The sequence below is a fragment of the Neopelma chrysocephalum genome, unplaced genomic scaffold (genome assembly GCF_003984885.1).
Source record: "Neopelma chrysocephalum unplaced genomic scaffold, ASM398488v2 Primary Assembly neopelma1_107, whole genome shotgun sequence".
NCBI lineage: Eukaryota > Metazoa > Chordata > Aves > Passeriformes > Pipridae > Neopelma > Neopelma chrysocephalum.
In genome coordinates this window covers 75,176-147,264 of record NW_020897772.1, presented here as the reverse complement: position 1 = coordinate 147,264, position 72,089 = coordinate 75,176, and the positions used below count along the sequence as shown (strand labels likewise).

The window sequence follows — 72,089 nt, the reverse complement described above, 5'->3', positions numbered from 1 at the left end:
GATAAAATCTAGGACTATTGTTCAAGGTAAGAAGATCTAGAATGTTATTAAAGACATTAAACCAGTATGCTGTTATCTCTTGTAGGGTGTTCAAACTGACAGAGGGCAGGTTTAGATTAGATATTAGGAAGAAATTCTTCACTGTGAGGGTGGTGAGGCCCTGGTAAAGGTTGCCCAGAGAAGTTGTGGCTGTCCCACCCCTGTTCAAGGCCAAGCTGGATGGCGCTTGGAGCAACCTGATCTAGTGGAAGGTGTCCCTGCCCATGGCAGGGGCTTGGAATGAGATAACCTTTAAGGTCCCTTCCAACCAGGCCATTCTGTCGTTCTATGCATATCATTATATATTAACTGTTATCAGATTAAGAGTACTATATAAACCCCAGCTGTGTTGGTCTTAATGGCAAAAAAACAGAGAGAAGGGAATATGGGAAATTTCTAGCATTTCAGAATTCTGCTTTTTGTGTTCTGTATTTTTGATGTGCCAAGTGTATTGATTTTGTGTTCTGGATTTTACCATAGCCTCTGAAAAATAACGAACTTCACTCCCAACAAAATGATTTTTTAGTGACTAACTTCAGCTTGTTCTGAAAGTAAGCAATTATTTCCTTCACTATCCTCCATACTTGGAAACTGCAATTTAAATAACTTTAATAAAAGTAAATAACTTTAAAAATATCTTTAAAAAGTTATTAAAGTAAATAACTTTTAAAAAAACCCACTTTAACGACTGATGTCTTAGAGGGGAGTTTAATTACTGTATTTTTTCTGGAGTGATGGAAATGGAGTTTAGCCTGTAACATTTTATTTTATTGCCATTCCATTTAGAATTGAATCTTTCATGTACTAAAAAATCACCTCTGATAAAGACCCCAGCAGCAAATGAACCGAAAGCAGCAACTGCATCCTGTCCCATATGAAGGGCACTGATTTCCACCAAACAGTGCAGGTCTGGCATATTTCTTTTAGACTTCTTAGACAAAAACGATAAAGTATGATAGGCCAGGAGCTTGCACAGGTAAAGCAGTCTTGAAAATTCCTGTGGATTTGATTCCTCAAAGCTTTTTGCTGATTGAAAGCTCACTGGTTGACACATTCGGCTGCTGTTAACAGAAAAAACATGTTGAATTCGTGTGGCCTGAATTGAGAAAAGAATAGGTTTGTTTCTTTGTCTCCAAGTGCTGCCTCGGGGGTGAAGATTCTGATGTCAGATACACTGAAGCCTGGTGAGTTCAGAGGAGTTGCATGGGAGCAAAGCCAAAGTTAGGGGGGAATTGGCTGGAGCATCCAGCCTTTAGTGCTCTCACAAATGCTGGTTGCAATGCCTGTGCTGTTGTAAAACACACATTGACCCCCACACAGATTTTTAGTGGCACAGTTCTTGAAGGCTTATAAATATAAGCTTTCTGCAATATTTTTTTTTCATTCTGTCTTTCAACAAACTCAGATATCTTCACTTTTCCTTGTCTAGGAAAATGATAAGCTAATACAGTGCATTTTTATCATCGTGACTATTTGCTGAATGCTGGGTCATACTAGATATGGAGTAAAAGAATAGTTAATTTTTAGCACAAAATTACTGAGCAAAGATTCTTCAAGGACCTAATACTAGGGGATGCTGATTTATAGATTCAAACTATGCTCTGCACTCCTGGAGAGCTTTGTTTTGATTCTCTGTTAGCTACTGATGGGACAACTGTGCTTGGAATTCTGCCAGAGTAGATATTCCAGAAAAAAATAGTTTATGGTTTAAAATGTTTTCTTGCAACATAAATAAAGCAATTTAGGGATGAAAAAAACACAACCCTTTTTTATTCTGGAGGAACAGTGTTTACAATTGGAGTTCTGGAATAACTAGTCTGGAACAGCTGTTGTGGTCAACTGCCAGGGTATGAAGGAAGCACTTGCTGATGGGTGCTGCAGAAGATTTACAAAAAACTAAAAAAAATATTAGCTGTTGAAAAGAACATCTTGGCTCTTAGAACAGAGCCAAGATAGACTCAAATGAGGCAAGTTAGCTAAATAAACAAAATATGTAAACAAAAGAAGATCGGAATATGTTTGGTCCCATTCGCATGAGAGGTGGAAGCCTCAAGGAGCTTTCCTCTTGCAGGTGTTCCTACATGGCTTACAGGAAAGAAGAGGAAAAATCCAGTGTCAGACAGTGTCAGCTAAAAAGGATCCCTGAACTAGTTTACTGCCAGGATGGCTGGGTGGTCAGAGACTTTGAAGTAAAAATGGACCTTGTTGTAAGCATTTATCTTTGAGAGCTCAGGACCTGCCTGCAGCTTCTGGAGCTCTGGCAGGACAGGTGCCCCTCTGTTGCACTCCCACTGCAAGGCTTAGTAGGTCTGGGGCTCACAGCTTCATGTGTTTGCAGACCTCAGAGGCCCTTACACCTCTCTGCAGAGGAATTAACTGTGAGCCTCAAAGCAGAGAGGAATCATTTTAATGGCACATAGTTGGAGGCGCTATAATATAATATAATATTGTAATTTCCTATCACATGCCCATGCCAAGGATTTAGAGATGATGAAGAGAGCTTGTAAAAATATAATGCACAAGTTCAAAGCCAGTGGGGCGAAACAAAGCATTTTTTGCTGAATTGTGCTTTCTGTCATCACTCAAAATGAGAACATGCTGCTTTCACCATCTATTTGTTACTGAGGGCATCTCATGTTCTCAGTTTTCAAATAGTTATTTATACTGTACACGAGGAAAAGCCTGTTTGGCATTTGTCTGCATTCAAAAGAACATACTGAATCATGTTTCATGTGTCTTTAGTATGTCCCTTGAGATGTGTTACTTGAAAAACAGAGTATGAAGATGATGACACAGAAATATCTGCCAGGATTGTCCTTTAAATTTAATCATCTCTCTTATGCAATGAAATGTAATCTTAGACCTGTAATTATCAAGCCAGTGCATTATCTGGACTGTTAAAAATCATATGGGGTCCAGAAAAGGAGATCCACTACAGTATCCTGACAATGATTGCATTGAGGCAGCAGTGATAAAAACCCTCTAATCTTAGCAACAAGGGAACCCATTTTTGCAAGGTACCCCTTTCTTCTTTCCAGTTGTGCCCTGCAGCCAGATGTACATACATTGTGATTTCATTGCATCACAACTTTCAGTTCATTCTGGACCTGAAAACATAATACAACAGGCCTGGAAAAGGTGATAATTTTGATGTCTGTTTTATGAAGGCATTGTTAATTTTGTATTTCACTGTGTATTTTAGTGCACCTCAGAGCACTCCCTTTGCAGTAACTCACATTTCCTGCCTGTAGGGTGATAATGCACTTTCAGAGGCTGCTTTAAATAAGTGCTTTGAAAGAGATGTATAGGGCCTCAAGGACAGTGCAGAACACATATAAGAAAGTTAAAATGAACACAGAGGTTGCAGGGTCAGCTGGTGAAATGCAGCATTGGTTGAAATCTATGGTCTCCTGGTGGTTGCTGAGAAGTGAATGGAACGTGCCAAGAAAGTGTTCCCTGGGTAGACTGCAGAGATGCTGCTGATTTGTGACTGTGGCAACAGTGCCAATTCAAGGATTAAGTGGAAGCAAGCAAGGAAAACCTGATTTTTAAAAAAAATTTATTTATTTAATGATGCGTACCCACAAGTATTTAATCCAAACCTATGCTAGTTCTCTACAATTTACTTAGTTACGGTTCAGAATGAACCATTACTAGGCTAATCACTCTCATTACATTGTTGCTTTCAGTTGCAATCGAACTTTCTTAAAAAAGGAAGTATTTTCAAGCTCTAAATATTTTGTGCTGACTTCAAGACAGTTAGGATGGTCCAGACATCTCATTTACTTATTTACTTTTTTTTACTTATTTACTTATTTACTGTTTTACTTAAGTCTGTGGGAATCTCTCTTATCTAGTCTAGAAACAGGAGATAGTATTTAAACTTGACAGTCAATACCTTTAACAGAAAATATTGCTTTAACAGAAACAGGGATGATTTCTTTGTCTTGGCACCCATTGTAGGGAACTGGACTGAATGGCTGAGTTCATCACCATGTCCAATCACTGCAGTTGAGGCCAGATGATATTATGTTGTGCATAAGAGAAGGGAAATTAGGGAAGGAAAAGGAAAAAGAGAAGCATGTGTGAAGTTGCTACCCTATCCTTTCTCCTGAGCATATGGGCTGTGCCCACTGATGCTGGTGGAAGACACCTCAGCCTCCTTTTTAACTTTGCCTCTCATCAGTGTGTCTGTGTCTGCAAAACCAGTGGAGAATGTCTGCAAACAGAGGGACATGCAATTTTTCTTTATTCTAAAGTACAATTCTTTTGCAGAGACAGAAGGGAGACTCTTTTTGGAGTCAAATCAGTAACAGTCCATATCTCTACTAGTATCTTTTTTTGTTTGTTTTTCGTTTTAGTGTTTTGGGGTTTGATTTTTTGTTTTTAATAACACTGCTCTATAGGCTTTGCACTTTCCTTTAGAAAGTGGCAAAGCTCGTTGAGGGAAAGAAAACCTTAAAATAGTCTTTAGGAGTTGTAGTTGCAAACAACTTTACATTTTAGGGCGCACATTTTTATTTTGGGTGTAGTGATAAAACTGAGTTTATTTAAAAAGCAATCCTATGCCATTTGTCTCAAATGAAGCATGAAATCCATGTGGATGAATTGAAATTGTTCATTTGGGCAGTATGTTTAAAAAGGTATTAAAGACATACGGCTGTAGGTGACTGATAGATAATAATTCTAATTATAAACAGGGGTCTGTCACCTCTGACCTTCCAGTCAGGCTCTTGTTACAGTTTAGAGCTGGGCTCTTGTAAAAAAGAGAATGTCCACAGCATGTAAGGGTGGAATGACAAGAAAAACCATTTGCTTTGTTCATTGATGATTATTTATAGGAGTGGGTTATGTGAAACCATGTTTGCATGTTAATATTGTCTTTGATCACAATCAGAGAAGGCATCTGAGTTGGAAGGGACCCAGAAAGACCATCGAGTCCAACTCTTAAGTGAATGGCCCGTGCAGGGATTGCACCCACTCTCTTGGTGTTGTTTGCTTGCAGTGTGTTCATGCTGTCTATGTACCTTCAGTAATTCCAGGCTTTATTTATTTTATGCTTCTGCTGGATTAGAAATATGACAAATTCTTAGATTTTTCTGGCTTTCGACTCGCAGCTGCCACCACATGTAAAAACTGCTGGGGATTCCTGCTCCCTCCAGTTGTTTCAACAGCATTAAAAAGACATAAACAAGGAGTGATTGAGGAGAAGGCCAGAGATTCCACAGCACAGCGAGGAGAGCACAGCCAGCAGACCAGCTCAGTGCATTCTTCCCTGCTGGAAGGAGCAATGCCAATTATTCCCCAGTGCTAGAACAGCTTTGCTGGGGAAACGGGTGTGAGTTAAAGAGTCTCTGAGGCTCCACCTCCTTCATCCCTGTGCCAAGTGCACCTCAGCTGAGATCAGTGAGTGCTGGTGACTGCCCTGTGGTCCTGGCACAGCTGGCAGGGCTGGGAACAGGTGCTGGCCTGGAGCAGTATGACCTCCAGTTTCCAAGACCTTTGGAGATAGCCTGGAGAAGAGGAGGCTCAGGGGAGACCTCATCACTCTCTACAACTCCCTGACAGGAGGGTGTAGCCAGGTGGGGGTTGGGCTCTTTTCCCAGGCAACTCTCAGCAAGACAAGAGGGCTCGGTCTTAAGCTGTGCCAGGGGAGGTTTAGGTTGGATATTAGAAAGAATTTCTTTCCAGAGAGGGTAATCAGGCATTGGAATGGGCTGTCCAGGGAAGTGGTGGATTCTCCGTCCTTGGAGGTTTTTAAGATAAGACTGGATGTGGCATCAGTGCCATGGGCTGGGAACCACGGTGGGGTTGGATCAAGGGTTGGACTTGATGATCTCAGAGGTCCCTTCCAACCCAGCTGATTCTATGATTCTATGATTCTATGGTGGAAAGGAAAGTATCTTGCAGGAGTGTGGATAACTGCTGGGTGCTGATCTTTGGTGAATACTAAGAAATGAGAGGAAGATATGATTTGAAATAATAACAAATCATGCCAGTGCCAGTGAAGTACTGAGGTCTGAAGAGATGGAAAAGACAGTAAGGTGCAAAACTCAAAGTATTTTGCTAGAACTTACATAAAGACATGCATCTTACCACTGTAAGTGCTTGTATTTCTAAAAAACTGCCACATTACATGGCTTAAAAGATAAAAATCTTTTTCCGTTATATAATGAAGGAACATAAGTGTAAGTAGTGCTGAAGTTGTCTGCAACAGAGTTCTGGTGCTAGCATGTTTCCATTTTTACTCTCAATATTCTTATTTCCGTGGAAACTTCTTGATTCAACCTCCTTCTCTGAGAATTTTTTACATTTCAGCTACAGATCATTTTAATTAGCTTTTTAATTACAGCTAGAGCAGGCTATTTACAGCACTCCTAACTGTCATAAACAAGTCCATGTGAGGAAAAATAAGAGGTGATTAGCTACTGCCATTTTCCTCTCACAGAAAGGGAAACATTTTCTCCATCTTGTAGCAAATACAAACCTGTTATGATTTTTCAGGTCATCTCAGACTGGGATCTCTCGCTGTGAACTTGGTTCTTGTTGCAGATTCTGAACTACCCTGGTGGCTAAATGCCCAAAGAGCATTGAAAGAAACCCTTGAACAAGGAAAATCCTACTATCATCACCTGCCCAACATGTGACAGAAGGGCCCAGTGCTTAAGGACAGCTTCTGGAGTCCATCAGGATTCACAAGGTGGGAGTTCCTTGTGAGTAGCAGGAATAAACTAGGCTATGGACACTATTCTGTGAAATACATGGCTGCAGATCCTTCTGGGAAACCCAGCCAAATGTGCTTTGGAGCTCTCTGTTAAATGCACGTATTTGGTTCGTATTCAAGGTTAGCTGAGGAAAATGTGAAAGTATTTGTGTTCCCAGCTCTTCTCTGAGGTGTAAGGTCTTACATCCAGGGAACTTAAAGGACCAACTCATGATAATTTATCTGAGTCTATAAGTGTGTGGTATGAAAGGTAACAGTACTCTGATTTTAAACCTCTTTATAGCACATTAAAAATGTGCTATATACCAGGCACAAAATAGTTTATTCTGCCTTTTTTCCCCCTTTAATTGCATCATATGCTGCAAAGTTTTTATTAACATCTTTATTGTCTTTAAAATAACAGAACTCTTTGATAGCTATTTCTGTGCAGTGCAATATGCTTTTTGTAGCATCTAAATATTGTTGTTCCCTACTAATTTGGTATTTTATTTTCTTAAATATTTATATGCAATACTGAGTGTGAAACCTGAACTTCTAGGAAAGCTTGTTGATCGTAAATCAGGAATTAACAATAATGTGCAAGCACTTTTTCAGTAAACAAGCTTTGAGTTTTCTGTATTTATGTTCTGTTAAATTTGCACAGAACAATGTATTAAGCTTTGTGTGAGTTAGCACTAATCACGTGATATTTTTCCCTTTGTAACAGTTTTCCTTTAGAAAGTAGCAAAGCTCGGTGAGGGAAAGAAAACCTTAAAATAGTCTTTAAGAGTTGTAGTTGCAAATAACTTTACATTTTAGGGCGCACATTTTTATTTTGGGTGTAGTGATAAAACTGAGTTTATTTAAAAAGCAATCCTGTATGCCATTTGTCTCAAATGAAGCATGAAATCCATGTGGATAAGTTGGAATTGTTCATTTGGGCAGTATGTTTAAAAAGGTATTAAAGACATACAGCTGTAGGTGACTGATAGATAATAATTCTAATTATAAACAGGGGTTTGTCACCTCTGACCTTCCAGTCAGGCTCTTGTTACAGTTTAGAGCTGAGCTCTTGTAAAAAAGAGAATGTCCACAGCATGTAAGGATGGAATGACAAGAAAAACCATTTGCTTTGTTCACTGATGATTATTTATTGGAGTAGGTTATGTGATCCTTTTGTGGGGGATTTGAAAAAAGACTGATTGGTTTTTTTCCCCTGAGTTTTTCTACGTCCAGATCTGTGTTTCCTTATGCGTCGGAGGCGTTTTGTGCTTTATCGCTATTTCGGTTATAAGTAAGAATTATCCTCCGTTCCCAAAGAATGTTTGGGTTCTTTATTCCTTTATTCTTTATTCTGAGCTCTTTATTCCTCCCTCCTGTCCTGGTACAGTAGCAGTGCAGTGGTGCTACACGATCCTCTCAGCAGCCACGTTCCCGAGGGCCGCGGGGCACGTGTGTCGGCACAGCCACCTGCTGCACCCGCCCTGGCTTTGAGTGTGGCTTTGAACACAGATTGTTGTGCTGAACAAAACGTGATGTGATGCACTTTCCCACTGAGTTTCAGCCTGTCCTTCCTCAAGAGTAATTGATGACTCTCAGTGCACAGAGAGCTGTGGTCCAGTACTAGCTCCAAAGTAGCTTACTCACGGTCGCTGGGGTTTTAATTTTAATGCCGTTGCTTTAAGCCTGTTAAATTATCTTCAATGTGCAGCAGATCAGCTTGCAGGCTGTGTGTTTAACAATTACTCACTTTTGGTATGTTTTGCTCCACCAGTTCAAAGTGAATTTTGTATTTTCTTGGCACACAGGTTTTTTGGCTCAGATAACTATCAAATGCTAACGCTTTGGATTGGACTTTGACTTTGATGGTGACTGCCATGACAAGCACATGCAAGACATACTAATAGAGCACCTGAAATATTTTCAAAGGCAGTAATCTTTGTGTCTTGCAGAAAGTAGAATGGCATCCTGTGACAATAGGTTTGTTTTCTTTATTTTCTCGTGTATCTGTTGCCATGCCTAAATATTGCGAGGCTACTTGTGCTGTAAGAGCATTTCCTCTTTTAAAATTATTTAGAAGGTGTGAGAACCACTGTTTACTTTTATCTAGAGAGGTTAGGATGCTGTATGTTATTTTTCTTTCATTTTTCTTTTTGCATCAAAAGACTGCGTTTAATTGCTTTTTGGCACATATCCTCCAATTGAAAATGCTACTGCAGATATCATTTGTGTTACTTTTCTACTTTTTCTACTACAGTAGTATTAAGATTCAGTATTTAGGATCTCCTTGTGTGTTTAAATATTTGGCTTAAAAAGAAAATAAGACTGCCTACTTTTCTTGAACTCAGATTTGCTTATCTTCCTTCACCTGGACTGATAGAACGAAGACAGATATGTTTAATTTAGACTCTATTCTGCTGCTAGCTCACAATGAAACAGAAAATTTGGCTTAATATAAGTAAGTATTAATAACTTTTTATTAAAAAGGTGGATTATAAGACGAGAAATTGAAATATGAACCTTTGAGTAAATTATTTTAAGTCCAGTCCTCTCACATTATCTATGCAAACTTCCTCCAGAAATGCAACACTCTACTATGCATTAAAAATATAAGCATTAAATAAACAAACGCTTAAAAGCAGAATAATTGTTAGTAATTCTATGTAATTACTTTCTCCCTGGGTTAATATTTAATTACCACACAGTTAAGATATCTGGGAAAGCCTAGTTTAGATCAGCTTTGTTATTTCTATACTACAGCACAAGAGATGTGAATAATTGGAGTAATATTTTATTGATCTCAAACAATACTTCTTTCAGCAATTAAAATGCATGATGAGTCATATGAACAAGGTGAAAATAAAGCACAACCAAAAAAAAAATAACTTCACATTTTTTTCCATTTCATTCTTAGTGTAAGCAATAAATACAAGGCTATAGCTTTTATTAATCTTATTTACATAGTACAATATGTGAGTGGTGTCTGGTTTCCAGCCCAAATGTTTCTTGACATGAAAAGGAGTACATGTTGCAGCATTTCTACAGCCAAATAGTCGAGTAGATCATCACCATGAAAAAACTACACAGCATAAATGCTACCATTAAACAAACAACTGAGGGAATCCTGCAGTGGAGCATTTTATTAATTGAAGACAGTAGCATAAAAAATAGACATTTTCTCTCATAGAATCCTAACATGCTGGTGTTACAGATAACAAATATAAGACAACTATTTCTGTAGCCCCTGGAGATTGATACAATAAATCCTCGCTAAATTAAAAAAGAAAAAAAAAAAGAAAGAGCAAATAATAACAGGTAACTATTTGCATGTTCAGAGGAATCTCACAGCCCCACCAAAACCATCCCAGAGAATGCAGATAAAGACTTACAACCTTCTGCAAAGTAGAAGATTAGCCATGAGAAATCAGCATAAGGATTTGATTTTAATTTATGGCGACAGGAAAACATATTAAGAAGCAGGTGCTTCTCTCAGTTATGTAGAAAGCGAAAAAGGTGAGGTAGGAAGACAAAATAAGGAATTGGTATTTTCCAATGCAAATTAGAAAATAGGGTATCTAACTTCATGAGGAGAGGGGAAAGAGAGCTCTCCACAGCCACAAACATTTTCTTGCACATCCAGCTGGATGTATGTTTTTTTTCCAAAGTGAAGACAGATGTGTGCCTAGAAGCATGCTGTGAGTGTCCACCTACAAGGAGGATAATTTCTGTAGAAAAAACAATTTTTTTCCCCCAAATTACCACTACAGGTTTCTCTAATAGAGGACAGAGAGCAAACAGCAATTAGTATTTATTTGGTGTTAAATGATAAAATTCTATAGGCTATGAAATTTTAACTGCCTAGCTGAGAAGCTAAATTAAAGTCTAATATTGTGTCACACTTTAAACCATCACTTATGTTTTAATGACAACAACCCACCAGGTACCATGAAATAATTGTCTAATAATAAGCCATCAGGGACTTAAAGCACTTTAAAATGGACAGATACCTGCCTGGGCTTTGATTCTCAGCTGGTACCAGTTGGTTCTGCAAATGGAACTCAAGACATATTTGTACCAGTTGATGATCTGGTCCCACAAGTGTAAAGCTGCTACGCCAGAGCAGGGATTTTCTGCATCTCTAATATTTTCAGAACATTGCACCAATTTTAAGTAACACTACATAGATCAGCAAGCAGAGCTGTAAGCGGCCTCTAATCCTATAGTAGCAGATATCCTTACTGTATTCTCACAGTTTTAGAGACTGTGACATCTGGTTGCCAGATTTCACACTGCTCTACAGTACAGAATCCAACAGATTTTCCAAATCGTTCCCGTCAGCCAACCAGGCAGCCTTGCAGAAGAAGAGAAAGGATTTGTGCATCCTAGCCGAGATTCTATATTGTGAAACTAAATCATTCATAAAACACTTTCTAAATTCAAACTCCAGATGTAAGAACTGTAAAAAACAATATGGAAAGGTGCAAGTGGCGTGAACTTCCCACATTCTCCTAATGTTTTCCTTCTAAGTACAAAATATTTAAAGCCTTATAAAGTCACAAATTAATAAACACTGTGACATGAAGTTACCTAGATGCTAGTGAAGCTTACAGAAAAGCTACTGGCAGAAATGTTTAAATGTTAGAGTCAAGGTGTTCATATACAAAATTAAGTATTTAAAACTGAAATGGTCTCAGGAAGAACTGTCTTGATTTTTGGACTGGTTTACATGCACCAGATATACATTAATTAGCATAATAGTCTGTCTGTTCCAGCATCTACTTTTTCTTCCACTTCATTTTGTTTTTTACCCACTTAAAGTAGACTTATCTGCAAATTAAATGTATAAAAATTTTTCTTACATTTTTAATTTTCAGTAGGACTTTTCTGAACTCTCCTCATTTCATGCCCTCATTCTTGAGAGCATTTTTGTCATTTCACTTCACAAAACTGCAATTTCTTTAAAGCATAAAGATTTAACAAAAACATAGATTTCTATAAAGACACATTTCCTCAAGACCATCCTGACAACCTCCTCGGTTTCAGTGAGACCTTTATGCACCAGTAGAACCAAAGAAACAACATATAAAGTACTGTTCTAAGCTGAGTAACTGAGACAGATTCAGAATCAAGCGATCCAAAATATTATTAAAAGTCTCAATCCATAATGTTTGGACTCTTTATAAAACAAACTTTATATTGGATTTTCCAAATAATGACAATTACTAACAGTAGTTTGCTTGATTAGTCTGAACCTCATACGCTGGCTTTAAAGGTAGTATGTCATGTGCACTGTGTTCAGTCTTGCATGCTTCTCTGAGACAACAAAAAAAAAGCCACAAAATTAATCAAAACCTTGCCCAAGAATGAAGGAATAAGTTATCAAGCATATGGCCAGGGAAATACTTAAAAATAAAATGAGAACAATGCTACAACAAGTCCTGTACATGATCTTCTCCGGGTTGAGTGAATTCCTTCAGCACACAGTGAAGTTCCATCAGCTGCAATTACGTGTTAGTGTCTGGAAGGGTTTGCAGTTATTCAGGTTACTCCTTTTCTTTTTGGCAGTGAGGCCTCATCAATCTTGCCTGTGTTAAAGCCAGGAAGAAACTTCCATACGCTTCAGGAGAAGGAAGCATTTCTGAATGTGCCAAAATAGCTTAAATAAAATTGCTCAAAGCTTGCTGCAAGATATTACCTTGCAGCACGTAGAGACTCAGACTTGAACTGGTGTCTCTATGCTTGATGTAAAATAGTGGGAAAAAACCCGAACTGGCCAAACCAAACTGTCAATATCTTTAACCAAACCAGCAATATCTGTTTCCTCAGACTACCTGTTGGGCTTTTTTTGACAGCCAGATAAATGCTGGACAGAAAAAATAACCTGGATAACCTATTGTTATTATTGCACCTACTTTAACTATTTTGTTTTGTCCTATTTTAGGTTGAATTAAGACAACAGAGTCTGGTATTTACACTCTAAGATTCTATAGGCAAATGAAGTGGCTTCAACACAGCACAATCTTACAACAAACTCCCAAGAAAATAAGAAATCCTTCATTGATTCCCTTTGTACAAAAAAATTGCCAACTTTGTCTACACAGTAGAAACTGAAGAGGCAAAGTTTGTAACCTTATATAAATGCACATACATATATAGATATATATGTACAGATGTCCATACTCAATACACAGAAACACAAACGAATGTATATATGCATATATATATATATATATATATATATATATATATATATATAAGTATACATAAGAACGAAAAATGCGCCGGTTTAGTTCGCGTCAGTCAGGGAAAGAACATCATCCCATGTTAGGTAAAAAAATCTTCTGGCCATGAAGTCACTGGATCCAACTGGGAGTTCAGCCATAGAGCTTCTCAGTCTTTAAAACCACGCTCTCCATGTCGTGGTAGCCCTTCCCGTTGAGGTGCTCGCTGGTGCAGTCGTGGTTGTAGCTGTAGCCCGGCACGTCGCTGATGGTGGACACGGTGTAGGACGCTGTGCGCATGGCATCCGAGTGGCTGAAGCTGTGCTCGAACTGGATTCGGTACTGGTTCCAGTGTCTCCTCAAAACAGCCTGGACCTGTGGCAGAAGGCGAGAAGAATCATAGAATCATAGAATCAGCTGGGTTGGAAGGGACCTCTGAGATCATCAAGTCTAACCCTTGATCCACTACCACTGCAGTTGCTAGACCATGGCACTAAGTGCCACATCCAGTCTCATCTTAAAAACCTCCAGGGACGGAGAATCCACCACTTCCCTGGACAGCCCATTCCAATGCCTGATTACCCTCTCCTGGGAAAAGAGACCAACCCCCACCTGGCTACAACCTCCTGTCAGGGAGTTGTAGAGAGTGAGGAGGTCTCCCCTGAGCCTCCTCTTCTCCAAGCTGAACAGCCCCAGCTCCCTCAGCCTCTCCTCATAGGACTTGTGCTCAAGTCCCTTCCCCAGCCTTGTTGCTCTTCTCTGGACCTGCTCCAGGACCTCCATGTCCTTCCTGAACTGAGGGGCCCAGAACTGGACACAGCACTCCAGGGGTGGCCTCACCAGCGCTGAGTCCAGGGGAAGAATCACTTCCTTGGACCTGTTGGCCACACTGTTCCTGATCCAGGTCAGGATCCATTGGCCTTCTTGGCCACCTGGGCACACACTGGCTCATGTTCAGCTTCCTGTCAATCCAAACTCCCAGGTCCCTTCCTGCCTGGCTGCTCTCCAGCCACTCTGTCCCCAGCCTGCAGCGCTGCAGGGGGTTGTTGTGGCCAAAGAGATTCATGTAAACTGGGCTTCGTTCTGTGCTATGTGAGGGCTGTGATAAAGGTGTCTCATGGGATTAGATGGCACTGCTCGGTAATACCCACACGTCACTTGTCGCTTGAGGGGCAATATAAGTAATGTTGCCACAGGGTTTTTTTGATTTTTTGTGGTTTTTTTTTCAATTTTTATAGGTTTTAGAAGTAGTTATGTAGTGAATGTAACTGGTCTACTCTGGCCTCCAATCGGGAGGTCTGGAGACACACCACCTATAACGCTGCTGATGCTTTTGAGAACGCACACAGGATCACTCTTGAGGAGAAAAGGCAACGCAGAAAGCCTCATGCCTTGCAGAATTTACCACCTAAGGAGTCTTTCTGCTGTGCCTTTTGCAACTGGATGTGTCTATCTTGTGTTGGCCTCTTTAGCCACCAGTGTGCTTGTAACAAATGTGGGTAGAGCCCTTCCCAAATCTTTGTTGGCGAAGCCCAGCCATGAGGAACATGTAGTGAATGCAGGTTTTAAATGTAGCTGTATTTGTTATATCCCTTACCCTTCAGCATAGTAGTTACACATATTCAACCCTATTACCCCATTTCACATCCATTCCCCCTAAATTCCAGTAGCATATTTAGTCTCCTTTTCAAGGTGGGCCTTCATTCTGTTTAAGAACATCTGCACCCTGGCCTGGACAACAAGGTATCACCCAGGACTTTGGAAAGCCTCCAAGGACTGTACGTGCTCCGAAGAAGATGAAGATGAGGAAGAGGGGGTCCCAAAACTCCCCCAGACTCAATTCCCAAGGGGCAGAACGGGGCAAAGGTTGGGGGTGAATGAACAGGGATTGGATGGACATCATTATAAAAACTGTAGCACCTGAGTCAGGGGGTGCACATGGTTTGTATTCTCAGAGCCTGAGAGGCTTCATTAAAACCTCCCCTTGTCTTACCTCCTACTTCAATTGTCCTGGAGTTTTTTCTCCCTGAATTTTTAGACAACAGTAAACATTGTTTTTCAGCAAATTTGGCATGAAATAATGACATTTTACAATTGCAGTGTGCCGGTTGCTCAGAAAAAGCACAGGTTACAGAGGAACAGCAGCAACACAATTTTCTGCTTAATCCCTTGTCAGCTCCAGTCCAGTGTGGATAGATCAGATTCAGAGGTGAAAAAGGTAATTTGTGTTCACCCTTAAGTTCAAAAGGCCACATCCTCAGCGCCTGTAAATTCATTTACTCTCAACAAACCATAATTTACATTTGCTAGGGTTCTGACACAAGCAAGTCTTTCCTAATTTCTGACCATACCTTAAGCCAATGACTAGAAGGACAATTTCCTGAACTCCACATTTCTACCAGGGTTAAAAATAAAGGTGGTAAAAAGGTAAAAAGGAGGGCCCAGCTGGTTTACGTGTCTCCACTGAAAGGATATGATGTTTTGTCATAACCTTCCTCCCCTGCAATCTGGTGAAACACCTGGGCATGTTGGCGGGATGAAGTGTCACATTCATGAAGTTCTCACGGAATTAGGCTTTCAGCGAAGATGCCAAGTGAGGAATGCCAAGAATGGTGATGGTTGTTGCTTTTTCAAGAGTTTTTTTTTAATGTTTAAAAAACCCACAGATTATGAATATTTAATTTCCTCTTCAGCCAAAATTTGTCCAGAAAATACTCCTGCATTGACTGGCCCGGCTCTGGTTCAGGAAATACTGGGGAGCACTGATACCTCCATGTATCCAGCAGTGACCCCAAATCACAGGCACCATTCAAAAACATGACCTTCATTTCACTTTTTTACATACAAAAGAACTAACCAGTGAACAGTGACTCCTCCAGTTAACTGTTTATATTGTGGATAAGTATTTTTAGGATTTTCCATGTGTCTTCAGGGTCTCTTTTGTGTCTGCTTCTAATTTCCCTCACACAATGGCTTCTCTTGTCTAATTTTACTCTGGCTTTAATTATGAAAAATAAGAATAAATAGAAGAAAAGGGATGTAGTTTTTAGACTTCCTGCAGTCTGGTATCAGAAACCACTGTTTAAAGGAAAACTTCATCTTTCCCAAAACCTTTACAAAGAAGATGTCAAAGGGTAAGGAAAGAAGCATCAACTGATTAACATAAGAAATAAGCATTTTAGGGCAAAGGAGATGCTCTCTTACTGTTCATAAAACCTTTCTAATCCACTCTGAATATCTCAGCACAAATCTCCAAATCTTTGGAGAAAAATCAAGTATCTTAATACTTCTGAGTATCAGCTCTTACTGCTTTTCATATCAAAATTCTGTATTCCTTCTGAGTCTAAAGGCAGAGTTTGTGTTTCAGCACAGGAAGTTTTGATTAATTAATATATGCATTGCACAGCAATATAGAGCCTTCTGTAATCTGTCCTAAAGCCAAGAGAAGAAGCATATTAAAAATTCCATCTTTTCCAAGAAGGAAGCTTCAAACTTAGTTTGAAATCATATCAAGGAATCTGTGCCTATCACTAAGATATGTTCTATTTGTTCTCCTTCCCACAGGCAATGATCTCAATAAGATTATTTCTGGCATTCTTCATGAGCCCTCTCTGTTACTGCTGAGTCAGGATTTCACCCCTGTCCTGCTCCATGTCTGTTCTTGTAGGGTGTTAAAACCTTTCAGGTTTTTTATCACCGTCTTCCAGTCTTCTCTAACCTTCCAATCAAAAATTTGTAGGAGAGGATGGGAAAAATCAATAAGACAACTAATTTTCACTAGTAACTATAACAATATGAGTATCCACTCACCATCTGAGAATAGAACTTTTACCACTCAGCCTCGAGCAGTTGCCCAGAGCTGTTAATGCAGCTCAGGACAGGAAGCACTTTGGGACTTTGTTGCAAGAAAGGATATTAAGCAATGCATTTAATGTAAAAAGGTAATGGAATAATATAATTCTATTTCTCAGTCATTTACAGAGATGTTAGTTCCAGCTGGAATACTCCTGCTTTCGCACCTTATTAGTTGGTAATGGCTCTTTTTGATGAGTTTTCATGAAGGGGTCCTTTCAGTCAGCCCTTTAACATACTAGTAGCTTGACGTTCAATAGCACACAAATCAAACAGCTCAGGAGGAAAAAAAAACCCACCAAAAATCCACAACACAAGCTCATCTATCTCATCTATTATTAAACAGATTGTATAAACCTGTAAACCCAAGACCATGATCTTCATGGCAACATTTCTACACTCCTGTGAAATGAAAGGAAAAAACCCACAAACCCCACAAAACTAACATGGATAACATAGGTCATTATTAGCACTGTAATTAATAGCTCAACAGGAATCTTTCTACTGATTTATTCAAGATCTGGGACAAGGCTCTACTCTGACCACAGCCTGTATCACCCCAGAAGCCTCTCTAGGCCATCTCAGACTGGAAAACATGATGAGATAGTTGGGAAGCATCCTACTCCGCGGGATGCTGGGCCATGAGCAGAATGTGAGTGTCCTTAGGGAAGCCCTGCCAGGGCAGATCAAGATGAAGGGCTTGCACGTACTCCCTTGTCTGTAGGAGGTTTGTGACAAACATCTGCAGTGCCTGTTAGAACTGGATTGGACAGGTCACCCCTGGCTGGGCTGCTCAGGAAGCTGGAGAAGTTCCTTGGCTACGGAAAGCAGGACATACCAGCTATTTTTCTTACATTTCTTGGTTTATTTTCACGGAACTTCTCTGCTAGCAGATAACATTTATTTACTTCTTGGCGAGAGGTGTCTGCTTGAACATGATATTTGGTACAGAAGACACTGAAATATGCAGTAACAGTTGGGAAATGCTAAGATGTAGACAGAAAGAAATTGGTGCTTTTAGCATTTTTAATTGCTAAAAAAAACACTAGAAAATCTTTGCCCCACTGTCACTTCAAGTGTCGACTCCAGCATTCACCTTTAAACCATTCACCTTTAAAGCACAGAGGTGCTGCAGAGGAGCACTAACACCACTCCCTGATGCCTCTAATTATGCAGAGGCTCTAATGAGGTGTGGCTGTGACAGATGACATCAGCCAAGCCAAAGTTCCTGGCTCAGTTCAGGCATTGGTGTGACAGCAAAGGGACTGTGACGGACACGGAACACAAGTGTGCCTGGAGGCTTTCCTGCCACAGGCACAATCTTTTAGTACTCAAAGGAAACACATCTTTTCTGTGCAGGTATTTTTCTCTACCTACAGTGTCATCCTCCCCCCGGGTTTCCCTACTGATGCAGCTGTTTATAAAGTACTAAGTCCCTTCTTGAACAAGATGTACTGAAAAAGTCCTTGAATCACTGAACCCAAAAGTGGTTTAAAAGGCATAAATTTCCACTCTATAGAGAGCAAATACAGACAAATATGTTTAACTCACCAAGTCAAGTTCTACGGTCTAAAAATTAACTGTCTGAATTAATAAATGTTAAAATGCCTAAATCCTCCTTTTAAGTGTTACCCTGCCAGCAGAAGTTCAAGCAGTGAGTCATCTGCTACCTTTTGTAGGTGTTGTGGAAGAGCTCATCTTTTATCACTGATCAGCCCAGAGTGAATTTAGGATACTGAATTGGGGGGTTGACTCAGGTGTGCTTTTCTTATATAGCAGAAGAGAATATGTCAAAAATACGAGTTTGTAACAATGAAATGTTAACACATCTGGGATCATATTTTAAATTTTCATATTTTAAAATTTCACATTTTAAAATTAATCAGAACTTAAAATAAAACACAGCCTTGGAAAAGCCACAGGGATTAAAAGACAGAACTGAGCAGTGAACAATGTTGTTGCATAAAAACTGCAGAGACTTCAAGGTTTCCCATCCCTCCTCCCATATTTTGCACTGGAGCAGAACAAACTCTGTTTGATTTTTTCCAAATACCTGTTTTAGAAGGCATTCTGAATTATACAATCTAGAAGGGAAAGAACGTATGAAGCTGGGACTTGAACATGAATTTACTTTATGGTAAAATCAAATCAAACCCACTGCCCCACACCCACTGAACTGTGAGAAAGCCTATCTTCATCTTTTCTACCTCCTTGGCAAAAAAAAAAAAAAAATCAATTATACATTTGGGGGACACACACACAACGACACAAAAAATAAACCTTCAAACCCCATTGCAATCTAATCAGCTTTAGACTTAGGAGGAGAAGGAAGGGCACTCTGCTGGAATCAATTCTGGTATTGGCCAAATAATTACCTGTAATATTACTGTCCAATAGCATTACGTAACCACACTGACACAATTTTACAGCATCTGATAAAAGAAACTAAGGGTTTAGTCACATGGAAACATCTGGTTACTCCCACACATCTGCTTACAGCCATGTACTGTAACCACACTAAATGCAGAGCAAATGAACAAACAGATGTGTAGGAATAAGTGTAGGATTGTAATTGTTCCTCTGCCAAAACTGCTGGAAAAGTATCAGTTAGACTTTTGGTAGGGTGGTTTTATTTTGTGTGTTTGTTTCTTTGTTTTGGGGTTGCCAAGATTTTTTTGGAAGTAAGAGCGATATCAACAATTTCATTTATATTTTTTAGCCTTTCTTTCACTCTGACACTCTAAGCCTCTCTAAGTGTACTTTCTAGAGCATGGGGCAGGAGGTTCTAAGTGACAGTCACTGTGTGCACTCCAGGGGTACAGGACCTTGACCATTCAAGATAACAGCAAAGCTTATTAACTATAATGGGATCAATACAATCGATTACTGAAACATGGCACAATCCTCTAATGTAAGAATAAAGAAGTTTGTCCTTGGAATTGGTGGTTTCTTAGGGGTGCACTTATCCCACACAAATTTCTGACTTGAGCACACCAACCTGTTGAGGTCTGATTTTTTTGAATGATACTTTTCATCTGTGCTAAAAAACAGCTTTCCAAACCTCAGCCTAGAGTTTTCCCAGAGAGTCATCGTAACACTCACAGAATCATGGAATGGTGTGGGTTGGAAGGGACCTTAAAGATCATGTTCTTCCAAGCCCCTGCCATGGGATACAAACATACCCCAACCCAGTGTGCTCTATTCCTGCTACAGAAGGATTCTGTAGTGATTCTACCAGTGATTCTCCAAGATAACATCCTATACAGCTTCTAACACAGACAAATATGCCTTCTGAGTATTGAACTGCATTTTACTTTTATGATATTTATTGAGAATTTATATCAAAGTGACAAGTGTCTTCAGTTTCTTATATATTTAAGAAAAATGTACATGGCTCAGCACCAAAGAGTCAGTCCTAATGCACTTAATGATGTGCCATGAATGATGGCACAGTCCTTCCCAAGCTCTGCTCTTGGCATCCTGATGCTTTGTTTCCTTTTTTTGAGTTAGAAAAATTTAGACATAAAATAATTAAAAGATATTGCCATCTACGTTGCTGAAACAAAACAAAACTATGTGAAACGGAAAATTATTACAAATACACTAAAAGAAGTTGTTACCTACCTCACCATTAAAGAAGCAGAAAATTGTAGCCACCAGTAGACCCTGTAAAATAAAAATAAAGGTTCCATTTTTATTACACATCCCTATGGGATATTTCAGGTGTGAGATAATTTTGGATAAAATTCAGATACCTGGTAATGCATGAGGATGTGCATCACATAGTCATACACCTCCTCGGCAATCCGGCCCTCTGGTCGCCATGGAAACAGGACAAATTCGATGCCAAGGAGTGGCACAAGAATCAGGGTGGCTCTCACTGCTTTCATGTACAGGTTGGATTCGGCCTTGTGGGTGTCTTTGAGCTTGGTGATGAGAACACGAACGATGTTTAGCAGGAAGAAAAGGTTTACCTGTCGGAAAAGGAAATGGCACTGAGGGCAGTCTGAAAAATAAGCCCACACACACTGATCTGGGAGACTAAAAACCAGACAAGAAAACTCATACTGTATGATTGTGATTGTACAAGAAACAGCAGTTAAACGTCTTTAAACCTCAGTTACCTTTTAAGTAACTGAGATGTGGCTCTGCTGGTATCCACATCCATTCCTCTAATTTACTGTGCATCCAGATACCTGCTGTCTGTCAGTCCTAACAATCCACACACCTTTCTCTCTGGTCTCACAGTACCAGTGAAGGATTAGAGTTTTTTTTTTGAATGACTGTTTCTTTTCAGGTCGGTCAAGAAAGAGGACGACGCTCTTCCCTCCTTGCATTTAAACACGGTTCTTCAAAAAGCTACTTTCTATTTTTCAAACGTGAACTTGACAAATTTATAGAGGAGAAAAAAATCAGAATGAAAAAAATAAAATAATTAAGAGACCAAATGCTGCTACAAGGAAGTGTGTATACTCCTCTAGACAAACAGTGAATTTAACATTCTCACAGTGGCCAGTGTTTGGATTTTTTTATTTATTCAGAAGAACTTGCAAATGTGGCAAGCGCTGAGATGGTGCCCTAAATATTCTCATGAGTACGTATCTTGATTATTTCCATTGCTACTAAAGCTTTTCTTGTTAGAAGTGGTGACCAAAATAATAATCCCCAACTGAAATCACAGTTGTTCAGAGTAGATCTTTCAACATGTGAGTGTTCACTGAAAGCAACCACAAAACTAATACACACACGTACCTGCGTGTGTATGTACACACACACACACACAGCCAAAGGATGTGGGTAAACAGAGCAACAGCAGCAACAAGGGATGCTGACACTCAACTTTCACCTCCTGTGCAGTGCTGGCAGCCCCTGAGAGAAGCTGCAGCTGGAAGAGACCTGGAGAGCTCAGCCCAAGGGCACCGAGACAGGACAGTGACAGTGCTGCTTCAGGGACCCACTGCGGAAGGGAGAGACACAGAACCCAGTCCTATCTCAGCTTCCAGATAACTGCCCTTGTTAACAATAGAGACAAAGGGGAGGGCGGGGGGGAAGAAGGTAGCAGACAGCCAGACAACTCCCTTCTAAAAAGCCTCGGAATTCCTGGTCTAGGAGGAGGCCTCTGTCTTGCTGTAGGACAAATGCAAGCAGGGAAGATGCCTCCACAGCCCCAGCAGAATTCTTTATGTCAGATCAGGTTTGCAGAATAAACAGCTGTGTACTGTTATAGCAACATGGCCCTTGACAGATATGGGATGTTATTTATATTATACTGCCATGCTATTTAAATCATTTTAACAGGAAATTGTTTTACATAGGAAACTACTGCATGAATTTCTCCTGGAAGCCTCCAGCTACCTTTAAGCTTTGTTTACACAACCAAGGTCTTCTGATTCTTTCTCAAGGGATTTATTTAGATTTTATGTAGCCCATCATCCCCATCCAACTTCCTATAGTACACACAGACAATAAGTCCTTCCTCCATTTCTAAATTTAATCCTTCTCAAATCTGCTTGTTCAACATCCACATGTATCAAACAGGGAGTTTTCAGCCCCCTCTAGTTTTGGTAGCACGGCCAACTCCTCTAACACTGTCTTTGAATGCTAACTGAAGATGAAAGTTGCAGCAGCCAGACATGAAACACCACTCAACAAGCTGTTTCTTTTACAACGTGGAATTTTTCTGTTTGCTTCACTTACCCACCAAACCCAAAAAGTACAAAATTAAACATGCAGAGTTTGCAAATAGCTAAGAGGGCAAACAGAAAGCTGGATGAGGCAAAGCAGAGTTGAGAGTTGTCACTCACAGGCACTGTGAGTGTCAGTAGAAGTATGCAGTATTTATGATGCTTATCTCTTCTGTCACAAAATAGAGTGAGATTGGGATGAACTGAATTCCTAATTGAAGTGATGAAAACAGGTCCTGATTTTAGCAAGGTAGTGAGTAGATTTTTACATTTAGTCAAAAGTAGGCCTGTGGAACTACTGGCAAGCATATGATCATCAAATTGACTGTGATGGTTTGGAGAAGCCCAAAGGAACCCTGTAGTGCTGGCTGCAGTGTGAACACAGAGCAGCACAGCCACAGCTCCACCGTGTCCTGAAAATTGAACTGGGCAAGTGAACAAAAAGGAGACCAAAGGTAGAGAAGTCACTCCTAGCTACAAAGAATGTTGGTCCCTATACTGGAGATTTAGTAGCATTTAGGTTCTGCCTTAAGAGTGGCTGTGAACTTAGTTGAGCTTTTAGGTGCGGCAGTTCTTCTATTTCTCTCCATGTTGAGTTTGCATTAAGCATCATGGCAATCTTTATGAGCATAGAGGTTTAAATTCTCTCTAAATTCCTCCTTAGCATGATATAAACAGACCACTCTCAGCTCAAGGCACTCAGATAGTGGCTGGTGGCCACTGCTTGGCTTCAATACAGTTCTGCAGCTTCAGATCCTGACTTGCTTGGGCACAACACATGTATGTGCTCATGAAGACATGTCTTACAGCTGGTCTGGGGACATTCCCAAGGCCAGGTATATGAGTGCTGAGCATGAAACTTCTAAATTCCTAAGCCTTGCACTGAGTCATTAAATACAAGGACATTAAAAACAAAGCTTGGACCTCCTGAACTTCCTTCTAGCACATGTTCACTCAGAACTTGCTAAAAGAACTTGCATCTCTAAAAGCCTGTCCAACTAAAACACCAATACACAACATTATTACAGGGAGAAATAAACATCCCTGTAGCATTATTTATACAAAAAATGGCATAAATAAATAAAAGACTCTTTCAGTGGCATCAGTGCAAATGAAATTGCTTGTGCATTGACACATCTGAAGTCTCTACATTGAAATCACTCCTTCTTTCACTAAAATGCAAACCCATTCCTTTTCATCCCCCCCCCTCAATTTTGGTCAGTATTTGTCTAGCATGAAAACCAACATCACCCTCTACTGTTTCATTCCCACGCTGTTTCTTTAATTGTGGTTGCTTGGGCAAAGAGTTGTAATTTAATGGTCAACTGAAGAGAATTCCAATCAAAGTGCAACCTATGTCTGCTCCCATTTCCTGTTTCTTTGGCAGGGATCTGACCACAGTTATGTAATAGCAGGGACCATAAAAGCAGCGTTGTTGTTAACTTTATGTAATTGTAGGATTTTCAGTGATGTGCAAGAGTTAAATTCCCACTGGCTTCTGCCAATTCTCCCTGGCACCCACTTGACAGTCCCCTTCATGTTCTTTGAGATCTTACTCCTGAAAATAGAAACAGTGTCTTCTGCCTTGTTATCTAATTTGCAGTTTAATATTGTTGCTTAAATGTCTAGTAAAGCAGGTCATGCTTAGTAAAGTGTGGAAATTGTATCTGGCAAGCAAGCTGCTTAAGCAAATGAGGGTTCTGTTCACAAAGCCTAAACACATGCATTTAATCTAACATCTTTTTCCCTGCATTTAATCTAACATCTTTTCCCCTGCCTTGTCTTTTCTGAATTGACATACTACATTTTTTTGTTTCCAAAAAGGAAAGCAACTCCTTTAAAGTACTTTCGCATCACAGGCAGGATGTGCAGTTGTGTTCAGTCTCTGTTACTCCTACATGATTTTCAAATAAATTTACGGATTGCACCGAGGCAAGAAAAATACAAGAGAAACACCTTTAGTCAGCTCATTAAAAATATAGGAATATCAAAGTTGTAAATTGCAAAGAGAATGGACAAAGACACTGCCCAAACCAACTCCACAGAGACAATTATTATGCCTCCAGTAAAATCAAAGGACATTCCTAGTGTTGCCTTGAACGGAAAGAAGACTTGATCATTTGGGACAGATCCAGTGCATTTGAAGCCTGTAGGATTTGAAGCCTGTAGGATTCTAAGCCTGTAGGATTCTGGCCACTTGCAGTGTGATTTTGTGGAGGCCACTGCTTGGAAGGATAAAATGATCTTTCATCTTAAAATGAGGTCACTTCATGGAAAATAGTACAGTCTTATAGCTTTTACACATTTTTTTACGTTGTTATTTAAAGCAATTCTGACTAATTATTCTGACTAATACAAATTATAGTTCAGCTTTAAAGAGCTTTACTTAAGTGGTATATCTATGAAGAGACATCTGAACAATACAAGTGACAGGCCACAAAAAAAACCCCTATACCTTTCTGTGAAAAAAAGGTTTCATCTTCTGTTGGAATAAAAAAAATTGAAAGGATTCAGAACTGGGTTCAAGTTTACAGATCAGAGTGCAGCAGATTAGTTAGTGTGCTTACATGAAGATACATGGCAGACCTGACTGGCAGGACAAGAGATTATCAGTAATAATTCACACCCCAAGGGCCAGACATCTCAATAATGTCGTGGGGACTGCCTCTGGCTTCCCATGCAGAGGGTCTCAGGTGTGCCATGGTATCATCACAGCCTTCAAAATGTAGGTTCATTAGTTAATTTTACTGTGAATGAAAGAGAGAGTCAGAAGAACCACGAGATTTACACAATGGCCTTCTGAGAGAACTCTCTCTGCACGGAATGCCCTCTACAAATATTCATTAACAATTTAACATAACAGGAAGCTCATATAAATCAGAAATTGTTTCCAAAAGTTACTTAAGGCTTTAATTCTTCATGAAATCTCCTTGAGTGAACTGAAAAGCCGTGATAAAATCAGCAGACATGTACACAGGAGTTTTGCCAGATCAGCTTGAAGTTTCTGTTACAATAAAATAAATGACTGTCACACACAGTCAGTGGCTAATTCCAGTCACATATAGAATGTCTCTATGCTGCAGCATTCCTTGCATTATGCATCCATAGGCATTAATCACATGGATAGTTGTGTAAGTACGCACCTATTTCTAAGAAGCAACAATCTACTGACTGAATTTCACAGGTTAAATCCAGTCCTAGTATAACTGAAGCACAGCATTGATTTTTATGCAGTAATGTCCTCAGTGGTAAACATTTAATAGAGTGGCATTAACTTGGAGTGTGAGACAGAGCTCTGCACTCCAAGGGTTCATGAGGGCCACAGAAGCAGAGGAGCTGCAATACCCCAGTGGCCAGAGCACACATTGCCAGATTAGTGTCAGAGCAGGGGCAGTCACAGGCACCGGCAGAACTATTTGCACTGGTTCTCTCCCAGGGACCTGTTCTAATTTCTTTCCATCTCATATTCCCACGCACAGCCAGGCCTGGCATTTAAGAGCCCTCCTCAGGGAGCTCCAATCCGGGAGCTGTTTGGCCAGAGCACAGTGACACAAAGAGTAGGCTCAGCCTGGCAATCAGTTTGGGCACAGGAAAGCATTCTCAGTTAAAGGAAGGATTTGAAAGTGCCCTCCAGTACTCCAGGTAATGTTGAGTCCTTCCTTGTCAGCAGCATTTAAGTGGAATGATAATCAATGTTGCAAAACCTCACTTTCTTTAAAGACCAGAGGTACAGCTCCTTAACAAGACTTCTTGTATCTTCTGTGTCTAAGGCACCTACTGGGTTAAATGGAAGACCCACGAAAGACAGTGGCCTCTAAATGTTGGCTTCAGGTTCTTACCAACTTCACAAGCCCATCAAGATCAGCCAGAAAACAAATAGGAAAAAACCCAAAATATCATCCAAAAAATGCTTACCAGCAGAGCAGCGCAAATAGGGCCGTGGATGATGTACAGCAGATGAGTATCAGAGCTGATCCAACAACTGGAGAAAACAAACAGGAAAAGAAAAAAAAAAGAGCTGGCATTATTATCTTTGTATTCCTTTCCTTTTTGTTTTCTCTCTTTAAAGAAAATATAAATGTTCTGCAAAGCGAGTTGAAATGCTACTTACTTGTCATTATAATATAAAGTTCTAGCAACAGCATGAATGCAGGCAGGGATCAATGGGAAACCTGCGAAGAAAAAACAATATATTCTTCATGAGAAAACCTGGCTTATAACTAAGTAAACTTGGGTATCTTGCAGGAATCTTCTGTATTTTCACCTAATCCAAACTATACACCTGCAGAGCAAATAAACTAACAGGGAGCAATTTAGTTTTTCTTTTTTCTTTCTGAGGGGTGTACAAAACCTTATTCCCATTGACTTGCCAGAAAATCTATACCAACACACAGAAAGAAAAAAACAAATCAAATTATAACTTTTTAGAATGCAACAATTGATCTTCATTAGCACAGATTCTTTTCAGGCTGCAGTCTGCAATAATGCCAAATAGGTAGGTAATATTAAAATGGTAATTGTATATATGATCACAGCTTTAACAGTATGGTTAGCAGTGTTGTTCATACCTCACTGGTGTGAGGACAAGTCATGAATATCTTGCTGGGTGTCCCGAAAAGAAATTTAAGATTAGGCTCAGGGAATCAGGCTGAATTAAAAATTTTAAAATTAGTTATCTAATAAATAAAATTGACGTCGTGGTGGTACCTGATCTTCAGAAAGTGCTGAGCACCTGTGAGCCCTCAGCCACAGCTCAGCCATGGCTGCAGCAGGACAGCAGTGACCCAGGGACCGAGTCACGTTGTAGCTGAGTGTGCCAATGCAGAGGATGAGGAGAGAGCCCTCCCCTGCACTTTGTGAATGAGCTGTTGTGCCTTGTCTAAAGTGACCAGGTCTGGCCTGTTGGTTTTGATACCGATGCCACTTGAGATCTTCGGCTCCAGCTGTTCTGTGTTTGCTCAGTGAACAATACAGGTCAAATGGAACTGCTGGAAAAATAAATCTTTGGCCATCCCTAACTCGGTTCTGACCCTCCACCCTAGACATGGTGAGACTTCTCTGAAAACAAACATTCATTCCTGAATAAACATCTTCGGGATGAGGAACAATGAATAATTACTTCTTAATGTCTTTTTTATAATAGGAGACTATTTTCTCTATACAAAGGAGGAGTCACTTCCTGACTCCAGAAATGCATAATCTCTCTTTCAAGCAAAGACAGAAGTACATACAACTTCCTACGTTAATATTTCTAAGCTTGTTAAAACACCCCAGTCAAAGAGCAGGGGTGTGGCACCGTCATTCAAAGCTTTCAGCTCAGAGGAGCAAAGGTACAGATGTTCAAAGGAGGAAGAGACTGCAGTGGCCTCAAAATAGAGAATGAGAAATCACATACCCCAGCCAAGAAGGTAATACCACATCAAGTGCTGTTTCTCAGCAAAAACAGCCACCACGATAAGAGTGTGCAGGTAAATGCCTTCACACAGCATCCAAAAGTAGTTGCAACCCATCAGGTACAGGTAGATGAACTGTGACACTTTGCAACTAATCTGTACAGGGAAAAAAAGAAAAAAAAAAAGCAGAGTATAGTATAAATTTTTAATTTTTTAAAAAATCTCAGAGCTTTATTTGCCAAGTGGAAAGAATACCAATGTTTATTCTGTTTCTCACTAAAATTACATATTTGTTTACTTTTTAAAATGTAATTTTTGTGGAATTACAATTCCATAGTTTATGATGACAGAAAACTTTATAACTGAATCTGATTTTCAGCTATTGACACAAGAGGACCTTGAGATCCTCAAGCACAGCAGAAAGCTGTAATGATATTTTTCCCTATTGCAAACCTTGCCACACTTGACCATTCCAAATCCTTAAATTATCTGACTATAACCACACAAGAAAATGTGTTTGATGTGGGTAATCCCCTCTCAGTCTTACCAATCACAACATAAAACCACTCCAGAGAACAATTTATGGTTTTAAGATGCTTACAAGACTTTAACCCACTCATAACTGTACTTTGGTCCCTTTGAGAACTGGCATTGCAGGTTCTGAAGGAACCTGGCATTTATTTGTATTTAGCTTCCTTCAAAATATATTTTACAATTTAAATGTTATAACACAATTTATTGTTAAGTCTAAAACGTGAGGTTGTGAAAAAGCAGTAACAGTTAACTTGTAGATTTGGTCACAGTACATTCTTTTTTTCCTCCTTCTGAAATTGCTGCCTGTTTGATTGTTCTATTTTTGACACTTGGATTAAAAAAAAACAAAAATCAATATTGTTATACCATTTTCTGCTACCTAACTCACTTGATGATGGTTATTAACTGCTATCTCAAGTATGTTTTCCAGCACATTGATGACAGCTTCTATAGGAGAAAGAGAAAAATCATCCTTTTACTTGATTCAGCTTCTGGAGTTTTGCCCTAACTTTCACAGAATTTACATTTATCTTCCAGCTCTAAATAAAAACAAAACCAGAGTTAGGGATTTGTTTGTTTCTGTAGTTCATCTTCAGGCTTTCCTGTTGCTATAGCTCCTAGACTTTTGGGAGAGGCTACTGATTCACACTCACCCCAGTATTATCAGGAAATGAAAGTCAGAGAAATCAGACCCAAAGGGAAGTTGTGTTTTTTTTTTTTTATTTTGCTTTTTACTTTTGGAATATAAGGGTCAACTTTAACTTGGCCACCTTCATTGAAATGAGAATTTCAATGAATTGAATTTTTTTTTTGGCAAAAGGAGGTAAAGTCATGGGAAGGCAGCTGACAGATCCAAAATACCTTACAAAGCATATTTTTACTGCCCTTCCTTGGTGAATTGAGCTGTCAGCCTCACTGACATCATCTAGAACAGGCTCCTCTCCTGCAGTTGTTTCGGTGCAAAAGCAGTTCTGTGGAGCTGGGAAGAGGAGCTCGGTTTCTCAGAGCATTGTTACTGTTTCACAACCTCGAATGTGAAGTGCCCAAATCTCTGTGAGACATCTGTTGTGCCACATCACTAAGATACAGCATTTGCACCTCATCACACGCAGCATTTCAGCAACTGCTCAGGTCTCATCTCTTCTGTGCTGCTGGAATTATTCCCGTGCAGATAAACGAGGCGCCAAATACACTTTCACTTACTGGATTCGTAGCAACCAACTCCTGGTTGTTGGCAACAGCCGTCAGTGAAATTATTGTTACAACAGAGTTGCAAACAAAGGAGAAAAACAGATTTTTGTGCAGGGTGATCCTCTGGCAACTCAAGCTCCTGGAAAAGGGAAACAAGAACAGATGAGCACAGGGGAGGACAACTGTGTGTACTTGGGGACAGCTCGGATCTTTTGAAATGCTAGAGCTCTTTATTTCACTGACAGATCTTACACCTACCCTTTCTTCAGGCCCAGACCAAATGTAATACAACGATGTGAAAGGTACCACCTTTCCTTAAACACCAACAGGAGGAAAGCAAATACATATAATTCCATTATGGAGGGCCTGCTTTATAGTGGCCAGCTAAAAACACTTTGAATACTGATAATATAACGATTTTCAGAAGATTTACATCTTTTTTTTTGTTAGTACCTGAAGAATTTCCCAATTACCTATCACACCTGAGCGTGAAGAAGCTGCCTTACCCTATGTTTCCATTTACCCAAACCTGTTAAATTTTTTGAGGATAATTCCCCTTTACTCATACTCTTGTTTTTCCTTCCCTAATCCTATAGCTGGAGAAATAGCCAAATAAGTAAAATAACCTAAATCTCATCCTGACTTTTGTGTATAACTAAATTATAGACAGTACACAGGATACAATTATAAAATCCCTATATAACTGCATTTGATTGTGTTAATTTTCAAGGTTTGCTTTTAAACTTGCAGTAAAATTAAAGCCTTTGGAAAGGCTTTTTTTTTTTAAACAGAGGTTCAATAGTATTAAACAATACTAGAAATCGAGCAGGCTTGCAGCAAATTTCTTTTTGTCTGCCACTACAGAGGAAGCAGGTCTAACTTAATGCTGTTCCAAGAGGCATGACTGCTTCTCATTCAAGGTTTTCCAATGAAATTCAGCTTTACAGGTAAACTCAAAAGAAGACAAAAATCTTTAACTTTAAATCCTCAGAATCCCCAAAAGAAGCAAGAAACATCCATTTTGTTATGAGAGCAGAGGATGGGTAAAAACGATCTCTTTAATCAGAAATACATTGACAAGGTCAGCAGGTGACAAGTCTGAACTGTCACACAAGGGGGAAAAATAAAAATCAAGTTTTCCAGCCTTTTCAAAGAGCATGTCTGGAAGAAAAGATAAAGTAGGGACATCGGTGATTCATTTGTAATTTGGGAGGGTAGGAGGGAGAAGACCTTTATGTTTTAACAGAAAAATGCAGATATGGAATAGTCACAAAGGCTGGAGGGGTATATGGAAAATTGTTAAGAATGTGATAGATGAAACAACAAAGATGACCCAAATGAAAAAAGGGACAGCCACGAAACACTGGCTCTAGAGGGGACAGCACGGTGGCTGCATCCTTTGCAACTGTCCTAGGAGGAATAATAATACATCCCATTAGGCTTTTTTAAGATTTTAGTTTAGTCTTTTGTTTTAATGCCCCCAAACACATAAACTTAGACTGCTGTAATAAGTTTTTTTAAAAAAAAAATATTATAAATATATTTAAATATTTATTAATATATATAAACATACAAATATATATTTATATTTTAAATATATAATATTTTTAAAATATTATATTATAAAAATATAATTTATAAATATACATTTTGAAAATGTATATTTATATTTTTTCTCCTGTACGGTTTATACACGAAAAGAGAGACAATGGTAGATTCCAGTGAAGGGCCTTGTGTAAACAAGTCCTGGAGAACTCTGGAATTCTGTCTGCTTATTGTTACCACTCAAGGCACAGGCAAGGAAGAGCACGTACAGCTAATGGGGCCATCTCTGGGGTCATCCAGCAGCTGTTCCTGTTGAATATTCAAACACACCCACCCACACCCACCTCCACCCAGGCATAAAAGGATTGAAAGGATCACCGGACGTGAAATAAGAAAGCAAGACTGATGACATTTAAAAACCGAGACTGCTTTTGGTAATAAAAGGATTTTTCCTAAGCCTCCCCACCCTCCCTCTTCTGTTATCCTTCCTATAGTACTTTTTCTGACTGTTTTTCTTAACGATCTAATACCCTTTAATCACTTAATTCTTGTATTTATGATCTAAGGATGTTTGAATGACCAACCCCAGGATTAAACCATGTGTAATAAAATAAAAACAGACCTCCTGCTATATTACCAATTTCTCTTCCTATTTTGAGTCCTGCATGACTTGGACATTGGGAAAAAATTAATTTCTCCAGTAATATTTCTCCAAAAGAAAAAAGGTGACATTTTCAAAAGCCCCTAAATGGGTTTGAGATCTAAGTTTTTCAAGTATTCCAGTACTGTAAAATTCAACCAGTGAGATCCACATGTGCACTGAAGGGGAATTATCCATTCAGGTGAAACTAAAATGATTTAGGAACCTCCTGTCTCCCTAGCAATCTATCAATCAGTGGTTTGCCCACTCTTTCTTTAAGCACAGTGTTGTTATCCTCTGTCATGGGATCTGACATGACACTTGGGGCTTTTTTGTTTGGGTTGGTGTGAGGGCACCTTTCAAATTGTAGTTCCCTTTTCTCTTAAATCACTGCTTTTTAAAGTCTTCTCTTGCCTTGTTTCTCTTTCTTTATGAAAACCACACAACTATTTGAACAGAAGGTTTTTAACAAGCACACGTATGATCTAAAGTATGTAACAGAAAAAGAGAGCAGAGACACTGCAAGAAGTTATTTTTATGTCTCACTGGTGAATTCTCAGAGAAGAAGATCAGAGTTCCAAGTTAATGGTCCATTGGATGCCATTAAACCAAGAACTCCAATGCACTTGGACAACACAGACTGGACAAGGATTTCCAATGAGACAATTTTCTGAAGAAAAAAAACCCCCAAAATTTCAAATGCAAACAGAAAATACAGAAAAATTTTAATCCTAAAGAAGATAAAACACAAATAGTTGTTATTTGGAAAAAAGGGTCTTTTTTCTCATGGAGAAAAGTGCCAAATATTTAGTCAAGCCTCAAGATATTGTCATGATCATCAATCCAGCAAAGGTTGTCTGGAAACTGTTGGTCAACTAACAGAATAAATTTTTTGGAAATGACAAATCCAAAAGCACCCTCCACAATAGCAAAAAAAAAAAAAAGCCCACCTGTTAAAGCTATGAATAATTACACAGGTTTTAGCTGATACATAATACATCCTGATATTAATCTAGGTCCTTAAATACCCTCCTGGTACTAAAAATACTTCAGAGGAACTGTACATCCCAAGAGAACAGCTTGCAGAGGACTTTTCTTTAGCTGCCTTTAAATTTTGTAATTTCCTTTTATATCCCAACACAACCACAGCAAAGAAGATGTGGTTTGTGGGTCTGGATTAATTCCACGTGGTTCTCTAAGGAAAGATGATCCTTCTGCCAGAGGGAGGAAGAAAAATCCCTGGATGGTTAGACAAACCTGACATAGTATGTCAGATCACCTGCTTTTGCAGTAAGTGCCACAAGGCAAGATGAAATTACCTTGGTTTTCATATTATAGTCTAGAATAATCATGCTTGACTGCCTCTGAGATTATAAAATTATATCCTATCCCAAATTTTTTTGTTCTCCGCTAAGAAATCTGTCACAGCGTTTTCCCTGTCACGTTGGATATTTAATCTGCTGAACTTTGTGTGACATTTATTGCAACAGCATAGACCTTTTTTATGCAAAATCAAACTTCTTATAAGGACCCAGAGCCATTTCATGTGTTGATGTTTTGGAAGGAAAGCGAACTTGGAAATGGTAGGCGTTGTTCTAAGGGGTCACATGCAAATAAATTTATTAAAAGCCGAATATTCGGGTTTGCCTCATGAAAGGAGACCAGAAAAAGCTGAAAAGTCATCTTGAATACTGGATTTCATAAAGGGAGGCTACAAAGACCCTGAGATTAGCTCAGTTGGTTACTAATTACACCAAAGTTGTGGGTTTGATCCCCATACGGGCCATTCACTTAAGAGCTGGACTCGACAATCCCTGTGGGTCCCTTCCAACCCAGAATATTCCGTGATTCTGTGAAGCTGAAGCATTCTATTTCTTGGGGGATTTGTGGGAACGTTGTGGAAACCTGCAGAAATAATGCATGGCTAAACTGGAAACACTATTTTCCCACCAGATGTGATTAAGACTGATAATTGCTTTTATCAGATACCACCTGATCAGAGCCCACAGCACAGTGTGTGTGCTATTTATATTGAAATATTAGGAAGAAATTAAAGATGGAGTGAGGCAGCAGGGCACAGAGGTAAGAAATAGGCAAGGCTGAAGAGCAGATGTGTGTTATCCAGTGAGAAATAAAGGAGAAATTATTAAACTGGAGCCAGTTAACAAGGGGAGCCCACACTGTGCCCTGCAGCAGCAGGCAGAGGGAACAGCTTGTCTCTCCCAGCTCTGCTCATGTGGTTTCACCTTTCTGCTAAGTCTCTTGAAAGGCTCTTAAAGAAAAAAACAAAGAAAAGGAGTCTTTCACGGGGAAGAAAAGTAAGTTCGCAAAATATGATGTAATAACACTAATTTTAAAAGACATTATATTGTGAGCTGTTGTGACAGTGGTGATACACTACTCAAAGTTTCTTTCAAGGAGGTAACATAATAACTGTTAGTGGATGACATGTCTGTCATACACATAATGCAGTGAATAAAAAAAGGGATTACATTTGTTATTCCCATTTCTACTGTAGCTCTTAGCCTTACTTTCTTTACAGTTTGTCATATTTGTGAGTACCCACTTTAGAATGTTACTGTATGTATCACATGTCATCAGTATTTTGGTTTCCCCCTGCTCTTTAGTTTGGCAGATGCTTGGCATAACAGAGAATCATAGAAAATCCTGAGTTGGAACGGACCCACAAGGACCATCGAGCCCAATTCCTAAAATCCACACTGTGATTTTATCACTAAAATAATCCAAACATCACAGACCCCAAAAACAAACATACATTTTCCCATTTCCTATTTTCAATATATTCTACAGCTTTTGGTTCACAGGTTTTTAATTTTAGGTCTCTGAGCAAATAAACATACACCTTTATTACAGCATAACGTTCAATGCCAAATCAATGCAGTGGCTTTCTTCACCTCCTTGCTCAACCTAATTTCATTTGGATGGCTGGTGGCTCAAAGCATTGAAAGCAGGGTTGTGGCAACCACTGATATTTGACAAAGGATCTTAAATATACTTACTTAAAATAAAAGAATATGCCCAGAGAAATCAAAAGTGATGCAATGGAGAGCCCGTGTCCAATGATGGCCAAGTAATACAAGTTCAGAGCCGTCTGCAACACAAGAACAAAGCCAAGGACTTGTGATTCATGCAGAGCTATTCTGGATGAAGCACATATTTATACATCACTCCTGCACATAAAATGACTGTAACAGCATAAAGAAAAGAAAAACGTTTCAGATAATGATAAGACAAGTCCAGAACCCTGCAAAACAACATCTTACTAAACCCCCTCTCTGTAGGAAACACAACAGGTTAATGGGAATCATCACTGGAATGTACCTTTTACCAGTTAAAACACCAGGTTTCTAATATATCCTGCTATGGGGTTTTATGAGTGTTTATATAAATCTGGCTATTTAAGCTACTGCACTGGGTGCCTTCCTGTCTGAGGTTTGATTCTTTTAGTAAGACAGCTCCTAAGTAAAACGTGCCCCCCAAAGGAATTTACATTTTTTTTTCCCTCACAGGAGGTTTTTTCCTTATCATTTAAAGATACTTTCTTTAAAGAAAGTCGTGATTATGATATTGGAAGTTCAGTTCTTATTCAGCTTGAAAAAATTAACAACTCAAAACCAGTGAAGACTGAACAGACTCCTCAAATAAGCCTACAGCCAAATTATAGAATTATGAAAATCTGGCCAGATAAAAAAAGATTAAAAAGGAACTGGTAAGTTAATATTTGCAATAAGTTCATGTTATCATTAATTCTTTTAGTTAATAAATAAATTAAATAATAATTAATAAATTATAATAAAAAGTAACAAACCTCTGCTTTCAGTTATGGAATCTGTCTCACAAAATCTCTCTTGTTGCATTAAATGTAAGATTATCATTTGGCACACCAGGAAATGAAGATTTATAGGTTAAGCTTTATACTCTCACAATAAAGCATAACTGTCTGGATTCTGTAGGGAGAATTAGAGTATGCATACAAATGCTCACATGCTGCAAACTCCTTGTATCCCTTGAACTTATTATTTCAACTCAAGACAGACTAACAGCTTGTTATATATATTGACTTCTGAAATAATATAAAAAGATTCCAGGTGAAGCTTTAAGTAGATGACAACCTGTATACACGACAACCATGTATACATGCTACAAATTTTCAAATTGTCATTACTTCTAAAAATGAGATAACTTCTTTTAAAAAAAACAAAAAACAAAAAACAAAAAACCCCCAATGCAACAGGTACAATTGAAACTTCCATAAAAATTTGGAAGAGAGAAAAAACAAGGGTTACCCTGACATGCTAAAATTTGGGCTGCATAAATGACAGCAGCCCTTTTATGACAGGTTCCTACCCCTTGTCACCACTTCATTGAGTGAGCAACTTAGCCAAACGTGCAGGTTAAGGATTTAGGAGAGTTCTGCACAATTTAGAGCTGTGGTACAGCAGGGACTGCTGCTGAGGGCAGTAACAATAAGAGTGGAACAATGTCCAGCAGTCAGATTTATTGTGCAGTATCTCCCCCGCCTTCTGAGCAGAGAGAAGAGAGAATGCTGCTTAATATAACAACACACTGAACTGCAGCAAGCAGTGAGGTTTTGTTCAGAGCTATTATTCCACTTTAACAATAGCTTCTGATGTGGGACAGAGCTGGAATATGCAGGCAAAACAGCCTGAGGGAAAATACCTCATTATTCATAAAGAAGGACCTGCTCCTGTCTGAATAAAATCCTCAGTTCCCAGCTAAATGTTAGGAAGAATCAGTGAATATAGCAATTCTGCTAACAGAATTAAACTGCCCTAAGTGAACTCAAGGTCTCATGATTTGAGGAAAAGCAATAAAAAAGTGTCTTATTATCATCTGTTACCACCTCTTGCTCAATATGGTTTCTAGGTAAATACCCTAAAGTATTCAACAACAATGATGTAGGAAGTTAGAATCTCTATTACATGTCAGATTTCTTGATACAATCTGCTGCTATTCAGCCATTTTCCATGAGGTCCAAATTAATTTACAGCCTACCCCAATATGCATTTTATATTCCTAGTTCTTGGGCATTTACAGTTTCAATTTACTGCTTCTTCCCATGACTGAATGTTTCATAAACATAAAGAATATTAGTGGAAATACACTTGGGGGGAGGCAAAATATGCAATTTCGCCCATTGTATCCTCATATATCACAAAGTAGTTAAAAAAGAGATCATTTGGAGACAGATTTTTTCTTTTTCTACATTATCTTGAAGATAAGCTGAAGTATACAAAAATAACACCTGTATATATTCCCACATATGTGTGTGTGTGCATAGAGTCTATCTTTGATTTATAGAAAACAACTCGAAGCATTTTGCTGCCTGACCTTTTTTGCTGCCTGACAACTTTGGATGCTTGCAAAATTTCAGGTAAATAAATTCAAAGTATAAGCTCTTTTTATAAATGCATATAAAATATAAATATAAATATAAAATATAAAAGAGCATAAATAAACTCTTCTATTCAGGTGAGTAGCTTAATATCTCAGAAATCAAAAAAGGCATTTGGGAGTCAGGCCACAAAGGAAAAGGAGCACAGGGTAAGAGAGGCCCTATCTAACAGTTCTCATAATTTAGTTCCCTTTGGCCTCCAAAGATCCTGTGGTGAATCTACTCAATTACAGCTTGTCCACACTTCTGTAAAAATAAATTAGGTCTGCTTTTCACACTGGGAAAAAAACCCTAAACCTCAAACATCTGAACTCTGCTGAAAGCTGCCTTGAAGATGTATTAATTAATCCCAAGTAAAAACTCTGGCTGTGCACCTGCTGAAAATCTGTCCCTTAATTCACTGCATAAACCCACCTTCTCAGCACGGAGATGGACAAACCTCCTGCAGTTCTGCTCAACTTGGACCCTACTCGGAAATTCCAGAGCAAAACATAAAGGTCTGCTCTTGCAAGACACACACTTCACTTACCAGTACATGACTGTGGATGGCCCAGATGAGTACTAGAACCTACACATTTAAAATACCCATGAACAAATAATATTACCATATTATTTAAGCAGTTGAAATCAGCTGTATAAGACAAAGCAGGGAGACTGGGGTTTTTTCGAGTCTGTTTTGCACAATTCAGCCTTTTTGTTCAACATCCTTTCTTTTTTTTTGTAATCTGCAGCTGCATCAACTCTGCTGCCATTTGAGTTTTGACACTTGTGAAATTTTTTCTTGACACTGGCAACATGCATTTTATTCCTTTCCTACCTTCACTTTTTCATGTGTGTAGCTGTTACACTGAGTATAGTTTGTCCACGTCCTGTTGCTTTCGGGGTGTCTAAACCAGTTCCCATTTGGGTCACAGATCTTCGTAACTTTTTCTGCAATCAAAGTTGAGGGAACGAAAAACAAAAGAAGAAAAATGAAAGAAAAATGCAATAGTCAGCACTGAAGTTCTATTTCCTGATGCCAAGTATTTAATAAAGATTGGCAAACAAATGACAGCTTTATTAATATGACTAGAGAGACTTTGCTTGTTACTATGAATTCTGAGAAACTAGAGGCTGTTGCTTTTGCTTGGCAAGAGCAAATGATGATGTGATTTTCCTTAAGAAAACAAATAGATTTTCCTCCTCCAATCCAGTAAGTATCAAAATATATTGAACTAACTGTTAGAGAACTACCAGATGAAGTGATAAGAGTATTTAAATGGCTTGTTCAACATCCAAGATCTAAACTGAAGTTTGACATCCTACCACTGTAAATTAGGATTGGACAGAGAGGAAAGCAGCAATAGGAAAACTGCTCAAGAACCAAACTGGAAATTTTCTGGAACCACAATAATTTCTATCATCGAATAGAAAGAGGCATGAAAGGACCCTGGGAAATACAAAATGGGCAGAAAGGGACATGACTATAAATCTATGACATTTTTCACATGCTCACAAAATTTAGCCCACAGAAACAGGAAATGATTCAAAGTGGGAGAAACTCTTTGTCGACTTCAACTGCTAAATTGAGATAAAAGAGTAAGTCCTATTTCTGCTTGTCTGTCAGAGAGAAAACATTTTCTGAGGGAAAAGCTCATCTCTAAGAGGAAAAAAGTATGATCTCACTTCAGTTCCTACTCCCTAATCTACAGAATTCCTCAAGGACATAGGTCAGAAAAGAAAATAAGTGCTTGTAATTTTTCTATGCGATAAAAGGAAAATGCAAATATGGGTCTTATGTTTCTGAAATTCTGGAGCATTAATGACTTGAGTGGGGCAAACAAGAGACATCAAGCACCCAAACCCTCACTTCATTGAGAAATAAGTTGATGTAGAAGTCAATGCACACTTACCTGATGGGTTGAAATCCTGAAAGTAGTCGGGACAGCGCTGCACTGACACAGTTCCAGCAGCAACATCACTCCAGCACAACCAGCCATCCCATGTCCTGTTACAGTAGGGACCTGCAAACAAGTAGAGACCTGGTAACAAAATAACAACCCTTCTTTCACAATAGTCTTCCAAAAGCAGAGATGTAAGACTGGATAATGCAAGTTTGCAGCAGTGAGAAAAAAACAAAAAAAGGAAACAGAAAAATAAGATTTAGCGGCAGTTGATTAAAACTCCACTTAATAGAGGTAGTTTCCTTATACATACATTTCCTAAAAAATGTTTTAAAATTCAATCTCATTCTACATCTGCAATTTACAAATGCAATGGGCAAAAAACCCTATATCAATTCACAGTCGACAATGTCCCTCAGCAAAGAGTCTTATGCTTTCAAAGACCATTTTACTGAATTGCTTTATATTTGGATGTCTACCAAGCCTATAAATATGTTTTCTAGTCCATTGAAAATGCAGAGATGTCCCAGAAGCCAGGAGAAAGCCTGGCTGGGAGGCAGGCACAGCTCCTCTGTCTCAGGCTGGGCTGAGGCTGCAGTGATCCCTGGATGGACACTCCTGTAAGTGCTCCAGGAACAGAGAATCCAGAGTGTCCCTCAAGAGCCCGTTCCGGTGCCTCATTGCGCTCACACAAATTTCAACATCTAAAATAAACTTCCCTTGAGAACGGGCTGGGGTTTTATAAACAAATCCTTTCCCAAAAGGCACACAGAATAGTGACTGACCATCTCTACAAATCTGAAGATGTTTTCAGTGCCTTGCTTCGGTTTTCTTGTAAAGGCTTAATAACGTCCTCATTTCAAAGGCTGCAGTTTTCAAACATCTCGGAATTCCTCCTCATCTGAGGATTTTCCAGTTTGTTCCAGACCCTTCTGAAGAGGCCCCAAGCTGGACATAAACTTACACTGTCACACATACACTTGTATTCATTTTGGACCTCCAGGCATTCAGTTCCTCCAAAGAATCGTTTCAGAAGAGGAAAATCTCTTTGTAAAAGAACATAATTACCCTTTTCTTGCCTCAAAAGCCATTCAGTGTTTCCAGGAGTTATCAAGTGAGAACCAGTGAATACAGTGAGAGGCAGAATCACTGAGGTCAGCTCTGAGTGAGTTATCAGAAAAAGCAATAACACTAACACAGCCCTTAGAGCAGGGAAACTGTGTGGATCAAGACACTTCCAATTTTTAAAGGCACATATGACCAGGCAGACAGGGGTATCACAAAATCATGAAATGAAATAAAGTGGCAAGATTAATTAGTCAATTTTCTCTTTTTTTTTTAGCATGAATATCTATTTAAATTAACTTTTTCTCAACAGAAATAACAGCTTTGTGTTATATAAGAAGTGGTGTTATGGGCAGGTAATGTAACATATTGTTTTATCCTTGTGCATCCCAAAGTGATATTTCTAAAACATGACACAAATTTTTTTATACAATTTTTTATACAAATACAACTTATTTATTTTCAAATACAACCTGAAAAATACTTGCCAGAAGACAGAAATTTAATATAACTAAGGGATCCTGAATTAGTGTAATTATACCTGTTGACCATTTGCCTCAGTAAAATCCCATAAAAAATTATTTCTACCTTCTTTCCTGTGAATAGGATCCTGCATAATTTTCTGGTAGCATTCATACTGTGCTGTCATGATTTTATTCCGTGTGACACTCAGTTGCGAGGAGTCCTCTGTGATGTTCTGATGCCCCTCAGATGGTACAGCAGTGGCCAAAAACTAAGAGGAAAAAGACTTCTTTTAGCAAATCACTTATAAGCTCCAGCACAAACTTCTTCGACATCAATCTTTTTAAATATTGTATTTTAAAATATTATTTTACTGAAGAAAAGCGATCTTCCAAGCTTATTCCTGACAGTGTGATTTTTGTGTTTTGCTGGTTAATTCAGCAATTCTTACCACTGAATCTTGACAAATGTGTCCTGAGCGAGCACAGGGGAGTAACAATTGTAAATAATAACGGCAGCACTGAGACAGCCAGAGGCATAGAAGCATATTTTTGTAAAATCCAGTGAAATATATCAAAGTTTAGTCTAAAAGGTATTTCAGTCAGGCCCAAAATGATCCCTTATGAAAAAAAAGACTTTCCATACACTTTATGCACCAAAGCACTTGGCTTGTCCAGAGCTATTTGGTTTCTCTAGTCTGGTGAACCATGAAGTCAACCCTCAGAATACAAAAAGATATTTGAAAGACTCGACATACACTTTTATAGATACTAAAATTAAAAAAATCTTAGGTTTCTTGATCATAATCTGTACCTTTCAAGTGCATTTTTAATAGTAATTACATGTTTTATGGGAAGCCACTAAACTTCATGGGAAAACAAAGCTGAAGGTTGAAATGTTGTACCACTGTCACACAAGGGATGAACTTAAAAAGTCCTGAGGATGTCCTCTGAATCTCAGATGTCTCCTCCACTCTTCCTGGGGTCTGCAGAGTATTGCTTATGTGTCACTTATCAACTATTACTGTTCTCAGCCAGCAAAGGGTTCAGCAGAGGAAAACACTATTTCTGCTCCTTTACTCCAGGAATTTAAAGGGGAACAGAAGGTAGGTGAAGATCCTGCTGTGCAGAAACTACGTCTGAACACAAGATTAGTTATTTCTGCATTTCCTTATTAATAATTTCTGTGGCATTCTCTATATGCTAGTTAAAACTGCAAGTGATTTAAAAAATTCATAAGACTCACCATAGTAACCGACAAGAAGAGCAAAAACATGATCCAGTTTTTTGTCATTTCTGGGGCCGGCGCGGTGAATTTTATGTCACAGTTGAAGGAACTCAAACTGCAATGGGGAAAAAAAAATTAGGAAGAAATTTAGCAATTAAAATGAAAGCCAAAAGGGATAAAAGACTTATTTTATTTCTGAATTAAAACGAGTCGATGGAGGTCTTCTCGATTTTTCCTCACACATAGTGATGCCATGTGATGTCCATGGTGACAGTTCACCAGCAGTGAACTCCAGCAGAAGGTTTCCTCCTGCCCTGGTGCCTCCAGTGCCTCAGCAAACACCTTCCAAGGTTTTGCCTCAGCCAGGTACCTGGTACCAAATCTAAGAGCAATCAGCCCTGAGATACAAGTGGACTCCTTGACACCTCTGCCTTTGGGCCACCAGTTTCCTTACAGTAGACTCAGATCTTCACAAACACACACACACACAGTTATTTTGTATTTTCTTCATACCAGCTGATATTTAATTTTGCCATCTCTGGAATAACTGATCTAGTAAGTAGCCACTTTATCCCGAAGTTACAACTTTGCAAGGATGACAACAATGCTGCAAGAATTAACTGTGAGCTGTGAAATAGTTTCTGTACTTGCAGTAGCTCTAAAGTAGTTTCTTTATCTGTCATTTGAAGAAAATATAACTACCCAAACCAGCTAGGATCGCCTTACAGTGCAGACTATTCTTGGAATTGATTCTTGAAGTGGGAAATGCACCTAATGCATAAAATATACAAAATTATTTATTAAATATGTAGCCCATCTATCCAGGGTAAACCTGCTGTGACAACTGCCTCAAAAGGAAGGGAAGTTTCTAAGAGATTTGTCGTGCAATATTTCACTGTATCCTGAAGCATCCTGAGAAGATCACAGAGCTGGGCCTGGAACTGTGGTAAGAGCTTTTCTTCTGCTTGCATCGTGGAAAAAGGCCTTTCGGTATTTAATTTATTACAACTAAACCACATTTAAAAAATGTAAGTATCTCACTGTACTACCATCAATGAAGCTATTTTCAGCTGAAATAAATAAAGATGATAACAGATTTGTGAGTGTAGCTCCCTTGTACAGATTAATTCAGTGTGAATTAAGACCCAAATCTCACACACTCCAGAAGTCCCTCATCCAGCCAGCTCAAAGATCCCACTGAATAAGGAGGATTGTTGGGTGCTGAGTACACAGAAACCTGCATCCTGACCTCAGATCACACTTGCTGTTGTCTTTGGAAGTTTTTCTTATCCAGCAGTCCCGTCCTATGAGGGACTGGAGGATGACAAACAACTGGCAGTACATTGGCATGTAGAGGTAATTGTACAAAAAGCTCATTCTTTTTAAAATCCCCCCTGTCTTAGTCACAAAAAGCAACTATTCTGTATCTACTTTTCTGCTTTTACACTGAAACTGAGTCCTCTTAATACACTGATAATACAATCAACAGCATTTTGTAGGATGTGCTAACTACAAAATATGAGATCACTGCTGTTCACTGCGCAGCCTGATGCAGATACAAGAAATGTGTTGTAAAATCAGTTACTTTTGTGCCTGTTTCACCCAGACTAAAACTGTATCCATAATCTTCCTTCTCTTTTTACCAGTGGCATACAATCCTGTAGCACTGACTGCTGCAAATTGCACAGGTAATTCCATGAGACACTGCAATCCAAATACAATGTTCTGAAGGCTCTTAAAACACTTACAGAAAGACCAGTTAGCATCCCTGAAATATATTAGTTGGAGCAAATACTACTCTGGAAAATCCACATGTGGTGAGAACTAAAGTAAATGGATAATTGTAAGGACCATGATCTGTTCACTAAAGAAAAGTCTAAATATCTACATGTAGTGATTAAAGGTTGCCTAAAACCATATATCTACAAATATCTAAATTAGATATCTAAGTTAGCAAAAGGGCAATAGGATTTCAACTCTGCATGACAACTGGGGGTAAGGATGATTAATTCAAACCTCTAACAAGTTTCATTCATTTACAGGTGTGTCTGTTTTCCCAGGAGAGGGGAAAAAACTGAGCTTCTAAGGAAACTGGAATTAATAACTTGACTGTTTAGTAAGTCAATAATCTTTTCTTTCCAAAGTATGACAAAGCACATCTATGCAGAGTTAAAATCCACAAATGATGTGCACAGGACAAGCCAAGAGATCAATCAAGTAGAAAACAGCAACCACAATTTGGGTATGTTTTCCCATACACATATACAAGAGTTCAAAATAATTTTCTCCACAAGAGCTCAAAAAAAAAATCCTTATGCTAAAACTAATGTTGGATGGAAAATTTAAAATGCATATTCATATACTGCCCTCGCTTAGCCTTGCTTATCTGGGCTTTTTAATTTATTTTAAAAGATACAATTTATCTAAAAGATACAATATCATATAAACAAAGGCAGAAATGATCTGCTTTGATTCACAGTCCAAGTTTATTTCTGTTTCACAATATCAAAAGTCATCCCTTAGCTCAGTTCCTTTAATGGTCCAAATCTTCTAATACCTAGTGATTTTGTAAACATTTCCTATCAACTGTTCCAGTATCCACTGTTAAACTATTGAGTCTTCCCACAAGATAAAATGTTAAGTCAAGCCTATAATTCACTCTGTGCTTTCAACTCATTTCTCTCAAGTTGCAAACTTCAAAAAACGCACATAGAGAAAAAAAAATCCTTTTCCTAAACATCCCTACTTGTGGACCAAAGCACGGAATGCAGGATGAAGGTCATTTAGATGCCTATTTGGACTCCAGGAAAGCATTTCTCGCATCACTACATGAATTCATTCACTCAGTGTTTATTACAGTTAATCTAGAGAAGAAATTTCCAAAGGACGAGTAGGACCTTTCTTGGGGATGGGCAGCAAAATACAGCCCATGGGCTGAGGCAGCAAGCCAGTGCTGCTGAGAAAGTCAGGCTTCTTCTCTTAATCATCTGCTCTGATGAGACACAAACCAAATATAGTTCTCAGAAAGTTCTTTCCCCCCCAAAGCTGTGAGGTATTAAGCACACGAGGAAAAGAAATTAATAGTAAAAAGAGACCAGTTTTGCTGCTACTGTAAGTCTGACAGTTTTACTGTGGGGAAGAGTCTCTGTTGGACTGAGATTAATCTATCTTGAATGTTAGCTGGAGGGAAAAGATGATGGAAGCTTAGACAGAATCCCTTGACCCTACTCTGTGACAATGGGGACCTGCACAAAATCCAGCAGGACCTTGATCTGTTCACTAAAGAAAAGTCTAAACGTCTATGTGTAGTGATTAAAGGTTGCCTAAAACCAAATATCTACATTAGATATCTAAGTTAGCAAAAGGGCAACAGGATTTCAACTCTGCATGACAACTGGGGGTAAGGATGATTAATTCAAACCTCTAACAACCTCAACATGATAGGTTTGGAATGGAACTGTAAGTGGTGTAAACCCAACACCACAGCTACCAGCACTGTTCTGGCTTTATTTTCCCTGTAAAAGGGATCATCAGAGGGAAGAGAATGAGGAATTGCAATAGCAAGTCAGATCTCCAAAATGTCATTTTTATTTGCATTGAAGACAGTGAAGTCTGGGGTAACTAAAAAAAAAAAGAAAAAAAAGGGAACTTCCTGATTTTCCTCTTTATTACGTTCTCTGTTACCCACATTAATGATGCTCCTGAGGCCAATACTGTGTTTGTCACTGATGGCAGTGACATCTACTGAAGAAGGAGGAACTCAAAAGGAACTGCAAGCTGAACTTAGCCAAAATAGCCACTGGTATGGCTTTAACAGATGTTCACATTTCTCTTCCTTCTGCTTTCTCTACAGAGCCATCCTGCTTAATCAGCTGTTTCTACTTTTAACCTTTCCCCATCCTCCCAAGAATAAATGGCATCCTTGCTGAGCTCCAGACACTTCCCATTTCAATGACACAGTAAAAGGGTTAAAAAAAGTAATCAGCAAGAAAAAATCTTTTTTTTTTTTAACTTGAAACCCACATTTAGTACAAAATCAAAACCGCAGACAGCTTCTACCTTAGCAGCTGCCCTCGAGTCTGCCTTCAAGTCAGAATGTAACTCTGTGGGAGTGGGATAGGAGGGAGACCCTACTTATGTCTTTGCAGGTACATTCATACACATTTTTCACTAATTGGTAATCTTTGGTTTGCCCAGGAAAAAGAAACCAAACACACAAACCAACCCCAACAACAAAGCCACAAAACATTATCAGTATAAATGACACACCTTGCAGTGTGCTTGTAACATTGAAGTTAAACAGGTGTGGATATAGATGTATATCCTTCCACTGTGAATGAAAATGGGGTCAGAACAGGTATGTTCTAGACCACCTCTCCCCCCTTTTTGTTGTTCTATCAGTCCCTGATTTTGTTTTGTTGCAATATCTCTCAGAAAGAGCTGTATATGCTACCTGGTTACTTCTGGTTCTTTTTAGAGAGGAGCATACAACTCAAAGTATTTAAAATCCCAAGCAATGTTTGGTTGTTTCTGCCCAAGGTACAGGCAAAAGCAACGAGCTGGAAAATGCCCTACACTTTTCCCTAATTTGAACTGCTGTAGTACAGTGTTATAAAAAACAATCCCAAAACCAGTAGCCTCAAATGGAATTACATCTCCACTCACATAAACTGCCTGGGAAATACTCTTCTGACTAAAAGGCTCAGCAAGTGGGCAGTATCAGCCCAACATTAATGCATACCAGATCCAGTGATTCCCTAAAAGTGGACTACAGAATCTCCACACTTATCTTAGGGAACAACACAGGGCAGTTTGGAAATCTTCCTATTTGGGTAAAATGCCTTTAGTTCTGAGGGAATCAATTCTGTCAATATTTATCAAACTGCTCTAATGGTATTCCATAACAGCTCACAGCTGTATGTGTGGGAATTACTCCATCCTTCTCATAGTTACGGAGTGAAGAAAATAATAGTTATGGAACGAATTTAATGAACTCTGCATAGCACAGTTTCATGGCACTGGAATTCCCTGCTGGCTGCCACTTTGAATTAAGGCCCAGGCATCAGCAGTTACAGACTCCCAAAACAGGTGAAACAGATCAAAAAAGTGTGAATCTCCCTGAGACAGTGGTTACATTTCAGAAGCACGAGCTCTTCACAGTTTCCAACACGTTTCACTGCACTGCTCCCTTCATTCTGGTATTGACAGGGCTGGTTTTTTTTCAAATGTATTCTCCTTCACTTGAAGAAACTTACAGGTTACCCAAATATGTCAGATCTCTATGTTGCTGCATTTCACAATAAATTCAATTTAACTTTACTATACTGCTTTACAACACTGATACAACCCAATTGTGACGCTTACGGAAAAGAGGCATTTCCATCCTCACAGCCATTATCCATTCAAGTCCCCCCTGTGACCTCCTCTCTTCACATCAGGAAAAATGGAACAACAAGAATAAAAAAAATACTCCTAAAACTATTTTGAACTCATTAGAACTACTGGGATAGATCATTGTGTGTATAGAACCCTGAAAAGAGCTCATGTGAGAAGCAGAGTGGCTTACAAAAGATAAAACTGAGAGCCTCCCCTCTTGCACTGCAGAATAAAGATGCTTCTAGGTCACATGAAGAACACCACAAATGAATTAGTAATTAGGAAAATATTTGCAATACTCATATAATCATCATGAACATTAGGAAATAAATAGGAAATAAGCCCCAAGTTTAAAAAGGAACTGAGTTTCTTTAGTCATCTCATCCTCTGAACACAGAGCATTGCTCACATGCATGGAGACATTATAAAAAATTGCTACACTGAAAAATCCTTCTTTCCCCTTTCCTTCTAGGAATTTTTTCCTAGGAAGCAGTTGTGGCACAATGGCATTGACTGTCTTCTTGAGGATTAACAGAAATAAAGAAGCAACAGAGTGGCACATCTCAATTTACCATTCAATTTATGACAGCTTTATCATGCAGGTTCAGTAGGAAAAAGTGCTGGCTGTTTAATTCTTGGGCCATGTGTTACCCTGGTCTCTCCATGCAAGTAGAAAATTAGGTCTAGTTCAAAGATGTTTCCACATCTTTTATTCTCTCCATTACTATGCTTTTTGCTTTTGTTTTTTGCATCACTCTGGTTTCTTGCCAGAGGCCTTGCAGAAATTGGAGAACCATCTGCATATGAGATTGCACAGATTAAATTACTCCTGTGGACTTCTTCCCATTAATAGCTTTTGGCTACCACTCAGATAAGTTTTGTCACCTGTACCCAACAGAAATTACCAGCAGCAGTTGACAACACTCGTGGCCAGTTCCAATAATACCTAAAATTATAAGAACTCATCACAGGGTGATGGTGGTGCTAGTTTTTTTTCTGGGTAGGAGGAAACCCTCTGTTTTCTAACACTTTTCTTCTTTTGCTCAGTTCAGGGGTTTGGATGACATTGTGAACTATCCTGAGGGGAAACATTGCTATGGAGGTCCAGTTAAAATCCAAACCAACCAACAAAAAAATATTTAAAAAAACCCACCACAAGAAAACTCTCCAAATGAGGGTTTGGGGGAGGAAATGTCCACAAGGTTCTTCCCCTGGAATATTCTGCAATTTCTGCTCTTGGGCAACATTATTCCCTTCCACACAGCCGACTGCAGAGCGAAGATGTTTCTGTGGTTTTGTCCATCACATAAATTTTGGCTCTTTAAAACAATATTTCCACCGATAAAAAAGGGTAAAAGGATTTCTTCCTGGCTTTTACATGGGAAGATCTTCTCAAGAGAAGATCTTTCTCTGTGCTGTCCATAAATTATGAAGGCTCTATCCATAAATTATGAAGGCTCCACCCTCTCCTTCTCAAGTGTGGTGAACTTTCTACATGCCTTAAGGCCATGTGAAGCCAACAGCAGCAAATGCTGCAATGGCACGTGGAAGACAGGCAAGGATTCAATCAGGGTTATGGTTACAAGTGCCCAGGATATTTAACTATGCCAAAGAAATGCATCACATGAATGTTAAAACTACCAAAGCAAAGTAAAATTATTTATCTCACTTGAGGAACTAGTTGTTAAATGAAAGCAACAGAGAATCTGGCAAAGTAAAATCTTTACCAACAGACTGACAGGGCTTTTTACTCTCAGAGATTCAATTGTGATTTCCAATTTACAGTTTATAGTTACAAATGCCTCCAGATTTTTTAGTGAGTGCTATTTGGCTACCATTGTGTAAGCATATTGTTATGCTTATTTTACAAACTTAAGCTTTTTCACCCCATAGCCCTAACCCAAACTGTGTCCCAGCAAAGACTATTAACAGAAATTAGGATGATGCCAGACTAATGACTGACTAAATCCTAATAGCTGATGGATCAAGATGATTTAATGCTGGTACTTCTCTTTTCTTTCTTTTTTTTTTTTAAACCCTATTAATTTCTTGCTATAGCAATTAAAAAAAAGGAGTTAAAAAAAATTAAGTAAATTTTTCTAAAAGTTTACTTCCTCCAAAACAACTGCTACGCTGTGGCAAGGATGTCCCAATTAACATGTTATTTTAAATAACAGGGGATTGCTCATGACATTCATTCCTCTCCACAGATTTCATGCTATGAAAAAGTTGGAGAGCTCCCACATTCTATATTCTGCATGTATCCAACAAAAAAACCCACCCTGTAACTGTAACTGGAGCGAGATACCCACAGACACGTGGAGCAAAAATTCTTGGGAATTTTAGGAAAACCCCAAAATTCATTGGGATGTGACCTCGAACCCAATGACACAATCCAGCAAAGCATCATAAGGATGCCACTGGAACTATTGAATCTTCCTGCCTGAGCCCAATTTTATCATTTCATTCCAGATGCATATTAAGATCAGTGGGTATCTTAGAGATTTTAGGAGAGGTTTCCAGGCCTCTGGAGGGTGAGAGAACAGCCCTTGGCTGAGAGTGGGCATTGACTTCTTTGCTGTGTCTCTAAGGGAGAGAAGCCTCTAATGACATGCCCCAGTTTAGAGGAAACAAAGATGTTTTCCATCTTGCTTTCCCTCAGCTTGCACCTGCTGACACCAATAACAAAAATGTAACCTAAAAAAAAAAATTAAATATAGTTAATAGTTACCTAGATATAACTGTTTATGGATGGAGCAAGGAGGTGGATTCAAGGAGTCTTATGGTCCCTTTTAACTTTAGACACAGCATGATGTATGTGAAAAATATGGTATATCCCTCCAAAAAAAATTTCTCCACCTCCAAGCAAAATTATTTGTTTTGGATTTACGAATTCATCAAATAGACCCTACCACGTGTATAAACCCCCTTGTTCAGGTGTCTGAAGTGGATTTTTTTCCCAGTCACTGCTGTTTACAAGCTGAACTGCTGCACTGTGTACCCCTTTCAGTCAGTGGTTTTTATTTGAGGGACTCTGTCTGATGCTGTTTACACCAAGTAATGACCCAAAAGAGATCCAAAGGTTTCTTTGTGAAAATGTTTAGGGCATGAAGTCATTTTCCTCAACTGGCTGAGTTTTAAAAGTTTTTCTGTTATTTCTTCATTGATGCGCTAATTTTACAAGAACGGTGTTTCCACAGTTCAAAGACTTTTCTCAAGGTCAGAACAAGGCAATGGGAACAGGAGAATGGGTTAAGCAAAAATGTACCAGGACTTTTTCCCTACTGGCCCCAACCCAGTTTGGCAGCTAAGTGTCTATGAACTTTACAGGTTTCACACCGGTTTCCTCTAGATTCACATTTAGAAATGTAAATATTTACACACAAATATACGTAAATGTATTCTCATTCAGTTATAAATAAAGTTACAAGCTTTAAAATATTATTTTTTTTTTTAAATTGTTAATTTTTTAGGTGGCCCATGCCACGCCAGCAGCTCAGAGCAGGATGGGGAGGGAGCAGGTGGCCAGGAAAGGGAACTGTTTGTGCATAAACACAGTCCTGCTGCAGCCACTGCACCAGAACCGGTGTCCTAACTTTGGGATCACCATTGGTCAATGACTTGAACAGAACTGATGAACCAAATACAGATAAACTCTTCATGGAAATGTCAGAAGCACCATGGTCTCCTGATTTTGTGCTGGGTTTCTTTCTTTTACTTAAAAAAAAAACAACCAAGAAACCCCTCTAACAAAAAAAAACAACAAACAAACCAAACAAAACCCCAAAACATAATACAGGGAACTAAAATATCCCCAAAGCAGTTTTCTTTTCACTGGCAATAATTTTCATCTGGCAAAGGATGAAATTTCAGATGGAAGGTTCATGTCAACATTTTCTCTCCTGAGATATTCCTGATGCATTTACTATTCCAAAAAAAGTTCAGGTAAATTTAAGGCAGCTTTAGAAACATTCAGCTTAGTATACTCACTCAAAACAAAATAAACCACCAGCTACTTCAAAGCCTTTACCAGGTCAATCTCAGTCACCACAGTTCAGAACATTTCCTCTTAAATTTAAAATTTCACATGCCAGAGGTCAAAAGTGCAAGCTCTGGAATATTTCACCCTTTGAATATTGGACAATACATGTTGCACTGTGCAAAATTATCAAAACTACTAATCCATCCTGTAGAAAAGCCAAAACCAAGCAGCAGCCAAAACCAACCTTTTGAATTCTGGTCATCTGCAGCTTGTCTCCTTTGCTTTAATTAGCTGCAGATACTTCCCAGCTTTCCCATGTTTTTTTCATCTCTTGTATTCCTAAAATGGCATTTGAACAGCAAATGGTTTGAATTGTGCTCACACAGACTAATAATAATAATAATAATGGCCAGTCTTCGCGAACGAAGATCTGGGGAAAGGTCTTTTACCTTTCCAGCCTGCGCAATGGGTTTTTTAGGTGAGACACAGCCTGCGCTGAACTGAGCCCACCCTTTAATCCTAAGGTTCATCTGCCGGGGCCAAGCAAGCTTGGACAATGGCAGTGAGGTCCTCAGGACGTAGGTTTGTTTAGAGTGACCTTCTCATAGATGGATGGCCTCACAGGGCTAACACGGGTTCCATCTACCCGGGAGACCGAGGAATCGAACCCGGGTCGCAGCAGTGAGAGTCCTGCATGCTAACCACTAGGCCACCAGGGGTCTCGCTCACACAGACTATGCCAGGCAGAAAGGAGTTTGTGAGACTCGAGAAAGTTAAACCACAGCTATTTAATCTCAATAGTATGGGAAGAAATTACTGTCTATATCTTTCTGAAGTCTGTAACTGCATGCCAGTATATGCACATCTTCTTGAGACCCCCAAAGACACGGGTCTTAACTTCCAAGGCTCCCATGGGCCTGCACTCAGCAAAGTGAAGAAGGGCAAAGGCTTGGGAATGACTTCTGGTGAAAGAATGGATGCACATACTCAGAGGACAGATTAAGAACACAAAAATGTCCAAGCTTTTGTCTTTACATTTATAGCCAGAGCTTTCATTTTTACATCTCTCTCTTTTTCTCCTCACAGACCAGCTGCAGAAATCATCTTAAGGTAGCCATAAAGCAGACAGAGGGATAAAGGATTTTTCTGTCCTCTATCCATATTTCCTTCAAATGAGGATATGTACCTTCAAATGAGGATAGCATATTGCTATAGCCAATGATATTTTACATTAACACCATTTTCTGTCCACCTGAGTTAACATTAGCGTTGACAAATTGAGGAAAGTATCCATCAGTGTATCTAAGCCTTCTAAAAGGGAATTCCCTTCAGCTTCCTCCATACAATGCCACATCCACGGGAATATTGACATAACTCTGACACAGACTGAAGCACCCGGGAGTAAAGAAACAGTTGCTTTGCTAGAGAGGTTTTCAGTTTAAAAGTTAATTACAGGATCAAAGCAGTAACTAAAGAGCTCAACAAAATGAGAAGTGAGATCCTTTGAAAGGAAGCAAACTGCTACTAAGTGATTACAGTGACCTCTTGGTATCAGCCCTGGGCATTTCTGATCTGAAAGTGTATATAGAGGACACAAACGTAAGAGTCTCAACTTGTATTAGATACAATCCCTCAAAAGGCACTGATGGTAGCTTGGACAGGCATTTTCAACCACCTGGGACCAATTTAAAGGGTGATCTTTATCAATTGTCTTTGATGATATGCCTTTATTTTTAAAAGATTAATTTCTCTTTTGCATTAGCTCAGCCTTTTAGTCTGAATAAGAGCATCTAAGTAGAAATCTTTAGCACTGACGGAAATAATACTTTTCTGAAATACCACTTAGGGATAATTTCTCCCACCTGAAATTGTAAACATCAGTCCTTACCTGAAAGTAAGAAGCTGAACCCTTTCTAAGTTTAAAATTTGTTCATCAGTCGTCTCTTGCAAAGACTTAATTCGGTTTTTTTTTGAAACACCAGAGGCTAAGAACTGCAGGGAACAACACATCCCATCTGTCTCACACTGCTGGACAGTAACACTGCAGCAGAATGAGATGTGTCCTTGCACATTATCCCATAAAACCCTCTGCTCTTTGTGAAGCAGAGGTTTTATAGGCAGTGCCAGCTGCAATCTGTAGGAAGCAGTGTGAATGTTTCCATGAATTCAGTTGAAGATCATATGCTCAGGGTGTGGCCGTGGGAAAGACCAGTGTATCTTACACACAGTCCCCAAAGTCCAATTAGAGCTCCTTTAATTGCAAACAGACTTTTCCATATCCTTTTGCAGTATTCCACCCTCCCTCACCTGAATGAAAAGCAAAATAAAATACTGTGAGCATTAAATTATTACATGACCTGGACATGAAAAATCACTGCCGTGATAAATTTGAGTCTCACTTGGACAAGATACTTCAGGAAGATGAAATATTACATAACAAAAACAGTCAAACATTACACTGACTGTAGCAACAGCAGAGGAACGAGTCTCAAGCACAGTTCTTCTGGATTTATATAAAATATAAATTTTATATATACATAGTATATATATACATATATATACACATATATATACATAGTATACATATACATAGTACATATAAAAGTACAAATTTTATTTATGCATAATTTACAAATTTAAGCACATTATCTCCCCTCCAAATGTAATAATAATAATAATGATAATAATAATAATAATAATAGAGGAGATACTATGGAAAAATCTCAGTTAAAGCTTGTCAAAATCGCAAGCAACTGAAAATTTCCACTGCAAGCATGGAAAATATTAGGCAGCTTTAATATAGGTGCCCCATGTTTTCTGCACACTCACATCCTGCACTTATTTTCCTGGAGAAAAACAAAACCCACAGAAAGTCTCACGCTGACTTCACACTCCAGAAAAAAAAAAACCCTGAAACAAAATGCATGGAATTTGATGGGAAGCTTTTATAAAGATTCAGTTGAGTTCGTAATTCTACAGATCCCACCATTGGTCTGCCAGTGTGTCATATACAAGTGCAGTGCTCATATTTACTAATTTGGCTAACTGGCTTTGATGCACAGTTTGGACATCAAACTGCCAGGCAATACTTACCTCAGACTAAGGCACTAAAAGCCACTATGAAAAGAAAAAAGCACCTTTGCATGGATTTTTTTTTTTCATTTTTTCCTGCACCCTTGAACTTAGTAAGACACCTTAAAAGGCTCATCCTTTTCATTTTATTCGGCCAGTCTCGACTTGCACCCCTCAAGTGTCACCCTCTCAAAGCTGGATGTGTGCATCCTGTTCCACAGAGCATGTGAAAATTCAAATTCATCTTGCTGAGAAGTTTTGTTCCCAGCTGCTCGCTTGGCACAGATCTGGTTGAGGGCGGGGGGGCAGGGAGGGAGGGGAGAGAAAATTTTCCAAGCAATGGGGGAAAAACAGTACAAAACTTTCATCATCAATGGCCTTGACATCGCTGGAGCCAAAGGAAACAACATCACCCAACTGATTCCATGCGAGGGAACCATTCAGAAACAAACATTTATTTCTATCCTGGTAGCTTATGCCAAGCTTCCTTTGGTGAAATCCAGATTTCTCCTGCATTGGCTTCCTCCTGCTGTTGATGGAACAGGATATTTGCTGAAACAAGCAAGTAATGAATGTGATATTCTGAATTAGTCAGCACATGTGCTGGAGAGAGAATTCTGGTCTCTTCTGAAGCTGCAAGAACAACCATCTTTGTTTCTCCTAAGGAGCTATCAAGGTAACATATCTAACTGGGCCAAAACATAAAATTTCCATACTAAATCTTAACTGGATGCAAGTCCTGCTGGGTGATGAATTCCTTAACAGGCCTTACTGACCCTGTAAGTAATTTTATAGAAATAAAAATGCTTGGCTATTGCTACAGACCTACACCACACAGAGAACAGGGGACATTTCATGAGCTAACTCCTCATTGCCCTAACTTCCCCGGGCTTCCAAAAGAAATAAAAATATGGTTGGTTTCCTCCCCAGCCAGTAAACATATTTCCCTTTCTCAAGAGAGTATTAGAAAAACAACTACTGCACAATTATATTTTATTACTGTTCAGTGATAACGTACAAAAAAATCACAAAATCATTTTTATTCTTCACTTTCTTTTGCAATGTCTCCCAAGTCTTTACTGGCTATGCACTGCTAAACAGTTGTTGCACATCATTCTGAAACTAGTGGCATTTTAATGATGGCATTAATTATTCTAGATGTCATATAAATGTTTTATGGACTAGGAAGCAAAGACACTTTTTGCTGTGTCTAAGCAAAGCATAAAACAGGTTAGATACAGACCCTGGTCAAGAGGGACATGCACAACTTTATGTATATTGGGTTTTCCTACTCTGAAAGACCTAATTTGCCTCATATTAATTCAGTAAGACATTGAAATATCAGTAAGCATCATTTGCAACCACCAGAATAAGTAAATCCACTCTCGTGTCACTGCTATCAGGCAACTTCAAACTTTGAAGCAATTATTGATCCTCAGTCTGGTTCATCACACCACTCTACATGGCTTGGGAGAACAGAAATAAACTGTCTTTGAGAAAGAGAGAATTTCAAATCTGAAGTGGCCATCACCCAGAGATTTGAACTCTGAACCTCACTTGGCTGGTGATCTCTAGAGGTCAGACATTACAAGGAACATGACCCTAAAGCATCTGTTGAAAATCAGACTACCAAACTGGTGGGAAATTCAGACTAATCCAAATGTGGGAGCCAAGTCAGCTACTGAAATTATATAGTGCTACCAAATACAGAATCATTACTCTATGGAGAAAATGGGTTCAGTTCTAGAATCAAGAAACAAATAAAAGTTACCCCTTCAATGTAGTTTTTCCTTTAAGGTCACACAGAAGCACCAAAAATAGAATACAAAGGGAGGATGAGAGTAAGAGAATTAAAAATACTGATCCTGAATCAAAGAGTTGAGAGTAAGTTGATATATTCAGTAAGGGCACTGTGAAAGAGTTCTTAAGCAATGTCTGGTTCTTACAGACATATCTATTGTGGGATGGATTTTAACACAGACAGTCTTCGAAATCTAAATGTCTTTCAACTTCTAATACAGACAAAATTTTCCTTCTCTGTAGGAGAGGACACTGGTGAGAAGTGTAGTGTTTAGAATCAATCTCCTTAGATTTACAGTTTTTGAAAAGCCTACAAAGACTAACAGACAAATACTGAAAGCCATAAGGAATAAAACCACCAGTGTGCTGGAAAAAAATTAAAAGAAAGGAATTGAGATGATTTGCCCATCACCACTTCGCACATTGTGTCACAACTGAGGTTTAAAGATCCATTCAGTAACTAGTAATGGATTTACCATCCATTTCTGTAGGGATTGTCATCAAAGGGACTGCAAATAGAGAGCAAAAATCCTTGGGTAAAGCAGGGGAAAACCCAAACAAACGAAAAGACTAGCAAATATACACAAATATTTCTGCTAATAAATGATCAGTCATTTATGGTCTACACCAGTCTTTCACCTGTAATTGCACTTACTTGTCTGTGAGACGGTTTCAGAACAAAAACCCCTTCTCAGGCTGTTGTTTGGGCATTAATGTCTCTTGCTAAGGACACCTCAGCTGCTGAGTTTGAAGCAACATCTCCCACAAGAAATTTCCAGTGTTAAGTGTTATCTACCTAAATATTCCCTTTGCACCTAAGAAACATGAAGTAGACTCTTCCCAGGAACTCTTCTGTACAGTGAAGGTATAATCACTGAAATAGCTGATTTTAATAATCTGGCAAGCAGTCACATTGATTTTCCTGATTCCTTCATTTCTCCCATAAATGGCCTAAGAGGAACTAGGATATATTCCTAGACACATAACCACGAAGGAATCGCAGCTCTTAATCCTGAGAATCCTGAATGCACCTCTGCTGCACCCCAGACAAAATAAAAGCACCTGAAATATATGAGGTTTTGAATACTCCTTGATTTTAAAAGTGATCATCTAGTGAGAACAGCCAAACTCATTGTCTCATCATTAGTATTATAATTTATATAATTATGTTGTCAAATGAACTACAGTGAATAAGTTAACACGTGCCAGAGGACGAGAATGTTAAGAAGGAACAGGAACCATGAGAAAATTACTTGACAAAGAATGTATTCTTAGAGGAAAAATTTGAAAAATATTACAAATACAACAGTGTGAAATAGAATACAATTTGCATTAAAAGAGCATGCATAATACATGTTAGAGCTAGATTCCGTGTTACACCACAGTGGATCAAAAAACTAGTACCTGGTAATTATCATTACTGAGCATCGATTTAAAAAAAGGTGCAGAAGGAATATTAAAGCTTTCATTGGGATTTTGAAGCCCTCAGACTAACAGTGATTTTGAATAGCTCTACAGTCCTTTTATTTGGGGAAATTTATTCATAGTGGTTGCAGCACACCAAGGAATTCTCAAATCTCTGCACTCAAAACAATAGAACTGAAAGGCTGTTAACTTTAGATGCTAATTATAGCTTTTTAAGTACTAGCACCATTAACTATTTTACTCTCCAAAAAATACCCTGGGGACAATCCACAACACATGCAGTGGAAATGGACCTGCCTAGCTAATCACGATCATTCTTTTTACTTTTAATTGGTCTTTTACAGTTGCAAAAGGTGAAGAATACACATGGCTATTGCAGGGAGTACAAAAATCAGAAATAAAACTGCTGTGTCTCATTTTGATTTTTGTACAAACTGCTGGAATCATAATCAGTCCCTGGTACTACCTCCATGGTTGCAATCAGCTGAACTCACCTTGCCAATGCTACTCCTCACCTCTGTAGGGAAGGGGAGAGATCAAGACCAAAGGGTAAATTCACTGGTCCTTACATGGGGTCCCCTATTAATGGCTTCCCTATAAACAGCTGAGCTGTAGGAGCAGGAAGAAATAAAAAAAAACCAAACCAAACAAACAAAAAAAAAACAACACCAAACCAAAACAAACAAACAAACAAAAAACAAACAAAAAATAAAAACCAAAGCCAAACCCCAAACCCCCCCACACACAAATAAAATCAAAATTTGATGAAGAATAAAAAATAAACAACATGTTTGTGTTCTGGGTTTCCTAGCAGACTTTCACTGAAGTCACTAAGTCAGGATATGCACAGAGCAGAAACAAAGGTCATGTGAAAAGGGTGTCACAATCACAGACTGGACCACCCCCAAAAGACTGCAAAGAAAGGGCAAATTTTTAAGTAAAAGTTTCAGAGAGACCCCACCAACAGCCAAAAGAACACTATGAAAATTTTGGGGTGAGATCCCAACCAAGAGCCGAAACATGGTCATGGCATGGTTGTCACATCCAGAGGGCAGCTGGAGGAACAGTCCAAACTTGTGCAGTTTTCCAGCAACCTCAACCTCCTACAGTCACTGGGACAGAGGAGCACTGTGGGCTGCCTTTGGATTTGTCCTGTTCACACAGCCATTTTTGCAGGAAAAAAAGCTTCTCCCACAGTTTAAGTGACCAAAAGATTCAAGTGGTCTTGAAGTACAGAGAGGAGGTGGAGGAAAGGGTGCATTCTTTCACATGAAAGAGCATTTTTACTTGAATATCATTAACTGTTGAGCTCAGGCTCTTGCTTCTTCAGTGGTTGTAATGGGCACTGCTGAGCTTTGCCAAAGAATCCTAAAAATACAGCTCTGAAGGTGTAATATTAGAAAAGCAGTACACAGGCACCCTTCTCTGCATCCCAAAAGAGCTCAAAAGAAATATATTTTTGTAGAGACAATATTTGATGAGGAAATATATATATTCAAGGAGAAATGCCATTCTTCACTGAAATGAGACCAGGCTGTGAATCCACATAGTCCCTTGAACAATTCGTAAGTTCTCTCAAATAAAGTATTTTCACCCCATCAGTGAGAGCTGAAAAGACCAAAACAGAACTAGCACCAAAAATGAATAAATAAATAAAATGCATCCGCATTGCTGTGTTAGGTCTAAGTTTTGCTCAAGGTCTCTTCCATAGATTTTTGGTGAGTGTTCAGATGGAAATTCGGGGCCCAAGAGAATTTTTTTTTTTTTTTAAAGCAGTAAGGGATATCCTGAGTTCCAGCCAGCAGCAGCCTAACAATGCAGCTTCCAACAGCCAAAACTGTGTGAATTGTGTTAGGAACATCACTCATTACTGCACTGTTTGCTGATGGAGCCTTCTTGTAATTGCATTGTAACTATCAAAAATGTTCTATTTATGAAAGATGCCATGCTTTAAGAAGTAGGTCCCTACTCTATAAAAATCAAACCATGATTTTTAATCACTTTTTATTTCTTGATATATTCAGGTAGTGAGCTTTGAAAGATACACCGTGTAATTCTAATATATTTCTTGGGAAAAAAAAGAATTGGGCTGTGAAAAGTCTATTTCTAACTTCACTTTCATTTTTATTGCACATTTGACCAGAGTAACCTGAAATTTTCATTATGATAACCCGTTCTAGGCTTCAAGGTAAAAAAAAAAATCCAAAACTAAACCAAAATTGCAAAAAACCCCACCCAGTTTATATTAAATTCTTATTGAAAAACTAAGTCTCTTCACTCTTTTCTATCAGAAAATGGCTCAAATGCGTTTCTCTCAGCAACATCCTTCCTCTCCTACAGGACTGTGACATAGGTGGAGATGTTCACTGTGGGATTGGATTTGTTTCTTGGCAAAAGTTGTTATGACATACTTGCTGCTGCATCCTAAGGTTTGTTAGCATTCCTTGTCCTGGCTGTATCTACATCCCAAAGGGATGACTAAAGAAAGGATTATTGCAGAAAGCTATTGTCTGAGCTGTGGATTCCAGAATTTTGTTTTTCAGAGCTGTGCTTTTATGGCATTAGCTGTATTTACGTCCAAGGGATACAATGCTCCAACAACTTTTCAGTGTTGTTGCACGTTATTTCTTATTTGTACTAAAACTCACGAAAGCAAGAAAACAGAAGTGCTTAAATTATAAAAATTTTACAATTTGTAAAGGCAGATCTTAACACTCCAGACAATTTATCTCCCACGCAACTGTTAAAGAGTGATGGACTGTTTAGAACTGTGAAAACCTGTTTGTGAGTTCTCTCATTTTTTGGTACCTTCAACAGTTCATTTGCATTGGGGTCTTTCAATTTAACTGCAGAGGCAGACTCATTGAGACAATCACAAATGCAGGTCTTCACACATTTATCATCCTCTACTTCTCACAGCCTCATTACTCACTGGGAATCAACTGCTCAGTGTCATTTCTGGAGTGTTACTCCCTTGAAGTGCTTCGTGTCTTGTCAGTTCTCTCAGCCCAGGAGAAGCCTGGGCGTGATAATTTCTCTTCCCTGAGAAGTTTGTTCATTACAGGAACTCTGATTATATTTCCTCTCCACTGGCTCTTATACCATCAGGAGAAAAAACATTGAAATGTAACTACCACGTTGAGGGCATAAAAATCATTAAAATGCAGAATGTTTGGTGCTCATTTTATTAATCTTCTCATGTTGCAGGAGCGAGATTTAGAGTAGGTGGTGCATACTGAACCTGCCCTCAATAATCCAGATGTTCAAATGGTCTTTGTACACATTTCAATGCCATTCCTGGAGAACTGAAGTTGTACTTTTAGCAAGCACAGTGCCTAGCTGGTCAACCTGAGTCTTGTCGCTATTTGTGAGCAAGTGAGTTTTAGTGAAGTAAAAAAGAAAGTTAAGGAGTTGTTGTTGATCAATGCTTTAAACAAAACACAAGCGTGCCTTCCTCTCTCTGTGCTAATTCTGGGAGGAGGAGGAAGTCAACAGAATTAATGGCTGATTATTATAAAAATACTGTGTCACTTTATATAGCACAGCATACAGCTTGTATAAACACTGAAGATCTTTCATTCAACTGCTTTCAGCCACTGGCTTTTTTTTTCAAGTCTGGATAATATTATACTATCTTTGTTAGCTAAATTGGTAGTTAGATAAAGTTGTGTGAGTTTCAGAGTACTAATCAAGGAGATTTTTTTGTTTGTTTATGCAAATTATTGAAAAAAAAATTCAGTTTCTTAAGGTGATGCATACATTTTTACTTTTTTTTTTTTCAGGAAACACCATGCAGAGGTTACATACAGAAGTCAGAAAGAGGATACTAAAGCTCGCTGGCCTAGATCTGGCTCAAGATGGGAAATCCTCCATGTTGAGTATAAAGGTTCCAGCTCAATTACACCTGGGAAACAGCATTAAATATTCTAAGATAAATGAAAAGCATGAGCTGCACTGCAAAAATATAATCTCCTGATCCCTGAAATACTCTGATCTCTGAAAACAACGTCACTGTTAACAAATCAAAAAACATCTGTTTCCACAACATTAATTGTCTTACGAGCAATTTGCTGCAGAGCCAAACTCTTAAAAACTTGAGAGAAAAACCCAAAATATCAGGAGGGGAGAGAAGGTGACAATGGGGAAAAAGAGAGCTCAGTCCCAGTATATGGAAACAAACTTGTGCATTTGGTTTAGCTTCTTGGAGACTTGGCATGTTTGTCAGTTTTACAACATTCTCAAGCTCTAGCTACAGTTGCAAGGTACAAATATGTCTAGAATATGATAAATAAGCAGTATGATCATATACAGGCCATTAGCACCTTGAAACTGTTTAAACCTGGTCCTTGTGTTACAAAAGTTACCGGACAACCACTTAAAATTTGTAGAAACTAAGCTGCTCAGTTGGGTGCAATAGCCAGGAACCAAGTCACAAATTAAGAGCAAGGGAAAACAAAATCAGTTTATCAGCAAACAGAAGAATATTCCAAGCCATCTTTGACTTGAACAGACTATTAGTAGCAAGTCCTTTCTGACCTGACTTGCCTTGGATCACGTGATTTCCATTGTGCTTTTACAGATGCAGATCTGCACATTAAATGGGCAGAAAAATTACCTACAAATTTATAGGTCTGGGGGTGGGATGGTGCTGAGGCTGGAGCCCAAAGACTGGGAATGAAGGAACAAATTCAGTTCACCAAATAAGTAGCTGCAGAATGGGATAAGCCACACGGCCTTCTGCATACTTAATGTCCTTCCAAGCACAAACAAGTCCCTCCATATTATTCATGGAGTGCACAGAGGCATAATAACCTAACATGTACAATTTTGGAACTAAACTTATTAATTAAGAATTAATTATTAATTATGAATTAAGGCTGATAAAACGGTGCTAGCACAAGTCTTCTCAGTATAAAAAAAACCCTAACAGTCTATCAAGAGCTGGATTTTTTCCCTCAAAGTGAATAAACTTTCCTAACTCTCTCATCTAACGTAGCAAACTTATGAACAAAATTCCTACATGCAAATATTTCCTTGGATCAGTTGCAGTGTAGGTACTAGAGAAGTACATTTTTTCTCCCAAGGAAAACACCTGTAACTAAGTAATAATAAATTAATAAATAGTTCTAAACTAATTAATAAATTCTAAAAGAGCACCTTAATACATTCTGTAGTCACAAGTTGCGCCAACCGATGTTTTTCCCCCTTGCATTTGTTACATAGATAAAGAGTTTTTTCCTCCTAAAAAGCTAATTATTTTAAACTTATCTGATTATCAAACTTTAGTTTAGGAGAATACGGATGCTAAATAAAACTTAAACCGTGCATATCTTATTAATTTACCTATTAAAGAATTGAAGGAACAATAAATAAAAGTCACCACTGGAATATATATATATATATTTGTCAATAGAGGTAACTTATGTCAAATGTGTTTTTATTTTGAATTATTATGTTTACTGATTTCTATCAGGGAAAGATGAGAAACATTTCCAGTGAGCTCAATCCTACTTCCCTGAGAAAAAAAACCAAAACAAAACAAAAACAAGACACAGCACCAGCTGCTTGGCAGGACTCTTCGGGAATGATAACATGGTCTCTGAGCGCTCTTGTTCAGGCCATGGAATTAATTACTGATGAATACTAGCCCAGCAAGAGCACCAAAATTGCTTCACCTATGTCTAGCAAACAAGCTGTTCGCTCCTGGTAGTTGCTGCTTTAATGCAGAGCTTTTCCCAAATTATTCCTGCATGTATTGTAGTTCTGGATTAACAGCTGAACTAAGCAGTGGGCTGTTCCTAAAACTATGAAACACTTGCATCTATCAAAGATTTGTGAGTAAGGACAGTTTGATATAACTGTAACATGAAACTCTGTATTAAATCTTCTTGAAACTAAGCAAATAAAAACTTTTTATTAAATAATATCCATCCACTAATTCAAGTTAATCTTCATTAGTGATCCATCTATAATTAGAAAATTAGTATGAACTGGTTCTATAGTTCATCCTGCAAAACTCTCATCACCCTCCATTTTAACAGACTGTTGTTCATAAAAAAGTGATGCTTATTTCTGGGAGAATGGAGAGTGAGCAATCGGAATTAAAAAAAGAAAAACTAACAAGGGAAGGGGCCATAGGAACAAGCTAAAATCATGCAGAAGTCTTTTTATATAAAGTGACAAAGGAAGAACAGCAACCAAAAAAAATTCAACCCCAAAGGCAGAAAAAAAAAGGGCAAAACCAAAAAAGCCAAACCAATAAACCCACACCACATCAAAAAACTCAATCACAAGCTCTGCTGTAATTGTATGATTGTATAAGATTCTACACTTCTTTGGATAATGTTCCAGATTTGTTGGCAATCTGGACAGGAATCTCATGAGAACAGTCTTTCTGATGACATTTTAGTTATTCCCAAGTTATAAGTCTGCCAGACACAATGCAAGAGCAGCCTGTTTCCATAGTATTTTTGTATTTGGATTCCAGGTCCAGCAAAAAGAGTAGGAACTGCAGGCGTATGTGAACTTAGAGAGGGATCAGCAACAAAACTCTCTTTCCCCATTCCTCACCAATGCACAGCCTGAATTTTGGGGAGGACACAAGAGAACTGTGATTTCATTTGAATCACTTCACCCTTTTCTGGTTTTGAAAAAAGTATTAGTTGGTGCTCTTTAAAACAAACACCTGACAGGAGTCACAGCTTTATTCAGTTTGCTACCAAATAATATTCTAACAAAGATCAAGGATTTCTGTCTGTCTTGAGGACTGTGCTGTGACTCCAGACACAGGATTCCTGCAGCTTCCAGATATGGCTGGTAAATAAAACAGGATGTCACAAAGGTTACCTTCCTGACACAAAACAAGGGAAATGCTTAAGGAATTGGAAGACTGTGAAAAGGGATCTTCCACCAGTAACAATAACAACATAACTTGCTGCATTTTGGAAGGAGAAAAAAAGAAAAAGCCAACAAGTGATTTTCTATTATTCCTCAATTCTGGCTACAAAAATAGAGGCAGTGACATTCCTGCAAGTGAAGATGGAGCCAGAACTTCCACGTGTATATCTTGCACTTCTTTGCAAGAGATGCAACTTAGAAACAGGTGTTCTGATGACCACGCTCTCATTAAGTCAAGACAAGTTAAAAGGGCTACTGGGTTATTGGCTCAATCACCCTTTGTATTATCCATACAGGTTTGCTGAGCAAGGATTCTTCAATGCTCGGTTTTATCACAACATATACTCTCAGGTTTTATGGGGAGAGAACAGTAAGTTCTTCCAAAAGGTTGCAGAGAAGTGAGAATCCTTCTCTTAAAGACCTGGAGATATGGACAGTTTGGGAAAGGCAGCAGCCCAAGATTCCCAGAGCACAGGAAGAGGAATGGAGTGAGGACATATTTGGTTACTACGCAGAGATTATGGGAGATGAAAAGAGAGTCGATAGGATCAGATGGAACACATAGGAAAGGAGAATGCAAAGAACTACACTTCAACCTCCTTTTTTTTTTTTAGTTTTATGTTTTTAGCTAGAAAACAAGGTCTAGATATGGGGAAATTCACAGGAGCAGCCTTTGAAAGCTGAGATTCTGCAAGAGTGGGGCAGGAAAGGCAGTTGAATCCCTTCAAACAGACAGCAGTTGCTCGATAACTTGGTGACCTTCCTGTTAAGCCCAAAGGGCCACAAACCCACAGAATCCATAGAACCCATGACATCTTCAAACACTGGAAGCTGTTAACCACACGTCCAGTGTCAGAAAACCACTATCTGTCTGTGACAAACTCAGTTTATTCCCTTTGTAGGCCTGGAACTAATTTATTTTCTACTAAAGTATGCTTATAATCTCTCTCTCTAATCAAGATAGAGACTTTCAGCAATCAGCTGCAGGTTACCCCTTTGGAAACCCCCCCAAAAAATTATTTTTATCCAGATTTGTGGCATGACATACACCCAAGAAACTAGTGTTCTTTCAAATGGTCACTGGTCACCCTCTAAGAAAACCCAGCTGATGTAAAAGAATCATCACATGTAATCCTTTTGTCATGTTCAATGCTCTACGTATTGAAGTGTTTGTTTAAAAAATGTTATAAATGGATTCTGGAAATCCACATCTATTCCTTGGAGCTTTTAAAGTTCAAAAAAGTACTTGCATACATCCATATAAGATCACATGGTGTTTTAGGAGGAACACCTTAACTGCTGTGCTGCAGCTTATTGTGACAGAAATATTGTTGACCGGCATTTATTAGTTGCTTTATTTTTACACTAAGCAGTACCCACTGCCCATCCCATACCAAGCAATACATTAATTTTTTTTTGTTAAACAGATGCAAATAACTTTGGGTGTGATAAACAACCACTGAGTGCTCTCTCTGTCCCACCTTCCAAAAGTAGTAGTGAACAAAAGACATTTCCTCCAACACATATCTAGTCTTGAGTATTTTCCTGCTGGTCACCAGATTGTTTTTTCCCCCCTCATTTATAACCCCCTTTAAATTGTTGCTGGATTTGCAAACCTTTGGCCTTGCTCTGTCATTCATAGAGTTTCACAAGGTATATGCACTGTGCAAGTATGCTACTTGTGACTTCAAGGGTTTTGTAGGATTGAAGTCTCAAAAGTCAGATGGAGTCAGAGAGCTGAGGAAAAACCAGTCGGTCTCTAACGAGCCGTTTGTCAAACTGGACAAAATCTGTGCAGCTGGGAAAGGCTTTTTGATGAGTGGCATTGATTCAGATCCTCATCCAAGGACACTTCATGCCATTTAATATGTTCCTTGTTCTGCAAGGACCAGACTCACATGTATGATCCTGTTGTGTCCAAATCCCTCGCCCGCCCCATGCTCGCATGCAAAGGACGGCGGCAACGAGAGGGGGTGTGGGATATTGTGCTGCCAGACTTCCCCTTCACAGCTCTGCTAACCTCAACACTGACCCTTAGTTTTCCATTTGTGTGCCACACAAATACAGCCCAGTATTCCAAACTGGGCTGTGTTTATTCCAAGGACACACAGATACCATTTTCGCATCTAAGAAAATGGTGTGTCTTAATTAAAAACTGAAACATCTTCACGCAGTGCTGAAAACAAATCTGCTTTTCATCAGCACCCCAAATCTCCGTGGACTGGTTTCTAGTCTACTCTATTAATCCCTGGATCCAAATCCCAAGTGTCTTCCCAAATTTGACTGAATCCTCTCTTGCTTGAATTCCTTATTTAGGGATTTAGATGGAAACTTTCTCAAATCTTTGCAGTTGTGCCCATTAGTGGGTGTCCTTCAGCAAGAGAACTGTTAATTTTATTTTATCACACCTCACAGAAACAGTCCACAGTTGCTTCAAATAGGTGCTGTTTCTTATCTTCACCTTTCATATCAAACTGAACATTTGGATTCCAAGTGTTGGAAATTATGGAAAATACCCTGTGTGTCAAAAAGCAGCACTGCAAATAAGTTGCTTTCTTTTCAAAATCCAAAGGCAAAATATTTTCCTTTTAAATGCTCTGTATAAACTTCCATATACAACAGCCCATCACAAGCTTCTATGATTTCATTTTGCTAAGTACATGGGAGCTAATTTGCAGTTTGATAATGAAAAAGATTCCTGCTTTTTTTTTGGTGTCATTACCAACGATGATATATACATACAGAATACTTACAAAATCTATAAATTTATAATTAATGTTGAAAAGCAGCTTTTCCATAGGGCCATAGATAAAATTTTTGTTTCATCGAATTGACCTTTGTCGGAAAACGGGCAGTTCAGAGCCTCACCACACTAATTAATAATGGGGTGCTGACAAACGAAACAAGCTGGTAAATACGAAGCTTGTTCATAACAAGATTGCACAAGAAAATACACTGTAATGACCCTGCCTGAACATCCTGTAATAGCCCATTGTTCCTCTCTATTACTGTCATTCAGCAATTTTTTTTTCAATAGCGGATGCGTGGCAGGAGAGGAACCCACACGACCTGGGGCTGCACGTGCACGAATCTTACACCCAAGCTGGAGCTGAGGAGGTGACCCTGGCACCCAGAGGAATCCTGGGCTGCTGACTGCACGTGGAGGTTCACAAAACAACCCCAACAGCTTTGATAAGCCAAATAAAAATACAGATGTTTCTAAACACTGGGAAGAAACAGAATGGTTTTTACCCACGCGGGGCAAACGGCAAGAACGATGGGAATGAATAAAGGAAAATCACCAGTTTAAATTCTGAAAAGATCGTAGGGTCTTCTAGTTAACACATTAGCATGGCAGGGAAATAGGAAGAATTCTTCTGTTGCACAGAGGAAGAGGAGATGTAGTGATAAACGTCTTCCACGTGTGACAACCAGATGTTTCATCTTCTCTCTGTAGGAGGAAAGACGAGCTATCCCATCACTGCGGTTACCAACACCTCAACCAGATCACGGGCTGAAACCCAGCAACTCTCCTTGCTGCCAAATTAAAACACTGAACAAAGAATTTAGTGACTGTACCGTGAATTCATGTCTGCAAATACAGATTTCTCACCATTTAAAGGAGGTTTTCTGTTTCTCCAAATTTGACTGACCACAAAACAACTGATTCAAGCGCTGTCTCTGTAGGAAGTCACGCTAAAGGGAACATGATTCCATTCACTGATTTGTTCACAGTTTACTTTCCTACGGGAACAACACTTTAAGATTCAGACTTTTTTTCTTTGTGCGTTTTTCATTCCTTCCATCATTCTGTCTTCTTTGCTACCAGGCTTCATTGTTTCATTGTTAATTAGTGCTCAAGGAAAGAGAAGTTGGACAACTGTCCTGTTCAAAAGCTGTAAATGTTTAAAAATATAAAAGTTTCAAATTCTATAAAACACAAGGGCTAAAGAAATTGCAAAAATAAAAGAAAACAAACCTCTGGCTTAAGAATTTTTGCATTCCTGTAGGATATAATTCTATTTTTGAACACTTCTTTGATTTGGCAAATGTGCATTCCCTGAGGAAGCTGAGTTATCACAGGTCTATCATGCCAGTCTGTTCTCTTTGGACAACATGTATTTCCACATCAACATTTCTCCCCTTGCCTAATCTGACTTAGGTCCCTAATCTGATTGGTCCCTAAAAATCTGCTTTGAACCTGGGCTTTTTTGGCATTGACTTCACCCTGGCTCAGAAATGGCAGGATACACTGCCATGGTCTGGTGCCCCAGTGCCCCCGCAGAGACAACACAAGCATTTTGCCATCCTTCCAACAAACCCTGAATTACTGCCATGTCCTTCACTGGTCTGTAATGTGACTCTAGGAAAAGCTTAGCATGTCAGCAGGCTATTTTATCCCTGTAGCTCTAAATAAAAAGTGTCCAGTTGAACTACACACTGGCTGAATTCTTCCCTGGGATTACATAGGCAGTTTGCAGAAGAGGGATCTTCTCTAGAGAAGAAGCTCTACTAGTACATGCTCTTCTGGAATAATTGAGAGGGGAAAAAAGAAAATCCAGGTGCAGGAGCTACTCCAGTGGATCATGCTAAAAGGCTAAAATGATCAGAATGATGTTTTTCTACCTATTTTCATCAGTACTCTCAAAATGCTGATATAGCACATCCAGCATGTGGGGCTGGGGGAAAAAAAGGCTCTAGTAAGACGGTGCTGTGACTCCCACAACCAATACAATGACAATGTCAGGAGCTGAACACTGATCAAATCATCTCCTTTAGCCGGAAAGGATGAATTTCCAGAGTGAGAAAATAAACATAAATTTAAATTAATACAATGGCTGTACTCCAGACAACTGTTTGAGCTTCCAATCACAGCCATTACTCACTTTAGATAAAACCTACATTGTGACAGTAAACAGATATGAAAAAAAATAATTCTATTTCCGCTTTGCTCACTGGTGTGTAATTTGTGACAATGTTAATTACACTTATGACATAACAGGCAGAAAATTATAGAAGTGATATAATCTTTCAGATCTCCCTTAGTGAAAACTGATGGAAGATGAGATTCCCCAGCTCCATAAGGTGAGAACAGTGCAACAGCAGAGTTTGACTTGAGGGGCATTCTTACTGTCATTTGGATATTGGTTTCCGAAGTCATTCTTTTCCAGGACTATAATTTTCCCTGTTTGTTTTCAGCAGAAAGGCTTTCATGTCCTGATGCACACACACAATTAACAGATTAGAAGTGGTTTTTTTTTTTAAAAATCCTTCTTTTTCTGTTCCTTCCAAAACTGAGAGAAGAAAAAAACAAAACAAACAAAGGAAAAACTAAACCCTCCCCCCAAGCCCCACACTGAGCTGGCACCCACATAACCACACCAAAGGCTATAATTCAGTTTAGTGTCTAAGTGCCTACTTAGCATGTGCTTTTCTCCAATTGCTGCTCGCTGCCCACAAAAACAGCACAGCCTTGGTGGCCTTCAGTGCATTATGATGCAACAAACAGCACATTTAATAAAGAGTGAAGAATGCAGAGTGGTGGTCATGCAGAGAGTACTTGAATAAGCACTCAGGAAAGAGCCTTAATTTGGCTTTCCTGAACTTGTGTAAACTTTTTCCCTACTACTTACTAAATCAATTTTAAAAAGGTTCCCGATCATGACACTTTGTTACAGAACACACATGTGTTGTTCCCCTTCAAGGAAGATGACTCTGAAATTCAGTATACAGTCATTTATGGAAAGGGCTCCCACCCCCACCTTCCCCTTCCAAGAATCTGGATGTGTGAAGACAGACATTTCTTTGAGAGGAAGGATAAGGCAGAGGTTAATTTCATCTGCATGAGCCAGTATAGGATATTGGAAATATTGTCAAGCCACGTTCTTAATGCCTGGCAAAGTGACTCATTCAGAGTCATCACAGGAAAGGAAGTTGAATAGAATCTAAAACGGAACAGGATGGGGGCTTGAACAGGAGAAAGAAGTGACAGAAAGGAAACCGGATTGTTTAAAGTAGACCGAGGTTACAAGTTCTAGAATGAGATTATTTTTAAAATAAATATATAAAATATATGTATATGTAAAAATATATATGTATGTATGCATATATAAAAGTACACGTATGTATTTACAAAACCCAGTGTCTTTCTATTTGAAGGGAGATTTGTATTTGCAGGTTGCCTTTCAAAGGTGCCTGCTGAGGCATTTGTTTCAGTTTGAGGTGGCATTAACACGGGGTGGGAAATAAAAAAGGATCCTCTCCAGAAATCCACAGGTTTTTAACAACCCTGTTCCTATTCCACACAACGGGAAATTCTCAGATTATGGAGTTACACACTCGTGTAACAATCAGCAAATACAGCAAACACATTCCCTAAAGGAACACAACAAACAGGACACTTTTTTCCCCCCCCACCAAAAATGCATCACTGACCTGTACTAAAAACTTGGTTTCTCTCCTCCAGACTTTTTTACTGTGAAGCCTTGGATGATTTGCCACCTGACATACCAATTTTAGCTGAGCTGAACAGCAGCAACATGTAGATTGTTTCAATAAATAAATAAATCTCCTTGACTTCATCACACCTGAAAACATGTTGCTTGTACAATAAAACATCCACTGGAAAAAAAGAATGATTTTGGTCCGCAGAGAAGATGACAAAACCGTTTTTTAGTATCATAAAGGTAATATCCAACTGATTCACAACCCTTTATATTTCAAAATTGTCACCTGTGAGTAAAAATCCTGATTGTATACTCCAATACCAATCACGTGTCACTTTTCATATTCAAAGGGATACACCAAGAGATGAAAACATCCATGAAATCACATAACTAAAGAATAAATAAACTTCAGGGTTAGAAAGGCATGCAGGGTCAAAAAAAAAGTGTTAGAATTAATACTCCTAAATCCTCCCAAAAAATTTTATCTCCTTTTGTGTAATGTTCCTTATTTAATCCCCAGAGTGACACCTGCTGGATTTCACTAACTGAAACTAAAGGGCAGATATTCCCATTACACACATTATTTCAGGATAATAATTGCAAAAATGTGCCGTTTTAGTAATAAAAGGTTGCACGGTATAATATTTTTCCTCCATTTGGGGCAGGAAATAAATACATAGATGCAACCACAGAGGAAGGAAGTATAATGTCTAAAGCTCTTACCGGTATATTTTTATATTTATATCTAGGAAGGACCATGGAGCACAACACTTGGTGACAAAATATATTCATTTCTGTTAATAAAATCTGAAAAAAATATTTTTAAACCCTATAAAAACCCAAGTTCTGGTATAACAAATATGTTCCCAGTATATCTTTGGGTTTTTGTTTGTTTTTTTTAATCTAATGAAACTCTAACAGAATTATCAGTATTAAAATAATATAAAACTTATGAATATTCATTTGCAAGATTTCACCACTGAAATGGTGGAGGAAAAAAAGAAAGGGGAAAATCTAAATGGTAATTCAAGGGGTGACTTTATGCCCATAAAAGCATCAAGGTAGCACAGTTTTCAAGCTGGGAATTATCAAGGAAGATGTGGAAAAGATTAGGTAGGTTTTAGGCACTGAAAAGATATTCAGCCCAAACACAGCTGGTATATCATATCATATCATAGTTTATGAGTAGGCGCTTTGAACATAGTAATAATGATT

General features: G+C 38.7%; 1 protein-coding gene across 1 annotated transcript; it reads right to left on the bottom strand.

The window, feature by feature from the left end:
• Positions 1-13,114: 13,114 nt before the first annotated feature.
• CALCRL (calcitonin receptor like receptor) lies at positions 13,115-41,986 on the bottom strand. The gene is made up of 12 exons (XM_027696478.1): positions 41,895-41,986; positions 40,776-40,920; positions 39,132-39,242; positions 38,057-38,169; positions 34,823-34,914; positions 29,630-29,756; positions 27,895-28,048; positions 26,611-26,671; positions 26,415-26,481; positions 20,571-20,789; positions 20,440-20,481; positions 13,115-13,338 (listed from the first exon to the last, which is right to left on the bottom strand). Exons 1-12 carry the CDS (start codon positions 41,940-41,942, stop codon positions 13,117-13,119), a joined length of 1,401 nt encoding a protein of 466 aa, XP_027552279.1. The 5' UTR covers positions 41,943-41,986; the 3' UTR covers positions 13,115-13,116.
• Positions 41,987-72,089: the final 30,103 nt, after the last annotated feature.

Excerpts from the sequence above, each read along its gene's own strand:
- CALCRL (XM_027696478.1), bottom strand. The coding sequence starts at position 41,942 with ATGACAAAAAACTGGATCATGTTTTTGCTCTTCTTGTCGGTTACTATG. Across the intron at positions 38,170-39,131 it reads TCAGGATTTCAACCCATCAG|AAAAAGTTACGAAGATCTGT; the intron begins GTAAGTGTGCAT and ends CTTTGATTGCAG. Across the intron at positions 26,482-26,610 it reads ACTTTATATTATAATGACAA|TTGTTGGATCAGCTCTGATA; the intron begins GTAAGTAGCATT and ends TGTTTTCTCCAG.